General features: G+C 38.3%; 1 protein-coding gene and 2 long non-coding RNA genes across 7 annotated transcripts; 1 reads left to right on the top strand and 2 right to left on the bottom strand.

Annotated features, from left to right (window-relative positions):
- Positions 1 to 5,396: 5,396 nt before the first annotated feature.
- LOC145820071 (NADP-dependent malic enzyme, chloroplastic-like) lies at positions 5,397 to 9,067 on the bottom strand. Of its 5 annotated transcripts, none has more exons than XR_014361007.1 (11): positions 8,268 to 9,067; positions 8,094 to 8,177; positions 7,875 to 7,973; positions 7,625 to 7,672; positions 7,458 to 7,511; positions 7,156 to 7,254; positions 6,979 to 7,068; positions 6,795 to 6,872; positions 6,461 to 6,535; positions 5,690 to 6,370; positions 5,397 to 5,589 (listed from the first exon to the last, which is right to left on the bottom strand). XR_014361007.1 is itself a non-coding variant. In XM_082914622.1 (11 exons), exons 2-11 carry the CDS (start codon positions 8,310 to 8,312, stop codon positions 6,230 to 6,232), a joined length of 813 nt encoding a protein of 270 aa, XP_082770748.1. In that variant the 5' UTR covers positions 8,313 to 8,339; positions 8,452 to 9,067; the 3' UTR covers positions 5,397 to 6,229. The 5 variants fall into 5 exon arrangements, 3 of the variants coding, with proteins under 3 accessions (XP_082770748.1, XP_082770749.1, XP_082770751.1); XR_014361008.1 differs by having other exon boundaries at positions 5,397 to 5,570; XM_082914622.1 differs by having other exon boundaries at positions 5,397 to 6,370; positions 8,268 to 8,339; positions 8,452 to 9,067.
- Positions 9,068 to 9,999: 932 nt separating this feature from the next.
- LOC145820072 (uncharacterized) lies at positions 10,000 to 13,311 on the bottom strand. Its single transcript, XR_014361009.1, has 5 exons — positions 12,564 to 13,311; positions 11,595 to 12,325; positions 11,403 to 11,499; positions 10,981 to 11,064; positions 10,000 to 10,546 (listed from the first exon to the last, which is right to left on the bottom strand). It is a non-coding gene; the product is annotated as an uncharacterized LOC145820072 (long non-coding RNA).
- Positions 13,312 to 13,707: 396 nt separating this feature from the next.
- On the top strand, positions 13,708 to 40,283 carry LOC114278886 (uncharacterized). Its single transcript, XR_014361006.1, has 4 exons — positions 13,708 to 13,925; positions 16,014 to 16,129; positions 16,677 to 16,849; positions 39,990 to 40,283. It is a non-coding gene; the product is annotated as an uncharacterized LOC114278886 (long non-coding RNA).
- The last annotated feature ends 20,665 nt before the right edge of the window (positions 40,284 to 60,948 follow it).

The raw sequence follows: 60,948 nt of genomic DNA, 5'->3' as shown, positions 1-60,948 counted from the left end.
CATACAATGGTTTGGGTTGTGTTCTTATGCAAAATGGAAAAGTCATTGCTTATGCCTCACGCCAACTAAAGACTCATGAGAAAAACTACCCAACTCATAATCTAGAATTAGCTGCGGTGATCTTCACCCTCAAGATCTGGCGTCATTATCTCTACGGTGCAACTTGCGAAATTTACACTAATCACAAGAGTCTTAAATATCTGTTCACACAGAAGGAACTGAATATGAAGCAACGACGGTGGCTAGAATTTATGAAAGACTACGATGTAGAAATTCATCATCATCCAGGCAAAGCTAACGTGGTGGCAGATGCACTGAGCTGAAAGATGACCAGAAGTTTGGCATGTATCATCGTTTCCTGCAAGATCAATAGATTGCTCGCCAATATAACTGTGGAACCCACATTGATTGAAGAAATTAAAGCACACCAATGTGAAGATAAACTTTTGAAGAGAAAGTACGAGGAGCAAAGGAGTACGCTTGATCATGATTTCACTATAAGCAATGGGATACTAAAATTTCGGAATCGAATTTGAGTACTCGATATTTCGGAACTCAAGAAGAAGATATTGGTGGAAGCACATAGCTCAAGGTTTGCAGTCCATCCTGGCAACACAAAGATATACCCTAATTTGAAAGAACATTACTGGTGGACAGGAATAAAAAGAGACATAGCGAGCCATGTCTCCAAATGTCTGGATTGTCAGCGTGTTAAAGTAGAACATCAGAGACCTGCAGGAATGTTGCAACCACTCCCTATTCCTGAATGGAAATGGGAGCACATTACTATGGACTTCTTGGTCGGGCTACCACAGTCATTTTCAAAGAATGATGCAATATGGGTTATAGTAGACCGATTGACGAAGTCAACGCATTTCCTGCCAATCAAAATCATGTACTCCCATAATAAGTTTGACACCTTATACATCAAGGAAATTATTCATTTGCATGGCACCCCAGTTTCAATAGTGTCTGACCAAGACCACCGCTTTATGTCTCACTTCTGGAATAAATTGCAAGAGGCCCTGGGAACCACACTGAAATTTCGCACAGCTTATCACCTGCAAATTGATGGACAATCCGAAAGAACAATCCAGACGTTGGAAGACATGTTATGTGTATGCGTGTTGGACCTCAAAGGTAACTGGGTGAGCACCTACCTTTAGTGGAATTCACCTATAACTATAGCTACCAGGCAGGTATTGGAATGGCACTGTACGAAGCGCTGTATGGAAGGAGGTGTCGATTGCCTCTGTGTTGGGTGGAAGTCGGGGACAGGAAACTGTTAGGCCCATAGATCATGCAAATCACAAGTGATAAAATCCAACTCATCCAACAGTGAATTCGCACTGCTCAGAGTCGCCAGAAAAGCTATGCAGATACACGAAGACGGGAATTAGAATTCTAAGTAGGAGATCATGTTTTCCTAAAGATCTCACCAACAAGAGGGGTTATCCAATTTGGAAAGCGAGGAAAGTTAAACCCATGATACATCGGGCCATTCGAGATACTAGAAAAGATTGGTCCTGTAGCATATCGCCTTGTACTACTACCTAAATTGTTCAATGTCCACAATGTGTTCCAAGTTTCGATGCTCTGACGGTACCTTCGAGATCCAGAACATGTCGTCGACTATGAGAACTTGGAAGTTCAAGAGGACCTCTCTTATAAAGAGCAACCAGTGCAGATTCTTGATCGTCGTGCTCAAGTTCTCCGAAACATGACCATACCACTGGTAAAAGTCTTATGGCAGAATCATTGTATCGAAGAAGCTACGTGGGAAACGGAAAGTCAAATGCGAGCCAAATACCCACACCTCTTCGAAAATTAAGATACGTCAAGTTTGGGGACAAACTTCTATTTAGGAGGGGAGAAATATGACACCCTAAGTGTTTAATACCACATAAATATTTATAGCTATATATAATTATGGTTGTATGTGATAATATATTAAAAAAATAAATAAATAAATAATAACAATAATAATAAAATAAATATATGGAATAAGAATAATAATGATAATAATAGCAGGAAATAGTAATAATAATAATAAGCATACTAATATGATAAGGCCAACAACAATTAATTAGCAATTAATTAAGTAGATTTGTAAATCTCTCTAGGAGAGAAGAATGTGCACCACCTGTGCCATCTAGCCCTTAGGGGGAGTGAGTCACCAATTTTAGGCATCATGGGCTTGTGTATATAAGAGGGTGGGAGGCTGCAAAAGGAGTTAAAAAAAAAAAAAACAGAGAGAGAGAAACATAAAGGAGAAAGAAAATGGTCTCGAGAAGCTAGTGTAAATAGGAGGGAAATAGTAGAAATTAATATTAAGGTGAATTATATTATACCTTGAGTCACCATAATATATTTTACGTATATTTTGGATTACCATAAATTATTTTACGCAATCTATATTTTATAAATTATATTAATATTTTGATTACGTTAATTATTTTATGAACTCAATTTGCTTAAATTGAATCCCATAGATATGTTTGTTTAACTTTTAGAAAATATTTGACAATAGTTTTTTAAACAATTATTTTCAATAAGTACCACCACGGGAGTCCCATGCCTTGGGGGACTTAAATAACCATTGGCCTCTATTTGACCACTTTATGGTCCTCTGTTTGTCATGAATCCATTGATCTCTATTCTGATTGTCACTTCTGTGACCTCTATTCTGTTCTGTTCTGTACCGTGATTATAGTTATTTATTTACATAGTTTCCGTATTTCAGTTTCTGTCACTTTGAATAATTTGTTTATCCAAATTAAGTTATGTAAATGTTTTAGCTTAACTAACTATCCATGGTTATTTCATGTTCCCTATACTCTTGGCATGATATTTCTCACTCTGCTGTGTGTTTATAGCTGTTACCCTTTCAGATGCCGAGATGTAAGGAAGGCCCGTAACCTCATGTAGTGGAACCTGAACATGAATTGATGCTGATCCATTATTTTGTTTTTTTTCCTTTTCTTCCTTTTATTATTATTTTTTTTTTACTGAGGGCTGGTCACTGCAAAATAAAAAATAAATGAAAGCCCTATAGATATACTTTCTTTTATCAAAATAGTTGAATGAAGTAAATTTTCTGTTTAATTATTTTCTTACTTCCATTTTTCCTCCGCTTGCACCATTTAATTTATTAAGCTTAGAATTAATTAGTAAGTTGCGATTCCAGCCCTAAGCCCCTGGGGTTGAGTCGTGACATTAAAACCCCATTGATTATTAAAGAGAACTTCAACCCAATTAATGTTAACTTTAACTTAGAGTTTTTTTTTGAAAGCTGAACCCATTAGGATGAAATAAAAATGGTTGTTTACATGAAATCCATTTTTCTTTACCCCCATTTGATAGAGAGAGAAGTGGGTGCTAAAATCCCATTGATTATTGAAGAGAACCTCAACCTAATTAATGTTAACATTAACTCAGAGGTTTTTTTGGAATCTTAACCCATTACGATGAAATAAAAATAATTGTTAATATGAAATCTATTTTTCCTTAATCCCCATTTGATAGAGAGAGAAGTTGTTGTAGAAACCCCATTGATTATTAAAGAAAACATCAACTCAATTAATATTAACATTAACATTAACTCATTTAATTGAAAAAATAGAACCAAAAAAAGAACAAAGAACAAAACACAACACATAAATTTTTTTTTTTTTTTGGTTGCTTCATAACTAAGAACTAAGAACTAAGAACAATGGGTGTTAACAAAGAACAATGGGTGGGATGATGGGAAAAAAAAAAAATAGAGCCAAAAAAAAAAAAAAAAGAGGTAAAAAAATGAATGGAAAAACAAAAAGAAAGTGAGGAGATAAGAGTCCCTTACCTAGTGATGGTGGAGAAAAAATGAAAAGGAATACATGAGTTTTGTTCTTCCTTATTGAGAGAGCTTTCGATTGTTCTTCAGAGCTTTGTTCTTCACAGTGATGATGTAAAGGACAGTGGGTTAGTAAGAGTTGATAGTTAAACAAATCTGGACCATTGAATCTTATTTCTTAGATAAATCTAAACCATTGAATCTCAGCCATTGTTTTTAAATTAGACAAATCTGGACCATTGAAGATAGTTTGTGAGAGAGATATTTTTAAAAATAAATCTGAGCCATTGTTTTTAAATTAGACAGATCTGGACCATTAATTTGAAAGACATTTTCAAACTAACCCTTCCATTGTTATATAGATTTAGAATATCAAAATTTATTAGGAAAATTATAAAAGAATTCTAAGGCTTTATCTCAATAATGAATCAAATCTAGACTTTTTAATTATTTCAATTTAAATATTGAACTATTAAAATTGTATGAGTTCTTGCTAGTTAGAACAAACGAATAATAGATAATTTAACCATTTTCCTTGTTCATCATGCCTGACATTCACCTCCTACTCTTACCGTTATGCATCACCATTGTTGATCAAAAAAAAGTTATGCATCACCATCCATTATCTTTCCGAATCCATTGTCATTCCTTTATTCATTTTTTTTATCCATCACTACTCCTCCCTTATCATAGCTACTGCCCTATAAAACAACACCAAAACAAGAAAAATAAATAAATAAATAAATGATCTAAATTACGTTTATTCTTTTTAAGTATAACTAACAAATGGTTAAAAATAATATTTAAATTGAAATAATTATAAAAAGTTATTGATTCAATTTGTTAGAGTATCTCTGAAGTTTATTCAAAATTTTCATCAAATTTGCATAAAAACTTGATCTAATATGTTGTATTGTTTCATCAAATCTAGCCGGCTGTTCGGCCTAGTGCAAATTTTCAGCAAAACTTTCCTAAGCCGTTCATCCACCTAGCACTGCTGGAAAAATGGCTTTTAGCGGCGTTTTAAAAACGCCGCTATATGTATGAAAAACGCCGCTAATTCCTTTAGTGACGCTTATCACCAAACGTCGAGGACGCGGCCGTCGCTATAAGTTTATGACGCTTTAAAAACGTCGTAAAATTAGTATAGGCGGCGTTTTTAAAAACGCCGCTAAATGCGATAAATAATGATAAAATGACATCATCCAATATTTAGCGACGTTTTTAAAACGCCGTGATAGATTTTTTTATTTTAAAAAAAATGTCCGTTGGTACTGTAGTGGCGTTTTGAAAAAACGCCGTTATAGCTCTTTTTTAAAAAAAAAAATTGTTCTGAATCTGTTATATTTAACTAAAAAACATACCTGTAATAAAACTGAAAAATAACAATAATATGAATAAAATTTTACAGCTACTTCAATATATTGACTAAATAAACATTACATGATTGTGTCTGAACCAAAATCAAACAACAAACACAATAAAAAAATAAAAAGAAAAAATAGGTTAAGTCATTTGCTTGCACATGCAGATGCAATGAAATAGTCAAGCATATTACACATCATTACACTGCAGAATAGGGATTCGTATTCAATTAATCATAATAGGTTCATGTACAACAAAGACAATTTTGAGCAGGATACATTCCCAAATCCCAGTCAACACAAAGGAATGCAGAGAGCCCGGTGAACAGTGGCGCTGACACCTTCTCCAACTTCTTCATACAATTTGTAATTTTCTGCATCATAATCCTTCACCTTTATCATAAAATGAAATTTAGTAAACCAAAGCAAAGAAGAATTGAGCATGATGCCCAGTAGTTTAAATGGGAAAATCAAGAAAAAGAATCCCTAATACCGCTTCTCTATATTCTCCAATAGCATGGAAGGAAGAAGCTCTTAAATATAAACACTCAATGTTTGAGCTTTCAACCCAACGGATAAATCCTTGATGGCATTCTTGCAACTACTGGGCATATCCAACTTAAGGATTAGAGTTAGCTGAGCTAAGTTGTTCCAACTTAAGGACGGGACGGGGATTTTTTTACCTTTAGGGATCGGGGACGGGGAGTGTCATCCCCGGCCCCACCCCAGCCCGTTGCCATTCCTAATCTCAATTTAACTAGAATTAGTCCCCAAAAAGACAGCCAGTTGAATCTCCTATTTTTCCATAGGAATTTGTTTTCTCCGGAATTTTTTCCCAAAGGATTAGATATTGATCAGTAAAGGGTTTATAGAAGTAACCATTAAGAATTTTAAAAAATTAAATAAAAAAACCCAACAAACATGCGTTGAGAAGAAATCACAATCTTGCATTTGATAATATTGGATGATATGGCTATATAGAAGATTCCGTCACTTTTTTTCATTTTAATTTTTTTATTTATAATATTTATCACTATTGCACATTTAAGGATAATTTGAATTTCAAAATTTCAGTGCACTTACAAGCCACAAGAAGCATGTCATCGTGAACACGGATTGCACCAGAGATTATCAAACCCAAACCAAGCCCAGGGAAAATATATGCATTATTTGCCTGATTGGAAAAGAAATGTAGTACAGAAGTCAGTCCTTGAGGTTTCACCTAACAATAATATGGACATGGTAGGTTGAAATAAGTCATTACCTGGCCAGACAAATAAACTTTCCCATCATATTCAACCGGGCCAAATGGGCTCCCACTTGCGAAAATGGCACGACCCTGAAGGCAAAAAACAGAAAAGAAAAGGGAACAGATTAATAAAATGAAAACAATTTCTCCATTTGTTTTATTTTTATAATCAAACACACTCATCATCTTCATTTTTTTGTGCGAGCAAAAATAGGTTTTGAAAATTCAGAAACCTCTTTTTGGTTTTAGTATTTTTTAAAAAACTGACTCTGAAAATGAAACCAAACATCTCAAATTTTAGAGAAGAGGATTATCATCTCAATGATAGAAGCCGGCATATTTGTATCACCTTGCTCCATGTATAAGCTTCTTCAGCAGTACATTCTGATTGTGAAGTCGGATTGGAGAGAGCAAGAATAACAGGTTTCTGCATAACACTCACTCACAACAACATCAGGGTCTTCGGATTGATAGTAGGTTTTCACCAACTAATAAGTAGTAGACCGAAAAACTAACAAATATGAATGCAATACCTCATTTAAGGATGTCATAGTCTCAACTACTTCTTTAGTAAATGTACTTCCTGCTCCTGATGATCCTATCAACACCGTTGGCTTGATTGCCTGGCAAAGCACAACAAGTGAGTGAAGAGACTGGGAATCCTTTGGCATTATAAGAAAAAATGCAGGGGCGGAAGAGGGAATTCACACCTTAATAGCGTCAATAAGTTCTTTAACAGGTTCGTGTTCATGGGCCCAGGGTTTCTTGAAATGTTGAAGCGATTCCATGCGGGAGCTAACAATTAACCCCTACAAGAAAACAAAAGACATTTGCAGTTGACGCCAATTGCCACAAAAACTCAAGGTGACGCTGGCGAGAGACACTGCATAGATGGGGGCACAAAAAGGCCCCGAGTTCTGTAAGCCGACTCTCTTTCTTTAGAGAGGAAGCAAAACAAGAACTTACCAACTAACAAGAAATGGAGAAAATGACATAGCAATTTTCTTATTACCTTGGAGTCAACAAGCCAAACCTTCTTTCTGCTTTCTTCTAACGGGACACCAGTCTGTATAGAAAATAAGGTATAAACTCTCACATTGCCTTTTTAGTTTTACAACCCGCTTGCAAGAAACTGAAAAATAAAATATGTTAAAAAAACGAAAACACCATAGTTCTTGCCTGTTTTGAGATCTCAAGCGCTATAAGTTCTGCGATCCCAGTGCCAGCCTGCATCAACCAACGGACGAAGTGAGACAAAAACATGACCCGACCCGACCCAACAGTGAGTGAATATATAAGAAAAATGGGTAACATACGCTTAACTCTTAGTCAATTATTATTGCAATCAGAAAATTTATTAAACAAGTTCGTTTCTTCATTATAAGAATCAAGAAGATGAAATCTTCAGATAAGGCCAGTAAGGGCACACCTCTCCGGCTCCAAGGAATAGAAATTTATGATCAGCTAAGGATCCCCCAACAACCTTTAGTGCCGAGATAAGCCCTGCAAGGACCACAGATGCTGTCCCCTGAAACAAAATAAATAACACAAATATTATAAATACTTTACCAATGCCCAAACACACCCTCACACAAAAAGCAAACAAAGAAAGCAAGGTTCTATATATCACTAAGCCTCCATCAATTACCTGTATGTCATCATTAAAAACAAGATGTGTACTGCCATACTTCGCAAGCAGATCAAAAGCATTATGGTTCGCAAAGTCTTCAAACTGCATAATATAGATCAAAGTAGAGAATTTGAAAACTATCCAATGAATTGATAAATATCCAAGTCGACGACTTAGGGGAAGGTGACAAACCTGAACGAGAACTTTCTCACCATAGATCTGCTTGACTGCACTCATAAATTCATGAAGAAGTTCAGCATATTCCTATAGAGGAGAAAATGAAAATACTTCATATGTATAAACCTGCTTCATTATACAAACTATATTGGATTGGTGCAGTCAAGAATAGGGCATGTCATGAAACCAAATCTCAGACCTGCCCCGTTGCCCTCCTTTGTCTGAGACCAATGTAAAACTCATCGTTTAACAAGTTCTCATTGTTTGTTCCCACATCAATGGTTATAGGCAAGCACTGAAAATGACAACAGCTTTCATCAATGGTTATAGGCAAGCACTCACTTTTTCATTATTAATGCTATCTGCTTCAGATTTTGACATACTAGTGCATGTCAGTGCTCGATTTTACAAGCCATGTCATTAGTGGTGGATATGTAAAATGAAGTGATATGTGATGCACATTAGTAATTACTATGATGCAGAAAGAACGACATCAAGCTTGAATTCTAGAAAAGAATTCAGTTGTACTTTCGTGTATCATCTATAATCCCTAGGGTTCTTCAGTTGCAAAAATTGTCAAATTTATTCTATTTAGGCTTAAATTATGACTCCTAAGCAAATGAAAATGAGATTTTCAAAGAAGGCCCAAGTTTCTAAAGTTATGAAGCACCTAGAATATAATCACTTTTGTCAAAATGTAAATTTAAATATAAAAGATACCTGCACTTGAAGTTGATCCTTTGCTCTTTAAAGTGGAATCATTTACTGAAGGCTCTTCATTAAAAGGAAGAAGATGATCATTAAGAGCACCCATCTGATGTAAGCAGAAAGTAGTGCGATACATAGAGGTTCTCTGTCCTCGAAACAAAATAAAAAATAAATGACTTCTACCAATGGATCAATATCTGGAAAAATTATTAACAGATCACAATTGCCCTTCAAACACAGCTTATAAAGAATTTTCCATTTTTATTGTCCACCTATCATTTTCCAGTAATTCTTACCTCTATTGTAAACAATTTTATCGACATAACATTTCTTTTATATGGTTGTTTAATCATGTCTTAAATGAGCTTTTATGAAAATTGAATTGTGATTTAAAAAATAAAAATAAAAAACACACAAAAATATGATATGCCAACGCCGTAAATCATAGTGTAATCCAGAAATTACTGCAGTCTGGGTTTCTTCCAACTTCAAGATTTCAGGACCCAAAATTTTAAGATCATACTTCCAATTTCATGATTAGACATTCGAGCACAAACAAAGATTGCATTTTTCATTCAAATGTAGGCATTGTCGCAACCATCACAAAATTGTGACACATTCTTTTGAAAGGTATTAGGCGATGAAATCTGTGAAATTAAGAGCCGTCTTTGCAAGTATTTTGTTTTAAAATGAATGATCTTGATTCATCCGGATCATTTTGTAGAAAATTCTAAGGAGGGTCTGATTTTCTCTTTTGGAATCATAATTTAAAGAACTTTTAAAACCATAACCAAACAAAGTTTTCAAAATTCAATTCCAAAATTCTTTTCAAAACTTATAACCAAACTCATTTCAAAATTCTATTTTAAAAATAAAAAATTCAAAAAAATAATTTTTTTATTTTGTTCTTTAAAATTATTTTTTATCTTTATAATTTTTTCGAAAAAAATATTTTGTTAAAATGCAAGATGAATCTTTAAGACAAATCAAACCAGAATTCATGGTTGAGGCCAGAAATTCACAGACGCAATCTCAAACATAATCACAATAAACCATAGATAATCATCCCATTCCAATAAACAATGATCATGTCTTTAACTCTAGTACATCTGATCCAAGCACATAGAATTCATAAAGGATGCAACAATACTAGTAGAAAAACAACTACCAATGTTGGTCATAATTATCTTTCATAATTTTTTTCCAACGCGAAGTTACCATGAAGAAACACAGAAGAAGTTTCACAACATCAAGCAGAAGCAGTAGCTTCTTCCAGCAACTGTTTCACCTTAGTGATATAGTCACTCATTGCTAAACTTTCTAGTGTCAACATATACAGTGTGATGTGCGTTCCTGACTCATATCAAAGGTAACTCAAGTGCGTGTACGAGAGCAATAGACAGAAGAAATTAAATTCCTAAACAACAGACTTCATAAATTCTTTTTAGTGTACCAAAGAGTTGTCACAGCCTAAATTTTGGCTTCTCTTTGACTAGTAAACATGTAACTTACCCTCCAATCTGAGGGGTAATAGTATGAATAGCCATCTGATTTGTTGACAAAAGCTTCATAGTTTTGTGGTATTTCTATGCAGAAAAAAAAAGAAAAAAAAAAGGCCCAATTAGCACACATTAATGTAGTATTTCTAAAAAACAAAAATTATGCATAGGATTGTAAGATAACATAAGCGAAATGCCATTCTTCATGAAAATAATGTAATCATAAGAGCTTGGAGAAATGCATTAACACAAACACCTCCATCTCAATTCAAACTAATTGGATGGGTAGTTTATGATTTGAAGGGAGAATAAAGCACTCTCTCTCTCTCTCTCAACAAGGCTAGGGGGGTCAAGCATTCGACTCTCCGGTTGTCTTTCCTGTGTTGTTGGCTTTGTTATGTGCATATGACAATGTGTTGGACTTTTTTTTTTCATAGTTGAATGAATGTCCTGTTTGTAAATGATATCCTACAAATTGACAAAAAAAAAAAAAAGGAAAAAAAATTAAAAAACCATCATACCTTCAGCAAAGAGTGAACTTGCAGGGCATGAACTCAAAGCTAATGCTCCTACTCCCAACAGTATTGCCCTTCTCTTAGAATTTCCTGAAATTTACCATTATATAATCCAAAGCAAGAATCAAAACAATCATATCTCACAAGAAGTTAGTTTATACATTCCACCTTTGGCATAACCAGCAATTTTGCATCAAATTTACAGCCCTAATTTCATAATTCACAAGACCAGAATTCACAAGACCAGAAGAATTTGTTATGAAGTAAATTCTTCAAGAAATCATTATTACATCAAAGACATATAAGCAAATCCCATGTCACTCATACAAAACAAGAAGTAAAATACTTGAGCTATGTTTGGATATTGGATATGTGAAGGGATTTGTAGGGAGAAGAAAAAGTGAAGAGATAAAGAGTGGTAATCTTACTGTCTTCATCATAAGTTGTGTCTCCTGAACATGTGATAATGTTTTGTGGAAAAATTGCAGTAACCCTAGTTCAACTGTATGAATGGGGCACATTGAACTGAAAATTGTGAAACATTGTATATAATTATATATCAAATTCACATACATATATTTATATTGAATGAAATTCACATATAGAGCAATTAGGCTGACCCTATTGGAGGAGGATGATGATGATGGGGCCAAGGTCATTGAGAGTGATGAAACTGCCATGTCTGACTCTAAGAAGCTGCTCTTGACTTGCTTTTAGTTTGATTAATTTGAAGTGGGTAATGCAAGGATAGTAGAGTTTCACTTGCTTACTGGTCAGAGGCTGACAAAGTTTATTTTTTGCAGCCCCAAAAATTGGATAAGAAGCTTTTTTGGACAAGAGGGATGGATGGGGTTTTACACGTGTGTGGCACGTGACTCAAAATTGTTTGATAGAATTAGGACCATGTAAAATACTGCTCAGTCTATTAAAATCGCGTTGATCCATATCAATTCGCACCACTCTATACGCTAACCACAGTTTTAATTTTAAAATTTATAATCTGATTTCTAAGTCACTCCGCTTTTCTATGTTAACACATATATATTTTAAAAGGTAAATTACAAATACGGGTGCCTCTATTTACACACCTTTTATTTTAAGGTGCATATAGAACTCATTTGACTCGACCTTGAAACTTATGGTCAATATCATAACATTAAACAGAGTCATTCACATTAATGTAAACACCAAAAACAAAACAAACAAAAAAAAACCCACAAAGATGCAACTACAACCACCAAAATGTTACACAAACTTAGCAAACCCGTCATCAACTGGCTTCAACGCCTCCTTTGGGACCCTGATTGGTGCCCCCTTACCCTTGGCAGCCTTCATTGTCATAATTGAATGCCTTAAAAAGTAAAACAGCCTTAGATTAGAACCCAAAATCTACACAGTAATTTATTCCAGCAAACTGTTTTTCAGTAACTAAACAGACAGAATCACAGATTTGAAGCTCAAATAACAAACAATCAACAATCAAATTAAACTTCATAAACACAATCATATACATACATATACACACACACACATATATATATATATGCAATTTGTATAGATCAAAAAGAAAGTAGAGAAACGAAACATACCTTGAAGATCGGCGATCTCGCGGTGACAGTGAGGAACAGAACGGAACTCAAGAGGAGAATCAAACAACAGAACAGCAATTTCTGAACATCATGAGCGGCAATTTCTGAAGGCACATGCACAAATACCTTCTGAATCACCGATCTGAATCGCTGAGATGACCTTCGATTTCGATTTCAAGATATGAATCACTGAGACCGATGTGAATCGCTGATATCTGAATCACGATCTGAATCGAACTTCGATTTCGATTTCGAGATATGAATCACTGAGACCGATCTGAATCGCTGAGATCTGAATCACGATCTGAATCGAAATCGAAGTGATATGAACTCAGAATTTTAAAATTTCGAGATATGAACTTCGATTTCAAGATCTGAATCGCTGAGATGAACTTCGAAATCGCTCTGATGAATCACTTCGATTTCGAGAGAGAACCTCAGAAATTAATCTCGGCGCTAAAGGTTGTTGGGGGATCCTTAGCTGATCCTTAGCTGATTATCACAGAATCACTTCGAAATCGCTCTGGTGATAGATTTCTGAGGATTCCATTGATAAGCAACTGAATCTGTGATAATCAGGGTTTAGACAGCGGAGAGGGAGAGAGAGATTATTTGTAAGTGCATCGGCTCAATTTGGGAGTTGAGATTCTCATATTGGAAACGGGCGCGTGAGACAACACGCATTTGAAGGCGTAAATAAACGCCTCCTATTCATAAAACGGCGTCGTTTCAATTAAAGAAAAATAAGACGTTTATAAAACGTCGTTAAATATTAAAAATAATGGCGTTTTAAAAAACGCCGTTAAAAAAACGCCACCTAAACCCATATTTCCTGTAGTGTAGTTAACCGGCTGATCGTTCATCCGATCGTCCATCAGCAATTACCTATAAAATTTGATAAAAGATTAAACGTTCTCTTAATTTAATAAAAAATTTGACATCGCCTTTATTGGCTTGTTTTTGGCAAGTGACTAAAAAACTACTCTTTGACTTTTAATATATTTTAGATCACATCAATTTTTTTATTTTTATTTTTACACATTTACTTAAAAAAAAAATTTAAAAATTTAAAAGTCAAAATATGAGTTTGATATCATGGAGCAGAAAAATGGAGCTGATGAAAAGCTTTTAGTAACCAGCCAGCCAAGCGTGATGAGTCCAGAAGTAGAACGTACAGGTTGGAGAAAACCGAACAGAGCTAGTGAAGAACATTGGAAAAGCAAAGCTGCTGATGACGGCGACAGTGGGAGGAGGAGGGTCGCAGAGGGCTTGGCAAAGCCCTAGCCCTAGAGATGGCAAGCGAGGTCATTGGCTGTTCCCTACTCTCAAGACAACCTCATCTCCCTCCAAGAATAAACCCAGGTACTCTCAAGAGGAGTGAGGAATTATATATCTAACCATTTGTCTACCCTTGAGGTTCGAACCATGACTTTCCATACAAGGGACATAAGCTCTAGTCAACACAAACAACTGATTAAGGGGCAGTGACTATTTTTATTTTTCTTTTCTCTGTAGTATTAAAAAAGAGCAGATTTAAGAAGGGATTTAAAAAGAAAAAAAAGGAAAATGAAGGTGATACATGAATAAAATATGTTTATATTTCATTTAGTTTCACACTTTTTTCTTTTTTTTTTCCAAATCTCTTTTCAAATCTCCTAATCAAACACAGTCTAAAAGGGGTGTGCGCTGTGCGCAAGGTTCTGAAAAGCGGTTGCGGTCGTCGTAACGATGGTGGTGGCGTGGTTGCAGGGTGTAAAGGCTGTAGTGTAACGGTTGCGGTAACTAGAACCGTGAATTTTTTTATTTTTCGCACAATTTGAAAAAAGCTTACCGATACACATATTTTTTCCCCATGATCATATTTAATGGGTTTAAAATAAATATTAATCAATTTTTGTAAATTTTTAAGTATGATCCAATATATTTCATATTTTTAAATTACTATAAATTGAGTTTTTGACATTTTATTTTAATAATTAATGACTTTATATTATACAAAAAATCAATCACTAACTATTATATATAAGATAAACAATGACAAAAGTAAGAGAATAAATAAGAGCCTAAATATATATATGTATATATATACATATTTTAACCAAGCCAAATAGATAATGACCACACTTATTATTATTATTATTATCAAACAATATATTGATAGATACACACAAACAAAATAGTTGAGTGATAACAGCTGAATAGAATAGCATAGGTCTTACAGCTTCAACAAATCAATAATACGTTATTTGTCTTCCCTCTCTTCTCTCTTTATCTCTTACTTCTCCATCTTCTCTCTTTATCTTCCCTCTTCTCTTTATCCCTCTTCCCCCATATTTAGCTTTTTTTTGTGTGTGTTTTTTTCGAAAAAAGCAATTCGGAACCATTACGTAACAGTGCATAACAGGCCGTTACGATTGTTACGGCACCGTTACGACTGCTACGGTAGCCGCTACGGCCAACACACCTGTGAATCTCAATCACACTACAAAAACGGCCGTAACAGGTGGCGGTAACCACCACAACCGTTACGTATTACGTAACGGTTGCGGCAGCTTTTTAAAACCTTGGTTATGCGGTTCGGGCGATTGGAGTGTAATATTACAAATCGAATGGCGGGTTAGCGGATTAGCGGATTGACAAATTACGGTTTAGGCAATTTTTAGCAGATTGGCAAATTAAAGAGTATTCTAACATATTATCATACATTTGCATAATATATAACACTAATTTGTATAATATTTTTTAGATATATAACACAAAGTAATTTTACATAATATGTTTTATATATATAACTACTAATTTGTAACAAATTTTATATCTTAAATCTCTCTCATACTTATTTTTACATTGATATTTCATTAGAAGTTAAATAATATATATGTAATAACTATAGCGGAGCGGAGTTGTTCAGTTGACGGATTATAAATTTTAAGGTTTAAAATGTGGTTAGGGGTTAGAGTGGTGCGGATTGATGTAGATCGGTGCAGTTTTAGCGGATTGAATGGTATTTTGCACAGCTCTAAATGCAACCCGTGGACAAAAGGAAAGGCTTGTGTCAATTATTTATCAAAACAAAAGACAAAAACCAATTCAAGGTTGCTACAAAATCCAAAACTAAACTAGTTCAAGGACAAATTAACTGCACTGGAGAACCAATTATATTATAGGTAAATGAATTCATTGAATCTCTTAGACATGCTAGTTCACTTATTGCTGTAATATTGGAATTTCTTTACTTTTTTGCATGGCTTCCTTAGATGGGCATCATAAGAGTCTGGGTTTTAAGTATATCTTATTAAAAATTGATACAATTTTTCCTTGTTCTGAACCTTCTATTGCATTATATGTGAGCATGTTATATGTCGAGTTATATATAGTTATCCCTACTCCATTGATGATTATGTGGCATCCTTAACGTACTTATACTTGATGTAATTATACTTGATATAGTCATTGATACCAATGTAAAGGGTGTATGTTACGCCACTTGGTCCCTCTTATGATTGAAAGCAAGCAAGGAATTATTGTCAATGTCATTTGGGTGGGGAAGATCTGCTGCTACACAGGTATGACATAAAAAGTTGCCAGTGTACTTTTATCCCAAAGATTTGTTCTTTTTTATTGATATTTTTCTGTGTGCGCAAACCTTGATATTCTGTCTGTGTCACAAATAAATGTTGTTTAAATTTCTTCCTCATTACAATTATGGTTCTTGATGATAGCTGTGCAGCTTGTGCTGCATGAAATTTTATTTACTATTTTGTCCATTTGATAAAGACAAGGCTATGGTTAATGAAAACAATGGTTTTGCAGTGAGGTTGGCGATTATCTACTTTCGATGAGTCACTGTGATGATTATTCAAGTAGAACTAAGAAATTTTGCGTTTTAGTTGACCCTAGATTACAAGTTTATTTCATATTTTTGTGTTCTCCGCCGTAGGGAAATTTGGAACCATAAATGAATTCGAGTTTTACATTTTGAGTATATATTGAAAACAACTTGGGTAATTTGGTGTTGTGATAACCGTATTTGTCCTCTGAAAATCTTTACTTCAGCTCACTTTAAATTGCCTCAGTATTGATGTGTTCCTGGAACTAAATAAATATTGACAGGTTGCACCTTATTGTGCTCCAAAATGGGCGGTAGAGTGCCTGACTAGGTCAGCAACAAAGGAGTTACATAGTGGAATGGCAATTGTTGCACTCAATCCAGATGTGATAAACATGGACATGCTTGTGTCATTCTTTGGCAGTTCAGCTGATTTATACCAGACACCGGAATCATGGTATTTATCTCTGTTCTTTTTCTCATATGTCTTACATTACAACACCTCATCTACATCTTCTAGAAAGCTGTCTTATTTCAATTCTGGTATATATAACATTTCTTGCATATTATTTTCAATATCATTCATATCAATGCAAGAAATTCTAACTGTGGCTATGTTGAAATTGAGATTTTGAATTTAATTAAAAGAAGAGCATCAACCTCAGTAAAGCTGCCTAGCAATCATTTGTGAATTTGATATTTTTTGTTGATTGTAATCAAAGATCTAATACTTATACTGAAAGATTAGACAACTACTTGAAAATTATTTTTTGCGTTTTTTTCCAGTTTCTTGGCAGTATTATCAATTTGCTGGTTATACCAATTTCCTTGAACATTGCCTTTTTTTGGTAGAATATCAAATATAAAATCATATCAAAGAAAAATTCTGAACATCTGGTGCAAAGTAACTCCACTTGTACAATGTCCACTGATTCTGCAAATCCATTTTTAGAGGTCAGGTGGTCTATTCTCGAGAACAATCCTAAATTGCTTGAGCCACAGTAAAAGTTGCATATCAAAAGTCTGATGCGGAACATCCGATGCAAAGGAACAATGTAGTTTTTTTTTTTTTTGGGTGAATACTTCATAAAATAAAATAGCAAAATGGGCAAATACAAGATTACAAGGGGCATACCCCAGGACCTACCAAACTATACAAAGCCACAGAAGCACACGAGCGACTAGCTAACTAAACAAATACAAAATAAACCTAAGAGGAAGCAGAGGCTACAATAGAAATCTAATTGCCCTGTTCAAAACCCCATCAAAGATAGATAGGGCCAAGAGCAGACCATAATAGAGCAAAACAAAATCTCCATTCACCTCCTCAAGGTGCAAAATAGCAGCATTGAAACCAGCCAAAGGGCCTAACAAGACACTAAATTAGAGAACTGCACAACCCGCAGAAAAATACATCCAAAGCAGAGGCCCACAACACATCCAAAGCAGCCTAACTGATAAATACAAATCTAAAGGAGGAACAATGTAGTTACGACTAGTTCTCTACTAAAATCTTTTTATGTCACTGATTTATGATAATTCCATGAGAGATAATGTGCTCCAATCTTCAAGCTTGACTGGAAAAGCTTGAAGATTCATTGGCCATTACACCAAAAAAGATCGACCTTGTCACGGAGAACCTCGTATCCTTTTACATGGCTATGCCTCCTGCTGCGACCCTCTCGTACTTCTTCCCTCTCCCTAGTAGTCAAAACCGTTAAATTATCCTAGTAGAGCTTCTAGACAAATCATCTAACAAATTGTTATTTTATATTTTCCTGTTGCTATTTTTTGCATTTTCTGAGCTTACAATGGCAGACAATGATGCATCTCTCACTGTGTGAAGGAAGCATCTGAGCAACATGCTAGCGTTCGTTTGTGTGCAGATACCATATAATGAAAACTTTTGGCATCTTGAATCATTTGTGAACGTTCATTGCAATATATTTGGATTTTCTAGAAAATGCTGCAATTGCTAGGTAATTGGAATTTTGGCGTTGTCAGTATAATATTTTCTGGTTTGGCCGAGGGAACAGTATTTGATTTGATATTAAGCTATAAAGCATCTTATTAATATTATTGCGGAATCCATACAAGGTCTTATGAATTCCTTTAGATCCACTGCAAGCATAAAAGATTCTAGTCACAGATTACTTGAAAGTTACCATACCGACGAGTTTCACAAGATATGATCAGATTACGTGGCCGTCAAACATGGCTTCTGCTGTGGCTCAATCTCTTTTTATTGTTTTCTTGAAAGGCTCGAGCTTTTGCAACTAGTGAGGAATTTAAGAACATGTTTGAAAATCTACATGAGAAAATGTGTTTGTGGTGTCCCGATGCACAGGATGTGTCCCTTTTGAAGGTTTAATATTGAAAGCATAAACTTATTATCCTTTCGGTTTCGCTTACATTTGTTATGCAGCCTTCTTTCTTTACTTGTTTGAAAATGTTAGCTTTAGCTATTGTACCTTAGGAATGATGTTTGGTAAAAAAAAAAATTAATTTTTTCCCCCCCAAAGTAATGTGTTGTGTAATATTTAAATATATATATATATATATATATAGTACTTGTATCACATGCATAATAAATTAACAGTCTCAAGATAGATGTGACACATCCAGACCAAGCCATGCTCATATTCCAAACACAATTCAGAGAATGTTCTCTACATTCTCTTGTTAAAGCAAATTGAGTGTGCTCTCATTTATTTTTATGAACTATAATATACCGATTGTGTAACGCCCCAAATTTCTAACCCAAATGATAAGACAACAATCATGACTTTTTCAAGGAAAACTGAATATAAATCTCCAAATTTACATTACATGATACAATAGTTCTTCATGCAACAATACATTAATCCAACAACAAGTAAATAAACAAATAAATACCTCCATGGGTTTATAAGTTTCCAAGGCTTGAGCCTGATTACACAAAACGGTTATTCAAACCCACACAAACACAGCCCTTGGCTTACACACAGAGTCATAACAAAATGAGAGTATTGTACTCCCAACACACATACTTCCACGGCCCTAGTTGGGTGGGATCACCACATCTTTTCCTGCACAAAAATCCCGTAGGGTGAGCATAAAGCCCAGTATGAAATTCTTAACAAAGTATATACATTTTATACAAGTCCCAAGAGATGAAATGCACATGCCATGCTATGGCCTTTTTGAAGATAAATCACATTTTCATCTTTTGAAAACCATCATGCTCAATGATATCATGTAATTTCAATTGTTCAAAACTTAACAATTTATTTCAAGGGCAGTAAATACGACTCTGGTAATCCCTAGGTTGGTGTCTGCAAGTAGACTATACAAGTACTACCAGATTATCATTTTTACCGGTATTAACCGGAAGGCTCGACACCTATCCGCGCGAGTTTTTAGTCTTTCACCTCGGACTCTCAGGCCAACTTATTCAATATTATCTACACCACCTATCAAGACTTACCAATGTATTTACCCCAAAACCATTCCATAAAAACTTGTTTCTCAACATTCTTTTCTCAATGCAAGTTTTCAAATTAACTTTCAAAGTTTAATGTAATCAAATGAATTGATATGCCAATTTCACAAGATGAATATAAATACTTTAATTCTAATTCATCATCCAAGGAATAACACAATTCTCTTTTCTCAAGTATCCTTGACAATTAGTTATTTCAAGACTATTTCAACGTTTTGAACAATAATTTTCAAAATGAACAACAATTCTCATATTCCTTGAAATTCATAATTTATATAAATATAAATAAGAAATTTTCCAAGCATTGATTTATTTTGACAGACAAAATAAATATAACAATATCATTCATGGATTTTCAGTCTCCTTTAAAAAAATTCTCAAATTCTAGGTTTTCTTACCAAAACTATACAACTCAAATCTTTTGAAAGAAAACTTTCCAAAATCATCTTTTCTTCAATCAACCAAGATCAAAATCCATAAGATCATTTTAAAAGAATAAGAGACAAACCCATTTTCAAAATTGCTCAACTTCTTGAATCAACAATCAATTTTCAAAGCTATCGAAAGATGATTTCGAAAATCATATAGATCTTGCAAAAATATATATATAACTCTAAGAAAATCCCTACCTTAAGTTTTGAAGAAAAAAATGAGATGAAATCCCCAAAATCAACGGTGTCGAAATTCGATCTTCATCGCACACAACGAAGCCCTCGAAAAGTTAACCAACTTTGATGAAGAACTTATGACAGAACTCTAATGGATCTTGAGAAATCAAGGTTTTGATCCAATTTAGCGTAAAGAAATGTAGAGAGAAGGGAAAGGAAAGGGTTTTTAGAGAGAGAGAGATATACAAAAGTGATCTGAAATATCAGATTCACGAACTAATATAACATGGTCTGCTCGAGTGTGAAAAGCCCCGCTCGAGCGTCAAATACACTTTCCTAGTACCTTTGCAGACAGGTCAAACTTCTGAAACCAAACATTCTCCGCTCGAGTGCATAAACGGCCGCTCGAGCGAACAAGAAACTTCTAATGCATTTTGCATTTTTACTTCAGGAGCGCTGCCCCTCAACCCCGCCAGGGCGCTGCCTTAGGACCCGCCAAGAGGCGCTGCCCCCTGGACCACCGTGAGCTGACCGGGCAGCTTGATCCCCGCCAGGGCGCTGCCCTTGGACCCGCCAAGGGGCGCTGCCCACTGGACCCCTGCGAGTTGATCGGGCAGCTCGATCCTCGACATACTCAGCGAAGTGACAAAATTGGGATCGCTACAGATTGGATATAAAAAGTTGTAATAAAATTGTGTTAAATTATATTTTGGGAGTTGGTAATAAACCCCACATCTTTTCGGTAGACGCCCATATCCTTTTCCCTCTAACCTTCTTACTATTCCAATAGATAGTTATATGAATCATTAGGCTAGTTGCTTTGTTCTAATTTTACTTAACATAAAATTCTCATATTATCCCTATCCCTAACTCCACCCACCACCACCTTTCCCCTTCCCACAACCTCCTCACCCTCTGGTCCTTTCTTGTTTATCTTCATGATCCATCGCTTGTTAAACAAATTTTCTCTTTTGTACGATTCTAGGGTTTTGTAGAGGCAATGGTAAGGGTTTTGTAAGGTAATGGTTTATGGAGGTAAGGTGTTGTGTCAAAGGTGGCACCAGTGATAGGAAGGGGTTGTTGGGGAGGAAGCAGGTCATTGGGAAAATGGGTTGGAAAAGGGTTGTAGTAAAAAAGATGGGGCATGAGAAGGGGTCATCGGTGGGAAGGGTCAAAGGGTAGCAAGAGGCGGGAACTATTGGAGGAAAGGTGTTGTAGAGGTTAGGATCCAAAGAAATGAGTTGGAATTATAGCTGGTGGTGAACCACAAAGTTGGAAAACAACTTTGGTGTGTGGAGATCAAAAAAAAGTGAAGGTTCAAAGTAAATAGGTGAGTCTATTAGCAACGGTCCATTAATTCTTTTAGGTTTTTTTATTGTTAAATTAAATAATTTGGTTGTTTTGAAAATTATTTCTCAAAATGGATCAAAATGTATTTACAAAATACGTTTTCATGAAAATGTATTTTATGAATACATTTTCTATTAGAATTTAAAAAAAAAATTAATTAATAAAGCTTATTTACGAAATATGCTTTCAATATAATTTTTTCTTTGAAAAAAGAAAAGAAAAGAAAGGGTGTTTATAAAGCATGTTTTCAACATAATCTTTTTTATATTGAAAGCGTGTTTCTTAAATACGCTTTTAGCTTAAATTTTGTTTTAAACACATCCAACTTTTATTTTGTTATTGTTGCTCACAATTTTTTTTATCTAAATTAAAAAAATAATTATACTAAAAAATATTTACAAAACACGCTTTTAGATTTTTTTATTTATTTAAAAAACACTTTCAACATTTTATTATCGTTGTTTTCAACACAATTGCGGTTAACAAACTTTTTGGTATAAAGTTAGTCATTAGATGCACTTTAATAAGTGCCTGTGGCATCCGTTAGTCATTTGAATTTGAATAAATTATATTATTAGTCCCTATAGTTTAAGTATTTTTAAAAAAATAGAAAACATGTTTACACTTTGAGCACAAGTTTTATAATTTTGAATAAAAAGTGTGTTATTTATTTATTTATTTATTTTTAATTTCATTGTAACCAAGCTTTCACATAATTTTTTTTAAAGCGTGATTTTTTAAAAATAAAAAACGTACTATTTTTTTTTAAAAAAAAATATTTTGATTTAAGATGTGCAACATAATGATTTTATGCTAAATGTATGATTTGTAAATATCAGTATAAAAAAACTTATTATAATTTGTAAACACGCTGAAATGCGCTTTTCAGATAAAAACATTATGTCAAAAGCATATTTTGCAAACACGTTTTCTTTTTTCTTTTTCTTTTTTTAAATTTTTTGTATTGAAAGTGTGTTTTGTAAATTCGTTTTTTTAAACTAGAAAACATATTTATGAAATACGTTTTCTTAATTAATTTTTTTTTAAGAAAAAATCAATAGAAAGTGTATTTATGTTATGACTCATTTCGAAAAATAATTTTGAAAAAATAGCATAATTATTTAATTTAGAATTAAAAAAAAACCAAAAGGGTTAATGGCCCATTAGCAACACCCTTATATTTCTTTTCACCCTTTCCACTGATTTGATCCAAATGTACAATCATTTTGATTACAAAGTGTATATTCTTGGTCAATTTCAATGTGAACTCAACTCTGATATTATTGCCTTTGGCAGAGCAAAAAATTACAAAAGATATTATTAATTCTGTGTGTGTGCTGATTTCTGACCACACTGTCAAACAGATACTCAGCTGGAGAACACCGGCAGAATAGATTGTGCTCGAACAACCTGTCACAGAAAGATAAGACTCCGGTGGTGGTTCGTCCACCCGGGGGCACTCCGACGATCAAGTCAGTACTCAATTATCTCTCAAAGATAGCAAATAGTGCTTAACTCACTAGCCAGGATACAAAAAACGTACCTTAGACCCATAAGGGTGCCTTACTTTTATAGCCAACACTAACCTAATCCCTGTAGAAGCCTAGCTTCAATGGACTCTGGCTTAACGCTTATCCTGAACTCTTAAATAGATAGAGATAAACTCCCTAAGAGCATTATCTTTATCCAAACTAAGGTCCTCCCCCATTCGAGGACTCTTATCCCTTATCCTTTTATCTCGGATTCCGGTATCTCCGTATATAACCTTGGCCTAGATGAGATTACCTCGACGCCATGACCAGGACACGTGGAACCTCGGCTGGTATTTCGGTGCCACCTTGGCCACGTGTTGTCATTCACAAAAATATGCCCCCACAACTGCCCCTAGGTTATATTACCTCGACATCCTGAGGTGATGGAACCTATACCGTTTGTCCATATAGCACATCGGCTAGGACCTACCCCATCTTTCATGACCGAGATCATCACACGTCGGTTTCACATGACCAAGACTTTGCAGTCTACTTTTTTAATAACCAAGAACCAAGTTCCTTAACCAGTACCGTTCCCTGAGCTGAGGTCCTTGCTCTATTAAATCAAGAACTCCAAGAGTTCTATTTTTGCATGAGCTGTCACGCACGGTTTTCTCAACCGTTTTATCCACGCGTCTTTCTCTTATTGCTTCGTACCCGACACGCGCCATCAGGTCGCGTCACTTCTGCGCACGCCGCCTGACAAACATGTCATCCAAGGCACATTATTATGATTTGCCGCCTTTTCACGTTTTAACAAAACATTGCTTTCTCTCTCTGTCTCTTCACTTTTACATCCTTCGTTTTCACTCTGCGTTTCAAGCTCTCTCTTTCTCTTTCTCTCTTTCTCTCTAAACCACCATTGTCGTTTTCTCAAGGCTTTCTGCAACTGTTTCCGTTCTTCTCCTCCGATGAAGCTTTCACTGTTCTGCTCTACGCACCATCAGCGTCTGACTTCGGCATACCTTATATTGGCGTCATTTTTCGGTAAGCCACTTTTCCCCTCTTTTCAGTTTTTGATTTACTTCGAACTTTATTATATGTTCACACTGTTGTTTTTCTGCCACTGTGAATCTGTTCATGTTCTTGAATCTTCGTCTGTGTTTCGAATCCCATCATGTTTGTTTGTGATTTTGCTTGTGCCCAATCCTTTTCTGGGTATATTTATACACATTTTGCTCACACACTTGCTATCTTGCCACTGTTCTTGGCTTTTCACATCTGTACACACTTCGTACAATGTTCTCGATTTTGCTTTCTGGATTCTGAATCACATTCCTTTTCTGTTTTCTTTTTTTCTAGATTCTTTCTCCTAATTTCTGTTTTAGTAGCTCTAGGTTTGGGATTTGCCCTAGAACTCCTATTCTTAGGAAAAATTGAAACAAATTCCCCTCAGATCCTCAAAAACCCTTGCCCCAGTACCTGTTTAGGGTTTAGCTGAGATCTTTAAACCCATATAAACCACTCTTTTCTGAAATCTTGAACCTTACCCCTTTAGCCGACGTCATGGGTATGTTTAGGTAGAGGGTGGACACCCCGACCAAACTAGAGTACTTTAGGGCAGAGTTCTCCATCCCAGCCGATGTTCATCTTAGGCTGGCAGGGGAGGAAGACTCCATCATGCCTGATGGGGACTCTATGCCTTTCCCCGTAGTGGCCTTTATAGAGTGTGTACTTAGGTTCCCTCTCCACATCCTCTTCCGCCAAGTCCTCCACTATTACAAACTTAACCCAATGCAGCTGGCCATTAACTCTTACAGAGTTATTAACGGTATAATTGCCCTAGTTAGCCGAGAGAATGCTAGAATAACACTAGCCGACATCCAGTACTGTTATACCATGTGTGGCCTAAAGTCAGAAAAAGGCTACATCTATTACCTTAAGCCGAGATCCACTGAGTACAAACTCATTGCCGACCTCCCAGACTCTAACAAAGGTGCTAGAGATGATTATTTCATCGTCTCGGGCAACTGAGAGTTCCCACCAAATGACGACCTCCACCTCTACCCCTTGAGCCGATTAGTCTTTAAAGCGGGTAATGGTAAGACCCAAGTGTCACTTCACCTGATTCGAAGTCTTTATTACTTTGTTCTTTTTATATGTTCTAATGTCTGTTTCTTTACTTGCAGCTCTTCCCCAGCCACCAAAAGACTTCCGCAAAACCTTCTACCCTAGAAAAGATTTCAAGAAGCTGTTGGCTTGCCTGTTAATCAGCGCAAGGCCCCTCTGCTGCTTAACAACATCCCAACCTACAAATCCACCTTGCCCGACGTTCCTAAGAAGAGCAAGCCTCCACCTTCAACAACAACTCCTCCTACCACCTCATCACTACAGCTTGACCAAGCCTCAACCTCTGACCTAGCAGAGCAGCCATCAACATCTGCTCCCCAACTGATTCCTCCAGCGTAGCGTTGACGCCGTTGCCGAGTTCCCGCCAACAATCCTGCTAGTAGAGCTCGTAGCCAAAATGCCAAAGTGCTGAGTTGTCGGCTTCCGATCTAGCCAACTTACTCGCTGCACTTCCGGCAATTCATTTCGGCACCAAAGTCACAGTTGCCGCCACCGCTGACGAGATGGGGCGCAAACCTGTAGTTGTTAAAGACCTGCTTGCTAACATCCCTGATGTTGTCACAGTCCAATCCTCATCTTCCCCTTCTTAACCAACCCCAAAGCCAAAACGAATGAAGAAGGCCAAGGCAAAAGCCATAGTGACTGAGATTGATTCTGAGGACACTGTGCCCATCTCAAAGCTAGCCGAGGCCGAGAAAAGCACCCCTTCCGCCGAGAAGCATTCCGCAGAGGACCCAACATCCGAGGCCCCACTGGCCAAAAAGCCAAGGTCCGACAACCAAGAGGGCAACAGATACCCCCGAAGCATGGTCTGGGCGCCCGAGATCATGCTCGACGACAGACCTCTTACCACCGGTGATAGTGCTGCAAACCTTGAGGTCGGCGCGGCCCTGTCCATGGCAGTTCTTCTATCCGAAGACATGAACCATATGGCCGAGTTATACGTGTATGAAGATTTCGCTCTTATGATGCAGCATTCGGTCTTGGTAAACCTTTTTTCGACTCTTTTGGTAGTCTTTCTTGCAGGCCATCCAGCATGCTCACTCCTATGCTACGAAGACCGAGATGATGTGTCATGACCCGAACTCGCCCCCGCGGGTTAAGAACATACCCGGCCAGTAATCATGAGATTACCTACGGCCTCAAACCAAACCAAACGTATTTTAACAGAGTTAACGGGGGCCAAACGGAAGCAATTTAAAACTTTGTTCATAGAGTTGTGCTTACATGGCACATCATAACAAACCATACATATGTACATCAAAACTCACAGCAGAAGTATAGTACCATAAAGTTCTGTACAGACAGGATCATCCAAAACTAAGTCAACCCATGAAAACTATATGCAGACATGTTCAAAGGCTTTGCCAACATGACAACATAAAACAAAATGACAAAAAGGCGAAGACGAGTCTCCTGCGTGAGACGCAAGGGCTGACTCTTCAAAACCTTTGTTGTTCCACACATACTTCACTGGGGCTGGGTTTGGATTTCTCTTGGCTCACCTACAAACACATGAATGAGCGTGAGCGATAGCCCAGTGAATAATATCAAATAAAGGAGTTATACAAACAGTACGTAGAACAACATGCTTCAGATGACCTTGGGCTCAATTCATATTTCTATTTAACATATATATATACACAATGTAAGTCAAGTGACTGTGGTTCCAAACATACTGGCCTTTAGCCCATTTATCTTCCATTTGTCAAACTGGTCTTTGGCCCATTCAGATTTTCATGTCAAACTGGCCTTTGGCCCATTCAACTTTCATTCATGTCAAACTGGCCTCTGGCCCATTCATTGATGTCAAACTGGCCTCTGGCCCATTCGTTTATTCATATCAAACATTTGTCCGTAATTTAAACTAGCAAACTTATAAAGCTTATAAGGAAATAAGCAATTAGACAAATGACGACTTCAAGGTATCGATATTACTCACAGTGATCGGTTGGTTGGTTTGCCCTGGAGCTCGACCCTACACATTCCATGAACACAAAAGGGTCACAAACAATTCGATCCGTTCTAAATTCACATATTCCTCTTTAAGCTTCATTCTTATCTCTTTAACTCAATTACAATGCTCAATGCATGCCTAAGAGTACTTAGAAGTGAAAGAGAATAGAAAACGAAACACAGGATGTCTTCTCAAAATTTCAGAAACCAGGGTCCCCGCTCGAGCGTGGACTTCCCCGCTCGAGCGTACCCTTGAGGCCTGCAAAAGTACTGGATGCATCAAATTTACGCTCGAGCTTGAAGTCTAGCGCTCGAGCGGAAGGCCTCACTACATAGCTCCCCGCTCGAGCGGACATCCAAGTCTGCAAAAATACTGGGAGCACGAAATTCATGCTCGAGCGGCGGTTTCCCCGCTCGAGCGGACATCAAAATTCGGGAAAATTCAGAACATGTTCTTGAGCTTTAACTTGACATTCAAAGGCTCTAAATGCATGCTTTTGGCTCAAATTCCACATATACAAGTACTAATCATGGTACAAACACCAAATTACAACATTATGAAGCTCAATTCCACAATTTAGTCACATGCATGTCCCAATTCACATCAAATTCATTTCCAACATAACAAACTCATACATTCAAACTCATATTCTTATAAATTGTACATGCATGTGAGATATGACCCTCATTACCAACTCAAATGGTGCAAATGGTGATCACAAGCATGAACTCTAACCGAAATCTTACATGGATCATACCTTTCATGCTTAATTATACAAATTCAAAGCAATTACACACATGCATGCATACATTGACCTTCAATTCAACAAAACCAACCCAATTTCATTATACTCAATTAAACTCATGTTCTTGACCATTAATCAAACTTGGATTCACAAGATGATAACTTAAAATTCATGAATTCACTTACCTAGGAGCTTCAAACCTCCAAACTCTAGCCAATTCTTGAGTTTAATCTTCAAATTCCCAAGCCTTGAGCCAAGATTACACAATTCTCTCCTTTTCTCTCTCTATAGCCGGCCCTCTCTCTCTCAAGGCACAAAATTAGATTTTTGAGCTCAAGTGTACCAATTAAGTGTATAGTGCCTCTTTACATAAGTTCCCACTAGAACCAATTTAATAATAATAAATAATTGGGCACTAATTCAATAAATTAATCCAATTAATCTGATCCGAATCAATTTTCAATTAAATTTCACCGTAGGCTCTAAAAATTACGCTAATCACAACGGCGTAGTCAATTTCGGGTTCTATGGCCAATAAGGCCTTTAATTTAATTTCCAAAGCAGATAATCAAACAAATATTCCTACGGTGAACAGATAGAAATTCAAAACCACATATTTTCACGTAATGGCACACAAAATCATATCAAACACATAATCACATTTATAATAAGGACCAATTAGCATAATACGGAACAAGGTTATCACATGATGAGGAAGGATTTGGCGAAGAAGACAAAAGAGGCAGCCAAACTCCTATCCTCCCTTAACAAAGCCGAGGCCAGCAATCGTGCTCTCATGGACCAGGCCAAGGACGCCGAAACTGCTCAAAGTTTGACCGAGGAAAAGGCCAAGGTGGAAAAAGATGAAGCCGAGGCAGCGAGAGTCGACCTCGAAGCTGCCAATGCCAAAGTGGCTGATATGAAGGCCAAGCTTGAGGAGGCTCTTGCCAATAAAGAGGCCGAGGTAAAGGCGGCCAACGAAAAAGCCTTTGAAGAGGGACAGGCCGCCGTTCGTGACCAGTACAAGCAACAAGTCAACCTGGCTTGTAACCTCAGTTACTACCTCGGTTGGACGACGGCCCTCAACAAATTGGCTGTTTCTATAGGCTCTGACCTTCGAGACATCAACCAGCTCAAGGTGCCCTTCCCATCAGAGCCCGAGGATGATGCCGAGGAAGATGAAGCCGACGAAGTGGAGGAGGAGGCTGCCTTTGATACCAAGCCTCCCACCCTCCATGAGCAAATTGATCTAACTCAGGATGAGGAGGATGACTTGGCTTCCAAGGGCGTCTCCCCCAAACCAACCATATCTGAAGCCGAGGTCCAATGTACTGAAAAGAGTCTGGATAAGACTTTACAAGAAATAGATGTTGAAATAGAAGCCGACAAGACTGCAACACAACCATCCAAGCAAGCCAATCCTAGCACTTAGGATATTTCATTTTTTCCTTTCCTTTGTTTGTACTTTGTTTTGTCTGAACAATGCTTTAGTTTTCATATTTGGTCGACGTGTCGCTTTTGTAATCTAAATAAGTAACCTTCTGTGAATGCAAGTTGTCTCCTTTTTTCTAAGTGTTTGAATGTCTTCTTTTCTTTTATGTGTGCTCTATAACTTTCATACTTAAAATGATTTGGCATGCCTTCAATTTATTGCCTTAGCTGTGTAGTCTCCTCGGAGTAACAATACCTCGAACATAACTTTCTAATTTGTTCATCTCGGCCTTTGCTTAACACTTGAAAATATTGTAAAAATATTTTCGACGGCAAAGAGTTTTAAACTTGCCACTTCACTCTTACTTATTGTCTTCTATCAAGACTTCAGTTTTCCATACTTCCCAAGTTTGGCAACCTGGTAATCTCGGCGAATACGTATGTACTTCTTGCAATATTACCTCGACTTATCTTCAACTTGTATATTTTTTCTGAAAATTTCAACAAATGTTAAGCACTTTAAACTTTATTTCATCATCCTCCAGCTCCCTGCCCCCTAATGTGAACTTAAGTTTCACTTAGGTTCTCATTAAGCATGTGGCTATGATCTTGTTGCCGAAGTTAGATTCAAATAGAGACTAGCCGAGGTTCTCAACCTTGGTTCCTCTGTTAATCTTTACTCAAATGCACTTATTTATGCCGATATGGCAGAGCTAGGTTAATCCAACTTAGTTCAACTCCATTATATGCAAGTATAATTTCAACTCTGCCATATAATGAGTCTAAGTTATTCGTCATGTTTCACTCGGAAACATCGCCAACTTAGTTCAACTCTATTATATGCAAGTATAATTAAACTCTACCATGTAATAAGTCTAAGTTATTCGTCATGTTTCACTTAGAAACATCGCCAACTTAGTTTAACTCTATTATATTCAAGTATAATTCAACTCTGCCATATAATAAGTCTAAGTTATTCGTCATGTTTCACTCAGAAACATCGCCAACTTAGTTCAACTCTATTATATGCAAGTATAATTCAACTCTATTATATGCAAGTATAATTCAACTCTATTATATAATAAGTCTAAGTTATTCGTCATGTTTCACTCAGAAACATCGTCAACTTAGTTCAACTCTATTATATGCAAGTATAATTCAACTCTGCCATATAATAAGTCTAAGTTATTCGTCATGTTTCACTCAGAAACATCGCCAAAGGACTGGTCAGTCGTATTACACAAGTTTGAAATTACAAAAATGAGCTAAAATTTTATTATTACTTTAGCTAATAAAAAACTTTGAAAAACAAAAAATCTAATGATAGAAAAACTTCAAGTAGTAAGTGTTCCAAGGTCTTGGCAACTCTTTGCCCTCATTGTCCTCAAGCTGATATGCACCATTGCCGGCTACCGAGATGATTCTATAAGGTCCCTCCCAATTTGGGGCCAGCTTGCCTTCCCTAGGATCCTTCTTGTTGCGGACCACTTTCCTTAGCACTAGGTCCCCGACCTTGAACTCTCTTGGGTTGACCTTCTTGTTATAAGCCCTAGCAAGTTGCTGCTGGTATGCCCCCAGCCGAATTGCTGCTCTTTCCCTTTTCTCCTCAAGTAGGTCTAGATCTCGAGCCAAGAATGCTTCGTTAGTCCCATTTTCTACTCCTTGTGTTCGGATCCCTGGGATGTCGACTTCCAGTGGGATGACTGCTTCTGTGCCATAAGCCATGGCAAATGGGGATTCCTCAGTTGATCTTCTCGGCGTAGTTCAATATGTCCAGAGTACATTGGGCAACTCTTCTACCCATTTTCCCTTTGCTGCTTCCAGCCTCTTCTTGATCCCATCCAAGATAGTCTGGTTGGATGCTTCTGCCTGACCATTGCTTTGAGGGAAGCTTAGAGTAGAGTAGTAGTTCTTAATTTTGTATTTTGCACAGAAGCTCTTGATTAGCTTATTGTCAAACTGTGTGCCATTGTCTGTTATGATTGCCCTTGGAGTCCTAAATCTGGTGATGATGTTCTTACATATGAAGTTCTTTACATCAATAGCTCGAATCTTTGCAAGGGGTTCAGCTTCTACCCATTTTGTGAAATAATCTGTTGCTACTAGCAGAAACTTCCTTTGCCTAGTGGCTTGGGGTAACTGTCTAACAAGATCCATGCCCCACTGGGCAAATGGCCATAGGCTTGATATTGGGTTCAAATCAGCTGCCAATTGATGTATCAGAGATGTAAACCTTTGACACTTCTCACACTTCCTAACATAGGCTTCAGCGTCCTTTTGCATGTAGGGCCACTAATGCCCCTGATTAATGGCCCTATGAGCAAGTGATCTGCCCCAACATGGCTTCCACATACTCTTTCGTGAATCTCATATAAGAAGTCTTTAACCTGGGAAGGATGCACATATCTCAAAAGGGGACCAGTAAAGGACCTTCTGTAGAGATGTCCTTCTGCTGTCAGGCTAAACCTAGCCGACTTCAGTCTGGTCTTGTGTGCCTCTTTTCGGTCATCTGGCAGCTTCCCATCTCTGAGGAACATTACTATTGCATCCATCCAACTTGGTCCTAACTCTACACACATCGTTTCATACTCTGTGTTCAGTGGTTCTACATTCGGGACTGACAAATAGTCAACCATTATTGTCTTTGCCTCTCCTGATTTCATTGCACTAGCCAGGTTAGCCAAGGCATCAGCATGGTTGTTGTTATCTCGGCTAACTTGCTATAGTCGGCAATCCCAAAATAAGGCTACCAGTCTAACAACCTTTCTTACATAGTCCATCATTCTTTTATCTCGGGCTGCGTATTCGCCTATTGCCTAGTTGACAATAAGCTGGGAGTCACAGAAGACCACCACTTCGTCGGCTTCCATTGTTGCTACAAACTTCAATCCTGCGATGAGTGCTTCATATTCTGCTTCATTGTTTGAGGCTTTAAACCCTAGTCGAATAGATTGTTCTAGCATCCGCCCATCTGGCGATACTAGCACTACTCCTGCCCCCGCTCCTTATCAGTTTGAACTCACATCCACAAATAGGCGGAATGAGTCACCGATGTAAATATCACAAGGCTTGAATTTTTCTTCTTTCTTCTATTATGCTGTGGGGCTTTTCATCCCCAGCTAGGTTCCTTCTTGTTCACCTAGACACCCTAAACCGCGACTCTTCGGAGCCCGATATGATATGGCGCCTGGTGTGAATTCGGCCATAAAGTCGGCCAAAACCTGGCCTTTGATTGCTGTTCTGGGTCTGAACTCTAAATCGTATTGGGCCAATACCATAACCCATCTGGCTATTCTGCCTATCAGATCTCCTTGTTGTAGTAGTGACTTCAAAGGGTGCTCAGTTAATACCATAATCTTATGGGCTTGGAAATAGTGGTTCAACTTCTTGGAGGCCATTATCAAGGCCAATGTCAATTTCTCCAGGGGTAGATACCTGGTCTCTGCACTTGCTAGGGTTTTACTCACATAGTAAACTGCCATGTGTTCTCCCTTCTCTTCTCTGATTACCACTGCACTAACTGCATGCTCCGAAACTGCGAAGTATAAGAAAAGTTCCTCTCCAGGTACAGGATTTGAGAGAACTAGAGCTGTGGTTAGGTATTTTTTCAAGTCGACCAAGGCGACTTCGCACTTCTCTGTCTAGAAAAAATCTGCGGCCTTTTTTACTAAACTAAAAAATGGCTTGCATTTGTCAAAACTTCTGCTTATAAACCTATTTAGGACTACGGCCCTTCCAGTCAACATCTGTACTTACTTTTCCAATGTTAGGCTCTTCAAGTCCAGGATGGCCTTGATTTGATCTGGGCTTGCCTCAGTGCCCCTTCTGGTAACCAACTATCCCAAGAACTTAATAGACCCAACTCTAAATGCGCATTTCGAAGCATTGAGTCAGAGCCGATATGTTATAAGGATGTCAAAAATTGCCTTCAAGTTTGCCAGATGATCCTCAGGTTCTTTGGTCTTCACGACCATGTCATCAATGTACACTTCCACTGTTTTGCTAATTAGATGTCTGAACATCTTGGTCACCAACCTCTGGTAGGTTGCTCCTGTGTTTTTTAACCCAAAGGGCATCACTCTGTAGCAATACAACCCTTTTGGGGTGATAAATACAGTCTTCTCCTCATCAGGGGGTACATTGCTATCTGATGGTATCCCCTGTATGCGTCCAGGAAGCTCATCCTTCCATGCCTTGAAGTGGCATCCACCAATTGATCGATTTTAGGGAGTGAAAAACTGTCTTTGGGACAAGCCTTATTCAGGCTAGTAAAGTCCACGCAGACCCTTCACTTCTCATTCTTCTTCTTCACAACAACAGTGTTTGACAACCAAGTTAGGTAGTTTACCTTTTGAATGGCTCTGGCCTCCAGCAGTTTATCGACCTCCTTTTCTACTGCCTCAACATGCATCAAGGTCGGCCTTCTTGCCTGTTGGATGATAGGTTTAGCCGACCTGTCTACATTCAAACTATGGCAAGTGACCTCGGGATCAATGCCAGGCATCTCGTATGGCGTCCAGGCAAACACCTCAATGTTTATTCGTAAGAAGGCTTCTAACTCCTTTTCATCATCCTCGGCCAATCCTGAGCCAAGTAGGAAGAAACGCTCTTCGTCCCATTGCTGGACTAAGATCTTCTTCAAGGCTTCTTCACTCTTCTCGGCTGGTTCTTTGTCGACATCATCTAGGACCTCCATGTCCATGTCCTCGTCCTCAATCTCTACTGTTTCTGCGTCTCGTATGTTGCAGGCGGATTTCATTGCTTCCATGGAGCAATTCTTTGCCTACACCTGATCCCCTCTGACCTCCTCAATTCCGTGCTCTGTTGGGAACCGCAACAGCTGGTGCAATGTTGAGGAAACAACCCCCATTACATGCAGCCATGGCCTTCCCAAGATAACATTGTAAGGGGAAAGGGTGTTAATTATCGTGAACTCTATGTTTACCTTCTTGGTGCCTGCCTGCACCTCCAAACTTATTGTTCCCAGGGGCCACGTCGACATTCCATTAAACCCAACCATTGGACCATTGGACTGCTCCAGATTATCTTGGTGAAGGCCAAGCACCTTGTAACATCTAACATACATGATATCACAAAAGCTACCTTGGTCAATTAGAATGCGCTTTACTTGGCACTCTCCAACCTTGAGGGATATTACCAGGGCATCGTTCTGTGGATGCTGCACCATGTCTAGGTCGTCTTCAGTAAAGGATACCATTGGTCCCTAGCGCTCGTCTGCCTTAGGTCTTTTCTGCCGGACCTGATACACATGCTGTAAGTGTTTCAACTTCTGAGTTTCCCCACGTATCTCGTTGTAGACCGCCCGAACTCCGCTCCACGCGCGATGGCGCGAATCGTGGTTCTAGCTACTACAGTTCAGACTCTTGTTACAGTTCTGAATCTAATCTCACAAAGTGCAATGTAAGACTGATAAATCACCAAAGAGTCCAAATCCAATAAATCGTTTTGGAAAACTGATTTTAATCAAGAAGTGCCAAACATGGACTGTTTTGCCAGATTTCAGAGTCGCCACCTAAATATTTTGTTTTGAAAAATTTAAGAAACCCTGACTCGTGACTAAGGCCATGTGTTCGTCATCACTAAAGTTGCCTCGGCTCGGGAACTTGGGTACGAGAGGGGAAGGTCCTGAAATAAGCGCCCCCGCTCACCCGATCAAAGATCGGCCTCTACTAACATGATATGTTGTTTTTGAAAACACATGTGTTCTTATTCCGGTTTATTAGCTAGCTTACTATGTGATGCGCACAGCATACATGTATAGACTAGATCGCCTGATTTGGAACAAAACATCTCATGTTTGTTTGTAAAAATGGTTTGAAAGTGCTACTCACAAGTAGGCTAAAACACAGATTTGCCACCCTCAAGTGGGCTTAGAAAACATGGTGATTTGCCACTTCAAGTGGGCTTAAAACGCACATTTTGATGAATTGTTCCAATTCAAGTAATGAAGCCTTCATCCACAGGCATTCATGCAGTTAAACACATAAGCACATAGCCTCATGGCAAGCATGCTATCATGCCAGTCACTTACACACATGCAAGGATGCTAAAGCGTAAACACTTACAGTGTACTCCGAGCCAAAACAGAAGCTAGTTAGTAATCATGCATGATCCTAGCTATGTCAACAATGCCTAATGCAACATATGCAAAATGCAACTAAGTAGGCTCGGCTAGCTAGAATGACATATGAATGCAACACTCGATAACATGCTTTGAAACATGTATTCAAGTAAGTATTGAAATACAATGCAGTTTGAATGATGCGCCGAGCCCGGTGCATGCAATACGAATGGATGATGCACGCATGCAAAGCATAAGTATGCTAATTGAAATATGCCCTAATCTAACCACTGAAAATGGATAAGTAAAAGGGAAAAAGATGTGGGGGTGGAAAACATTCACACACACACGCACACTTACACTTATTACAACAATGTGCCCTCTCGACGGAGGGTCCGAATAAATCAACTAACTAGCTACGCTACGCTAAGCTAATTAATTACAAACTGAATTGAAACTAGCTATACTAAGCTAATTAGAATATTACAACGATGAAATAAATTAGCTAAATACATTAACTAATTAATTGCAGAATCAGCAAATTAACTATCTAAACAAAGCAGTTAAAATGGCCTCGAGGGGAGGGAGATATGCATGCTCGATTGCCTCGCCCGGAAATCCACTACCGTGCCTCAAAATGCCCTCGTTTGCACTCTTTTGGACTTCTGAAAATTGTGCCAACTTCCAAGATGCTTCTGACCACCCTAGGAACATACTGAAGGATGGTCGGCCGAGAGGGATGGCCATCGGCCAGAGTTGATGGCCATCGACCACTTCTGATAGCCGATCTCCAGCCTTGGTGGCCGGTCGGCAGCTTTGATGGCCAGTCGGCCACTGCTTCCTGCAATTTCTCCTTTTGTTGCAACAGAGCACAAACAGAGGCATGGCAGTGTATTTGCAAGGAAATGTGTGTGCAACCACACTCCTTATCACATCTCAAGCTCAAAGGAGTGTAGTGCTCGGCTCTCGAGCCACTAATCACGCATCTCAATGCATGATGGCCAAAGAGTCAAGTTTGCACAATATTGATGAATGCACAAATAACACATAAAAGCCTCCACCTCTATCATGCTTGATCAAGAGGGCCGGCGACCAAGAAATGAGGCGCGTTTAATCACTTCAAGTATGAAACACCCCTCGTTTCTCGTGTTTGGATTAACATCCAATCCAAACACAATGCAATGCAACAACATTCCAACAACAATGCAATGTAACATGTGTATCTACCAATGCTAATGTGGCATGTACAAGGTTTCTACCATGTGAACAAAGCATGCAAGACATGTTCGGAGGCCAAGAACATCAAAGCTAGTAAGGAGCATCTCACAAGAGCCATGCAATACCAAGTTTAAATGGCTAGACCAACTACAAACAGACCTCATGCCTGCCAAAACAGTGGCCAAAATGCTCCGAAATGCTAGCATTAAAAGCAAGAAAATGCATGCTCATGCATTGGCCTATGAATAGGGTATAAAGGTGCAACTCTTAAGAGCACTTAAAGAGTGAAAAACATGAAAGTGTGACAACACTACATGCTCTTAAATATCATTCCAAATGATGCTAAAACATGCACATATGATAAATGAGGCGTGCTAAGAGGCTCAGAGCTTAAGGCTAGCAAAGGTACTTGCACCAAAGCCATATCAAGCCAGCCCCAAAGGGCTAAGGTGACTCAAAACAGTCCCAAGGTAGGTCAAAACAAGGTCAAAAACATGCTTGAATATAGCCAGCACATGCTAGAATTAAAGGCGTGAAGCAAGGAGCATGCAAAGCCAATGAGGAGGATTACACTACACATGTCAGAAGTAAATGAAGGATGCTCTAATCAACCAAAAACAAAGTTGTATCATGGCAAAATAAGACCCAAAACACATTGAAATGGAAGCCCAAAAGCTTAGGCAAGATGGCATACATATTGGCTCATGTTTAAGGCATAAATCATAACTCTCCAAAAGCATTGAAAGAGTAAAGCATGAGAGAGTATGACCACACTACACACACTGAAATCATGGTAGAAATGAGGCCAAAGTATGCAAGCAACTCAAGTAAGCCATGCTAGAGACTATGAAACTCAAAGCTAGTGAGCAAGATTGCACTATGGCTATACAAAGTAAGGCATGCATGATCTAAAACACTTAAAACATAGCTTAAGCATGGAAAAACATGAGTGAAAGCTTGCTGGAGTGGAGCCAAAAACATGCTAAAATGATGGTCCAAAGCATGATGCATGTTAAGGCTATAGGGAGGATTGCACTACAAGGGTATGAAGCATGCAAGAGGCAATCAAACTGACCCAAAACAAAGCTATATCATGTTAAAATAAGGCTTAAGGTATGCTAAGATGGAGCCAAAACATGCTAGAAAAACATGCTACTTTGATGAGCCATCAACACAAGCAAACAAAAGAAGAGGAGGGGGGACAACCCCTCCTATTTGGGGCCTCAAAACACAATTTCTATCACTGAAAATCCACTAAATTTCAGTGGCTAAAAGGCCAAGAGAAGATGATCTCAAAGGCCTAAAGAGATGGCACCAGAAAAGGGGGGGTAGACCACCCCCAACACCAAAGAGGCCTTAAACAAACACTTTAAGGACTTAAAAATAAGAGTTTTTTCAGTTTAAAGTTAGGCTAAAACATCATGCAAATGGGGCCAAATAAGCAATATAATCAAAGCTTTAAAGAGGATAAAAACTCACCCTTGAAGAACAACTTTAGAATAGCAACTTCGGAGGCAAAAACCAAGCTAAAACCACTCAAATGCAACCTTCAAGAACCTCAGCTCAATAGTGAAGGTGTTTTACTAGGTGTTTGTGTGCAAAAGTGTGAAGAAATGACACTTTTGAGCACATACAAGTGCAAATATAGAGAGAGGTGGAGCAATATAGAGATAGATATATGTATAGCCCTCAGCCAATTTTTCTGAACCTCTGGAAAGGGAGAGGGACCTCCCCTCTTATAGAAATCCAACTCTCAAGCTTGTTGAACAAGCTAGAGGCTTGGTGCAATCCCTCCATACACGTGTATGAAGGATAAGTTCTATGCTCACTAGCAGGCACAACTGGCAATAAAAATATCTGCAAAAGCAAGAAAAAGGGCCTCGGCCAAAAAGTATGGCCGACTGGCCATTAAAGGTGCCGACCGGCCATCAGTGAAGCTGACCGGCCACCACTGATGGCCGATGGAAAGAGGGCATGGCCGATGGGCAAGGGACCTGGCCGATGGGTTGTAAGGCTAGCCAACGGGCCACCCCCTTCCCTCAGAAACAAAGCCACAAGCTCTTGGTCCACAACCAAGCACAAAACAGACAAGTTGAGAGGCTCCAAGGTAAAGCGCACAGCCGAGACTTTCAGAAACTCAAAACGAACACGAGCATGGATGATCATCGAGTGTTCAAACGATGACGTCATTTAAGATCAATTTTGTAGATGTTGTAATTTTCATTGAAAGCTTTTCCCTAATTTTAGATCTTATTTACTAATTGTTAGGATGGAGGAAGGCGTCTCTACGCCTCTGGGGAATTAACTCGTAGGGTTTCAAATCTACACTTTTGCTATTTTAGAGGTGAGTATACTTACCATGAAAATTTACCTTAGCTCTATCTTTAATGAAAAGTTTGAAATATTTTTGAATTAAATGAAGTAACTCATTTCATCATGATATATGTATAAAAAGAAAATCTATAAATTTATTGAGGTCAAAGGTTAAGTTTTAAATAAATATATGATTTCATTTGTATAATGAAGCATTAATTTTTATGAGAATTTATTTAAGTTGAGTCCTTCAAATTTTATGATGATGATGATTAAATGACAATGAAACGTTATGGGAGAGTGTGTTTTTTATTAATCATATAACCGAATATAGCCTTTGGGGCCACAAAGGCCGAAATGCTTTGGGGTCCTGGGGACCGAAATGTTTTAAGGACCATAAGGGTCGTTGTACGTAAGGTGTCCTAGGAACCGAAACATTGACATGAGTTATGTTCCTATGGTTATGTTTTGGGTAACGGTACCGTCGCCACCTAAGTCGCGAGGTAACGCAACCCTAAGGCTATGTAGTGGTTCGTATGATGGACATGAAATATTAATGTATTGAAAAGTTGTATTTTTGTTTACTTTCCTTATTCAAATGTATTTTTCCTGCATTATGAGATTCTTTGGAAAAATCTTGATAACGGTTTATGCAAAATTTTCTCAATTTATATAAATTTCAGTCCAATTAAGCTCTTGTGTTTATTATCTTATTTTGAACCCAATTAGAAGGAGAAAGCTTTATAACTCCATGGGATTGGTATACTCATTGGGCTCTAGCTCATTCTTTTTTAATTAATTTTTTTTCAGATTCCTAGACTTTTGTGTGGCTCGCCTCAACTTGGAAGATTAGAGTTTCTAGAGGATCAAATGTGAGCATCTGGTAGTTGAGGTTTTGCCTAGGGTCACTCTAGGATGTAGTTTTATCCTTTGTTTTATGAAGGAGGTTGATTGTAAATATTTGCTTTGTGAAGTTGGATGTATTGATGGATTCATGAATAGTATGTTTTATTTTTGGGGTAGTGGTGCATGGGAACTATCTTAGTAGCATGATGATATTTTTGTCTTTGAATGGATCATCTCCTATATGTTGGCCAATTGAAAGGTCTTATGCACTATTGGTGATGTGATATAAGAATTTTACAGGTGATTATTGTGTACAGGTGTTATAGCGTTTGAAGTGCACCAGATTAGGTCGTGACAAAAAAATTGTGTTAAGGTTTTGATTTGTAGAGAAACAATCCATGTGAAACAATATGTATAATCGTCTCTTTTTTTCAAAAATGATGAAATGGGTTTTTTTTTAAACAATTTAAAGGTAAAATGATCATAAAATGGACCTGAAGTATGTGAGCAACACTTGAACTCATATCAAGCGCAAGTTTAAACATCTTATGTGCTCAACCGAGGTTAAACACCTGTCGAGCACTAGCCTCAACATTTCAGGCACTTGACATATCAAGAGCATTTCAAGTAGTACTTCTAGGATCTCAAGCCCTTGGGCCTGTTTTTTTATCGGATATAAAGGCCAGATATGGGTGTGGAACCAAATATAATGAGTTGAGTCCCACATTTTTTGTCTCCCTATATCCCGTGTTTAGCTGCTCTGGGTATAGGGAGTCCATATAGTATATAATGCAAAAGGGAAGGATATGCAATACCACCCCTAGGCCCTTTGTTTCACTGGATATAAAATGAAAGATATAATATGATGTGGAATTTAGTCAAGATATATAATGAATAGGATTAGATAATATATCCTCCAATTCATGTTTGTTGACTTGATATATAACACTAGATATATCTTATCCATGTTTGTTTTACAAAATATATTGTGGGATATAAACAAGTAATTTCCAAGATTGCCCTCATAATATATTTTAATACCCATATTGCCCTTATGCCCATCAAAAGGGACATTGTTCAGTTTAGGAAAATAATAACACCACCTACAAAACCAATGCAAATAAACAAATTAAAAATTCATAATATTTTTTAGGGAGATTGACTAATAAGTCCCATATTTTAAACTTGTAATCCATATAATCTCATATTTTTTCTTGTGATTCATTTTGTCCTTTCTAATGTGTAATGACTTATTTACCCATCACATTGGAGTGTCACATGTGAAAAAAATATACTAAAGAGTTTTTTAGTGTCACATCATACCCGCTACATTGGAATGTCACATTTGGAAAAAGTACACTAAAGAGTTTTTTATTTTTTGCAGTGTCATATCATACCCGTCACATTAGAGTGACACATGCCACGTTTGGAAAAAGTACACTAATGGATTTTTAGTTTTTTTGAAGTGTCACATCATACCCACCACGTTGTCACATTTGGAAAAAGTACACTAATGAATTTTTAGTTTTTTGGGGGTAACACATCATATTCGTCACGTTGTCACATTTAAAAAAAGTACTCTAATGAGTTTTAGTTTTTTTGGAGTGTCACATCATATCCGTCACGTTGTCACATTTAGAAAAAGTACACTAATAAGTTTTTAATTTTTTTAGAGTGTCACATCATACTTACCACGTTGTCACATTTGAAAAAAATACACTAAGAGTTTTTAATTTTTTTGGAGTGTCACATTATACCTGTCACGTTGTTATATTTAAGAAAAGTATACTAACAAGTTTTTAGTTTTTTTTTTTTGAGTAAAAGATTTAGAGTGTCACATCATACCTTCCACGTTGTCACATTTGAGAAAAGTACATTAAGAAATTTTTAGTTTTTTTTGGAGTGTCACATCATACCTGCCACATTGGAGTGTCACATCATACCTGCCACATTAATAAAAGGGTATAGTCGTCCACCAAAATACTACCAAAATCAAAAATAGGACTATAAACTCTCCACTAATAGGACTTAACAGATCAATAAAAAAAACTTAGGACTAATTAGAGTACTTATTTGTGAGATGAGATTTATTGATAAATATTCCTATTTTTTATTTGAACAAATTAAAGATTCACATTAAATCCAATAATTTTTCCAAACAAAAAAATATATTATATAATATTAATGTCAACCTGATAACGATAAAAATAAATAAATACCACAAAATCCTTTTAAACAAGTATTTTGATTTTTAAAATAACCATCACTCATTTATCACCCCACATTCATCATTCTTACAAAAAAAAACCCAAACAAACAAATTATTTGAAAAAAAAATTAATATTCATTCTAAAAAATTCTATCTTACAAAAATAATCATTATTGAATGAAAAAAATAATATCTTCATTCATTCATTCATCGCGCATCATCATTCTTACAAAATAATCGAAGCCATTATAATTTAAAATAACCATCATTCATTCTAAGCATATTATAATATTTTTTTACAATAGACAAGTTAATATATTAAGCATCATGATTGTCATCATACATCATATTTTATATATGCATGTCCACAAGCACAGTTACAACCCCAACAATTACAAGAAAATTAGGCACAAAAGCTGTTTGTGGGGGATTTACACCAATTAGTTTGTCAAAATATATCTAAACCTCCTAATTACTATGCAAAATCGGCACTACACATGTGCCTTAAGAGGAATAGCTAAACTAAATATTATAATATATAAATAGATATCTTTCACTAACCAACTTCCCTCCTAAACATACCCACCCAACAACAAACATACCCATTCCATTTTGTCTTATTTAGGCAAGCTAAAGAACAAATCAACCCTTTCAGCATCCTTCATGACAAGGGTTGTGATATCCCTATTCCGTAATATGATAATTGGTCCTTAGTATGAGTATGATTATGAGTTTAATATGATTTTGTGGGCCATTATGTGAAAATATGTGGTTTTGAATTTCTATTTGTTCACCGCAGGAATATCTGTTTGACTATCTGCTTTGGAAATTAAATTGAAGGCCTTATTGGCCATAGAACCCGAAATTGATTGCGCCATTATGATTGGCATAATTTTTAGAGCCTACGGTGAAGTTTAATTAAAAAATTGATTCGGACCAGATTAAGTTGATTAAATTGTTAAATTAGTGCCCAATTACTTTAGTAATATTATATTGGAATTAGTGGGTTTTGTTGGAGAGGCACTACACCCTCAATTCTTCTCCTTTGTTACATTTTGGGCTGATTTCAACTCTAAGGAGAGAGGAAGAGGCCGGCTAGAGAGAGACAGAGAAGGAGATTGTGAGTTTGATTTTGAAGCTTGATAATTTGAAGATCAACTCTAGATTTGACCATAATTTGTGAAGAATTGAGCCTCTAGGTAAGTGGAATCATGAATATTAAGTTGTAATTTTGTGAATGCAAATTGGAATAATGGTCAAGAACAAGAATTTGTTTGAGCATGATGTAATTGATTTGGTTTTGTTGAATTGAGGGCCAATATGTGCATGCATGTAAGAAATTGTTTTAAATTTGCATGTTTGAGCTTGAAATACATGATTCATGTAGATTTTTGGTTAAAACTCATGTTATGATCACCATTTGTATCATCTAAGTTGAGAATGAGAGTAATAAGCCACATGCATGTGCCATTCAAAAAGGTATAAGTGTTAAATGCATGAAATTATTATGTTGATAAAGAATTTGGTGGAAAAATGAGCCATGCATGTGTTTGATTTATGAAATTAAGCTTCTAAATGTTGTAATTTGATGTTTATAGCATGTTAACACAAGTATATTTGGAGTTTGAGCTGTTATATGCAAGAAAGGTTGGGTAGAAAATCGAATTGGAGCTCAAGAACACAATCTAGAAAACCCAGAAATTTGATGTCCGCTCGAGCGGGGAAACCGCCGCTCGAGCGTGAATTTCCTGCTCCCAGTATTTTCTGCAAACCATGATGTCCGCTCGAGCGTAAAAGTTCACGCTCGAGCGAGGAGCCATGTAGAGAGGACTTCCACTCGAGCGTCAGAATGAACGCTCGAGCGTAAATTTCACATATCCAGTACTTTTGCAGGCCTCAAGGGTCCGCTCGAGTGGGAAAGTCCACGCTCGAGCGGGGACCCTATTTTTTGAAATTTTAAAAATGCACTCTGTGTTCTGTTTTCCGTTCCCTTTCACTTCTAAGCACTCTTAGGCATACATTGAGCACTGTAATTGAATTAAAGAGATAAGAATGAAGCGCAAAGAGGAATATGTGAATCAAAGAACGGATTGAATTAATTGTGACCCATATGTGTTATGTGATATGTAGGGTCAAGCTCTAGGACAAATCCACAAGCCGATCACTGTGAGTAATATCTGAAATATGTTATTGTCCAATTGCTTACTTCTATGTAAGTCTTGCAAGGCTCAATAATTTGAATGTGGACAAAGTTTGACATGAAAGTTTGAAAGGCCTAAAGGCCAGTTTGATATGAAAGTTTGAAAGGCCTAAAGGCCAGTTTGATATGAAAATTTGGAAGGCCTAAAGGCCAGTCTAATTGGAAAGTTTGAAAGTCCTAAGGGCTAGTTTGAGTTTGAAAAGGCCAAAGGCCAGTTTGACATGAATGAATTGGGCCCGAGGCCGTCTGATGTATAATATTCCAATGTATTTACTTTATTTGATATTATTCACTAGGCTTTTGGTCACGCTCATTCATGTGTTTGTAGGTGAGCCAAGAGAGGTCCAGACCCAGCCCTAGTGAAGTCTGTATGGAGCAACCGGGTTTTTGGAGAGTCAGCCCACGTGTCTCACGCATGAGACTCGCCTTTGCCTTTTTGTCATTTTGTTTTATGTTGTCATGTTGGCAAAGTCTTTGTATATGTCTGTATATAGTTTTCATGGGTTGACTTAGTTTTTGGATGATCCTGTTTGTACAGAACTTATGCTACTATATTTATGTTATGAGTTATTAATGTATATATGTTTAGTTGTTTGGATATGCCATGTAAGCACAGCTCTATGGACAAAGTTTTGAACTGTTTCCGTTTGGCCCCCATTAACTCTGTTAAAATACATTTGTTTTTGGTTTAAGGCTGTAAGTAATCTCATGATTACTGGCCGGTTATGTCCTTAACCCACGGGGGCGGGTTCGGGTCGTGACAAGGGTAGTTGCTCTTAACCTGTCATTGGTGTTCGGTGGTAACTTGACTAGTTCCCCATTAACCAACTTCCTAGCTTGAGACAAGTCATAAGCATAACCAATCCTATGAGCAATTTCTTCCATGGTAGTGTTGGTTTTCTCAAAGAAGGAACCAAACTCAACAGCCATATTAGCATGACCCTTTGCAATACCTTCGGCTTCCCTAGCTCTTTTCTTAGAAGTTGTGCTTGAGCCACCTTGGTTGCATGGAGTCTTAGATGCTGATAAGGAACAATCAGGCAAATCAACAATTGGAGTGTAACACTCCTCAGTAGTTTGGTCCTCTTTTTCTAAGGCATCAACCATGTCAGCGAGTCCCTTATCCAAGACTCTAGTGGCTCTATCCTTGCCAAAGAGAATTACCCAACCCTTGTAGTAAGGAAAAGGTACGTTTCTCATGCCCTTGGTATCTAGCTCTCTCTACAAAACAACATTATTTCAGATTTTATATTTCTAGTTAATAAATAATGCAAAATGGTTAAGGTAAGTTTTTTACCCTAACATAGTTTTGCCAAATTTGCTCACTATCGACTAAAATCATCTTATCAGAGTCATCCCACCCAAAGCCACTCAATCGAAGCATGTCAATAAGCAAATTGTATTGCCTTCTCCAAAATTTGATATTCGACTCAATATGATGATATGCACGAAGATCAGTTCCAGGAAAATCCAATATGATAAGCTTCTCCAACTCAGAGTAAAATCCACACCTGAACTGACCATTGCCAGCCTTCCATTTATCACTAAACAGATCCCTCATGGCTCGGATCAACACATCACACTCTTTCGAGGTCCACACTCTACAACCCCTTGATGAGGAAGTAGTTGCCTTCCCCTTACCTTTCTTTCGACATCCACTAATAGCAGTTGTGTCATCCATACCTAACATGCAACCATTTGCAACACAACAATAATATTATTAAGACAACCAAACAAACAGAAGAAAAATTTATGTCTTCAACAAATAACTCAAACATAAAATAAGTTACATGTCTATATCATTCTATTAAGTTACAAGTTGCCAACTCACTACACAACATAATTATTATAAAAAATTACATCTAATGAAAATAATACTTAATTTTGCATCCTATTAGCTAACCACTCATTATACATTTGGTTAGCTAGAGTGTCCCTCCAATTAGTCCATTGGTTAGATCCCTCAATGTGTCAATGTACTTGTAGCGATCCCGATTTCGATCATTCTTTCATGTTTTTCCACTTCAACTGGGCTAGTCGGAGATCGAGCTGTCTGGTCAGCTCGTAGGGGTCCAGGGGGCAGCGCTCCTTGGTGGGTCTGAGGGTAGCGCCCCCAACTCAAAAATGCAAAATGCATTCGAAGTTGCTTGTCCGCTTGAGCGGCCGTTTATGCGCTCAAGCGAAGAATGTTTGATTTCAAGAGTTTGACCTGTCTACAAAAGTACTGGGTTAGTGTGTTTGACGCTCGAGCGAGGCTTTCCACGCTCGAGCGGGCCATGTTATATCAGTTCGTGAATCTGATATTTTATATCACTTTTTCAGCCCTCTCTCTCTCTCTAAAACTCTCCAGAATTCCAGATCGGGAGCTTCTTTCTCTAGAAGTCATCTTCTCTCTTTGATTTTTCCAAATCCATTGGGTTTTAGACCTAAGTTCTTCACCAAAGTTGGTTATCATCTCGAGGGCTTCGTTGTGTCTGGTGAAGATCGAGTTTCGACATCGTTGATTTTGGGGATTTCATCTCATTTCTTCTTCAAAACTTGAGGTAGGGATTTTCTTAGAGTTATATATATATATATATATATATTTTTGCAAGATCTATATAATTTTCGAAATCATCTTTCGATAGCTTTGAAAATTGATTGTTGATTCAAGAAGTTGAGTGATTTTGAAAGTAGGTTTGTCTCTTGTTCTTTTAAAATGATCTTATGGTTTTGATCTTCGTTGATTAAAGAAAAGATGATTTTGGAAAGTTTTCTTTCAAAGGATTTGAGTTGTACAGTTGTGGTGAGAAAACCTAGAATTTTGGGATTTTTTAAAAGAGACTAAAAATTCATGAATGTTATTGTTGTATTTATTTTGTGTGTCAAAATAAAAGGATGTTTGGAAAATTTCTTATTTATATTTATATAAATGATGAATTTCAGGGAATAAGAGAATTGTTGTTCATTTTGAAAATTATTGTTCAAAACGTTGAAATAGTCTTGAAATGACTAATCGTTGAGAATATTTGAGAAGAGGGAATTGTGTTATTCCTTGGATGATGACTTGGAATAAAAGTATTTATATTCATCTTGTGTTATTGGCATAACAATTCATTTAATTATATTAAACTTTGAAAGTTGATTTGAAAACTTGCATTGAGAAAAGAATGTTGAGAAACAAGTTTTCAAGAAATAGTTTTGGGGTAAATATGTTGGTAAGTCTTGATAGGTGGTGTAGATGATATTGAATAAGTTGCCTGAGAGTCCAGGGTGAAAGACCGAAAACCTGCGCGGATAGGTGTCAAGCCTTCCGGTTAATACCGGTAAAATGACAATTTGGTAGTACTTGTATAGTGTACTTGCAGACACTGACCTAGGGATTACCAGAGTCGTATTTACAGCCCTTGAAATAAATTGTTAAGTTTTGAACAATTGAAATTGCATGACATCATTGAGCATGATGGTTTTCAAAAGATGAAAATGTGATTTATCTTCAAAAAGGGGCATGGCATGGCATGTGCATTTCATCTCTTGAGACTTGTATCAAATGTATATACTTTGTTAAGGATTTCCTACTGGGCTTTATTGTCACGACCCGTACCCGCCCCTATAGGTTAAGGCCATAACTGGCCAGTAATCACGAGATTACCTACAGCCTCAAACCAAATAAGACAAAACTCATTAGAGTAAAGGGGCCAAACAGAAACAAATTTAAAACTTTGTCCATAGAGCCGTGCTTATATGCACATCATAACATTCTACATTTACATATGTTAATAACTCACAACAGAAAGTATAGTAGCATAAGGTTCTGTATAGACAGGATCATTCAAATCTAAGTCAGCCAAACAAAACTACATACAGACGTATACCGAAGTCCTTGCCAACATGACAAAATACACAGAAAGGCAAAAGGGCGAAGACGTGTCTCGTGCATGAGACGCAAGGGCTGACTCTTCAAAACTTTGGTTGTTCCATACAGACTTCACTGAGGCTGGGTCTGGACCTCTCTTGGCTCACCTATAAACACATGAATAAGCGTGAGCGAAAGCCCAGTGAATAATATCAAATAAAGAATATACATTGGAACAATATACACCAAACGGCCTTGGGCCCAATTTATATTTCTAACTAGTACATACATACATAGACATATGTAAGTTAAGTAACTACGGTTCCAAACACATCATACGACCTCGGGCCCAATTCATTAGTATCAATCAGGTCAAACTGGCCATTGGCCCATTCGTACTTTCATTCACATCAAACTGGCCTTTGGCCCATTCATTCATGTCGAACTGGCCTTTGGCCCATTCGTTTATTTCAAACTGGCCTTTGGCCCATTCAAATGACAAACTGGTTGACCCATCCTTTCCTTCATATCAAACCGGCCTCTAGCCCATTCAAATGACAAACTGTTATTCGTGTCAAACTGTTATTCGTGCCAAATTGTTATTCGTGTCAAACTGTTATTCGTGTCAAACTGGCCTTTGGCCCATTCAATCTTTCATGTCAAACTGGCCTCTGGCCCATTCATTCATGTCAAAATGGCCTCTAGCCCATTCATTCATGTCAAGATGGCCTCTGGCCCATTCATTCATGTCAAACTGGCCTCTGGCCCATTTATTCATGTCAAAATGGCCTCTGGCCCATTCATTCATGTCAAACTAGCCTTTAGCCCATTCATTCATTCTTGTCAAAACGGCCTCTGGCCCATTCAGTTGGTATAGCAAACATTGTCCACCAATCGAATCAACGAATCTTATAAAACTTACATGGACGTAAGCAATTGGACAATAACATATTTCAGATATCTTTGTTAGATATTACTCACAGTGATCGGCTGATTGATTTTCCCTGGAGCTTGACCCTACACATCACATAACACATATGGGTCACAACCGATTCAATCTGTTCTTAATTCACATATTCCTCTTTAGGCTTAATTCTTATTCCTCTAACTCATTTACTATGCTCAATGTATGCCTAAGAGTATTTAGAAGTGAAAGGGAACGGAAAAAGGAACACATAATGCATTTTCAAAATTCCAGAAAATAGGGTCTCTGCTCGAGCGTGGACCTCCCCGCTCGAGTGGACCCCTGAGGTCTGCAAAAGTACTGGATGCATCAAATTTACGCTCGAGCGTGAAGTCTAGCGCTTGAGCTAAAGGTCTGTCTATATAGCTCCCCGCTCGAGCGTGGACTACCCCGCTAGAGCGGACATCCAAGTCTGCAAAAATACTGGGAGCACGGAATTCACGCTCGAGCGTCAGTTTCCCCGCTCGAGCGGACATCAAATTTTTTGGGTTTTCCAGAACATGTTCTCGAGCTGAAATTTGACATTCAAAGGTTCCAAAACACATGATTTCAGTTCAAAAACATGCAAACACATTACATTACATGGGAGCATAAAAGTATGACACCAAATTGTTCAAAATCGTCATTTAATTCCCAAATAGATCGACATTTCTTTCGTATGATCAAAATCCAAACATTCAAACTTCATACCAATTCCATAACTTCTTCAATCATGCATGCATGTCAAATTTTGACTTCATTTCTGTTACAAATGGTACAAATGATGCTCCAAATCATGAAGCTACACAAAACTACTCATGCATGTAAGGTTTGATGCACCATTCTTCAGATTTAACATGCTACATGCTAAAACACCCAAAATTGTAACAATTATGCACATGCATGTTCATTTTAACTTCAAATTCATTTCAATTTTTGCTCTTGATCACCCAACTAGCTTGAATACACAATTTACAAACTTATACTCATAAGTTTATGCTCAAATGCTCACCTAGAGGTTCAATCTTCCAAATAGAAACAGGTTCTTGAGCCTAGCCCTTCAAAGTTTGAGCTCCTTAGCAAAATCTTCAAAATTGAACCCTCTCTCTCTCTCTAAATCCGGTTCTCTCTCTCTCTAGAGAGGAATTTTGGATGATGAACTCAAAAAGGAACAAAGTGAGGGTGTATAATAGCCTCTAAAAGCCCCCTCTCAAATACATTATTCTAATATAAAATAATTGAGCACTAACCCATTAATTTAATCTAATTAATTTGATCCAAATCAATTTTCAATTAAATTTCACCGTAGGCTCTAAAAATTATGACAATTACAATGGCGTAATCAATTTCGAGTTCTATGGCCGATAAGGCCTTCAATTTAATTCCCAAAGCAGATAATCAAACAAATATTCCTACGGTGAACAGATAGGAATTCAAAACCACATATTTTCTCATAATGGCACACAAAATCATATTAAACACATAATCATACTCATATTAAGGACCAATTAACATATTATGGAACAGGGATATCACATTTATGCTCACTGTAGATGCGCCCCGGGAACTCCCCGATATCCGCGCCTGTGATGGCGCGAAATCTCGTTTTGTTCTGGGCTACTACAGTTCAGACTCAACGTCACGATTCTGAATCTAATCTTGCAAAGTGAAAAGCAAGACCGATAAATCACCAAAGAGTCCAAATCCGGCAAATCGTTTTTGGAAATTTGATTTTTATAAAGAAGTGTCAAACATGGACTGCTTTGCCAAATACAGAGTCGCCACCTAAATATTTTATTTTGGGGGAATTTGGGAAACCCTGACTTGTGCCTAAGGCCACGTGTCCGTCATCACCAAAGTTGCCTCGGCTTGGAAACTTGGGTACAAGAGGGGAAGGTCACGCAATGAGCACCCCCGCTCGTCCGATCAAAGATTGGCATGTACTAAGCATGATATTTTGTTTTTGAAAACACATGTGCTCTTATTCCGGTTAATTAGCTAATCTTACTACGTCATGCGCACAGCATACAAATATAGACTAAATCGCCTAATTTGGAACAAAACATTGCATGTTCATTTGTGAAAATAGTTCGAAGTTTGCTACTCGCAAGTAAGCTAAATTCGGGATTCAATGAATTGTTCCAATTCAAGTAATCCAACCTTCACCCACAGGCATTCAAGCAGTTATATCAAATAAGCAGTTAGCCTCATGGCAAGCATGCTTTCATGGCAACGTTAACACACATGCAGTATACTAAAGCGTAAACACTCACAGTGTACTCCAAGCCAAAACAGAAAACTAGTTAGAAATCATGCATGATCCTAGTTCATGTTAAGATGGCTAATGCAACACATGCGAGAATGCAATTAAAATAGGCTCGGCTATTCTAAGATGGCATATGAAATGCAACTTGGTACATGTATTCAAATAGGAATTGAAATACAATGCAGTTAGTATGATGTGCCGAGCCCGGTGCATGCAAGACAAATGAATGAATGCACACATGCAAGCATAAGGTGTGCTAAATGAAACATGCCCTAAACTAACCATCGTAAACGGTTAAGTAAAAGGGAGAAAGAAATAGAGGTTGGAAGACATGCATCACACACACGCACGCTTATTATAACAGTTGGCCCTCTCGACGGCAGGTCCGAATAAAGAGCTAACTAGCTAATCTAAGCTAATTAAACTAATTATTACAGAATAAAGTTAATTAACTAATCCTAGTTAACTAACTATTACAAAACAGTTAAGCAGCTAAACACATTAAGTACTTAAATACAAGCCAAAGCATTTATAGCTAATCACATTAGCTAAGTAAAGCAGTAAATCAAGATCCTCAGAGGGAGAAGAGTGCATGCATGCCCGGTCGCGTCGTTTGGAAATCCATCACGATGCCCCAACTTGCCTCTGTTTTCAACTGCTCTCAGAAACTTGCACCAAGCTCCAGATAGCTTCCAAATCATCTTGGGGACCTGTAGGAGGGTAGCCGACCAGTTATTGGTGTGGGGGACCACCTGGCGACCACTTTTTGTTGTTGCAGGGCAGAAAAAGTGGTCGGCCAGCTAGTTTTTCTGGCTGGCCGACCAGTTGTTGCTGCATTTCTTCAATTTGCTGCAACAGAGAGCAAGAAAGGACATGGCAATGTATTTTCAAGATATGTGTGCACAACCACCCTCCCTATCATTTCATAAGCTCAAGGGAGTGTGGTTCTCGACCCTCGGGCCACCAATCACGTATTCCAATGCGTGATGGCCGAGAGGCAAAGTTGCACAATTCAATATGAAATGAATGCACACATAAACACATAAAGCCTAGAACTCTATCATGTACGATCAAGAGCGTCGGCGACCGGGAATTAAGGCACGTTTTATCACTTCAAGTATGAAACGTCCCTCATTTCCCGTGTTTGGACTAACACCTATTCCAAACACAATGCAACATAAGCATGGCATACACAATGCGACTCAAGCATGCAAACATGCAATGCAACTTAAGCATACAAACATGCAATGCAACATGAACAACCTAACAAGGCTAATGGTATGCACAATGCACAATGCACAATGCACAATGCACAATGCTAAGAACATGGCATACTCAATGCAATGTGAGATGATCAACTTAACAAAGCTAATGATATGCAAGCGATGCTAATGCATGCACAATGCAAACAACAACTAGCATACACAATGCAAATGGACATGGCATACACAAATGCAATGAACCAACATGCAAACAACATGGCATACTCAATGCGATGAACTACATGGCATACACAATGCTAAATGGACTTAAACCAAAAGTGGACAGACCTCAGCCATGCCCAAATCAGTGGCCATAACACCAAAATAAAGGCACAAAAGGCAAGGCATGCATGCGCAATGCATTGGCCAACCAAGTAGGCCTAAGAGCACAACCCTCAAGAGTGCTCAAGGAGTGACAAATGCAGAAGTGTAACAACACTAAATGCACTGAAATTAAGTAAGAAATGATGCCAAATCATTCAAACAAAGCAAGCATGGCATGCAAAGGTCCTTAAGCATGAAGCTAGTAAAGAGGACTACAAAGGGGGCATGCAATACATGGCACAAATGCATGAACCAAACATGGACAGAGCTGAAATAGGTCAAGACAATGACCAAAACATGCTGAGATGGAGGGGCTCAAAGGTCAAGGCATGCAAGCATACAAGCTAGGCCATAAGCAAGGCAATAATGCACCACCCTTTTAAGCACTTAAATCATGAAAGAAGTGGGAACATAGTCATGCTATATGCTCTGAAATGAAGTATTAAATGATGTCAAATCATTTAAATAGCTCAAAGATAGCATCCATGAGTCATCAAAACACAAAGCTAGCAAGGCCAATTGCACTACAGCTATACAAAGCATGAAGCATATGGAAAAGGAAACCCAAAATAGTCCTAAAACATGTCAAAATGATACTAAAACATGTATGGAAGGAAGCCAAAACAAGCTAGCATGAAGGGCATAAGGCATGATTCATACAAGGCAAATAAGGTGGATTACACTACACCTATTAAGACCAAGCATGGGATGAATTAACCAACAAAAATCAGAGTTATATCATGGCAAAATGACCCCAAATAAGTGCTGAAATGATAGCTCGCAAGCTTAGGCATGAAGGCATACGCAATGGTTCATGTTAAGGCATAAAGGGGCAAACCCTCCAACGCATTGAAAGAGTGATAAATGCAAGTGCATGGACATGAAACATGGACTGAAATCACATATGAGATGATGCCAAATCATTCAAATAGTCCAAGTAATGCATGCTAGTGGACTTGATGCACAAAGCTAACAAGCTAGAATGCATTATAGCTATACAAAGCATGGCATGCATGACCAAAACAATACAAATTAGAGCTAAATCATGTTAAAACATGGACAAAAGCTTCTTGAAGTTAAGCCAAAATCATGCTAGAATGACATGTTAAAGCATGATGCATGTTAGGCTATTTCATGGAATTGCACTACAAGTGCATAGAGCATGCAAGGGCCAATCAAACCAAACCTTAATAGAGGTATGACATGGCAAAACATCACCAAAAACATGCTGAAATGGACACAAAACAAGCTAGAATGACATGCTACTTCATGAAGCTTACAAGACTAGTTTGTGTGATTTACACTACAAGTGTATAAGGCATGCATGGAGTGACAAAACCAAGTAAAAATAGTGGTATGCCACATAAAAATAAGCCCGAATACAAGCTAAGATATGGCCAACATAAGCTTAACAAACATGCTCACACATGAGGCATATGAAGCAAGTATTGAAGACACAAGAGAGGGGATGACCCTCTCCTTTTTGGGACCTTAAAACACCATCCCCACCACTGAAATTCCTCTGGATTTCAGTGGTAAGAAGGCCAAAACAAGGTGATCCCAAAGCTTAAAAAGAAGGCACAAAAGCAAGGCCAAACAAGGCCTAAGAGGGGGTAAACAACCTCCAACACAAAAGTGACCTTAAACAAAGATGTTAAGCACCAAAATTTAGAACTTTTTGTAGTTTAGAGTTAAGCTTAAAATAATATGAAAAACAGTCCAAAATCTTAAGCAAGAATAGGGGTTTAAAAGGTTAAAAGCTCACCCTTGTAGAACCTCTTCAAGACTGCAACTCCAGCACACTTTTTGAACCAAAACCAGCCCAAAAACTCCAAAACAAACCTCAAGAAGCCTCAACAACCAGGGGATGGTGTTTGAGTGTGTGTTTGTGTGTTAAAGTATGGAAAAACTACACTTTTAGGCACAAAACAAGAGCAAACAATGAAGAATAGATACAAGTGTATATTTATAGCTCCAGCACCATTTTTCTAACCTTAGAGAAGGGAGGAGGAGGTTCTCTTTTATAGAGAACCAATGCTCAAGCTTCTTGAAGAAGCTAAGGGTTCAAGGCCATCCCTCCATACGTGTATGGAGGATGGTTCTAGTGCTCTCCAACTATACCAGCTGGCTAAAAATATCTCCAAAAAGGTGACAAAAGCAGCCGACCACTTGAAGTGGTCAGCCAGCTACTTAAAGTCGTCGGTCGACCACTTCAAGTGGTCTCCCAAGACAAAAACTGGTCGGCCATGGTGGGAGAAGGTCAGCAGCATGAAAACAATGTAGTAGTGTGGTGGCCGACCACTTTTGATGGTCCAAAGATCAGGGCAACCAGTTGCTAGACCAGAAAACTGGCTGACAGGAAGGAAAATGGTTTGCGGAGAGAGAAATTGGTCTCCCACTCTTGTACCATCTTCCAAACAAGGAAAACAAGATTTTTACCAAAAATAAACCAAAACGGATGCAAGACGAAAGTTCGAGAGGCAAAGCGCACAACTGGGAGCCTCGAAAACTAGCTGACAAGCACCAAAAGTGGTTTACAACCACAAAGTGGTCTCCCAGACCACAGTGGCCCTCTAGGCCAAGGAAACAAGGTGTGGTTCAAAAACCACGCCAAACAGAGAACGTTAAGTGGTCCCGAGACAAGGCGCACGGCTGAAGGCTCTAAAAACCGGAAACTAGTCTCCAAACGGGAAAAGTGGCCTACGACCACGAAAAGTGGTCTAAGACCACAAGAAGGGTTTTACAAGACCTCTCCTTCCCTCAGGCAAGGAAAACAAGGCTTGGTCTGCAAACTGAGCCGAAGCACAAAGAGTTCAGAGGCCCAGAGGCAAGGCACTTGGCCAAAACTCTGAAAACTCAAAATGAGCACAACATGCACAATCACCGAGCGCTCAATCGATGACGTCTGAGTCTTAAGGTCGGTCAAAAATAGGGTGTCTACACTCACCCTACGGGATTTTTGTGTAGGAAAAGATGTGGTGATGCCGCCTAACTAAAGGCGTGGAAATGTGTGTTGAGAGTACGAGACTCTCATTTTGTTGTGACTCTGTGTGTAAGCCAAGGGTTGTATGTGTGTGGGTTTGAATAATCATTTTATGTAACTAGGCTCAAGCTTTGGAAACTTGTAAACCCTTGGGGGTATTTATTTGTTTATTTACTGGTTGTTGGATTAATGTATTGTTGCATGAAGAACTATTATATCATGTAATGTAAGTTTGAAGATTTATATTCGATTTTCCTTGAAAGAGCCATGATTGTTGTATTATCATTTGGGCTAGAAATTTGGGGCGTTACAACTTAGTATCAGAGCTACCGGATTTGAATACTTAGAGCACATGAGAAGTGGTTGTTTAACCACAATGGGCTCATTTAGCATGCTTAGGAAGTGTTATGCATTTTGTGACTATGTGATAACATGCTTATGTGACTAAATGGGTATGGGATTGGACTTTTGGGATGTTGTTTGCCCCTATTAAATTCCTTAAGGTCTCATTAGAAGGGTACTTGATTAATACTCATTCTACTAAGAATTCTTGGTTTTTCGTGGGACAAATCTCATCATAAGAGTATAATTCGTATGTGTTTACATGACTAAGTGCTTATGTGGAGTGACATTGAATTGTGTATATGGTAGAGAAATATATAGAATTGTTATAGTAAAACGTGTGAGTCAAGCTACGAGCACATATGAGTTAATATGCTAAATTATTTCTCGTGTCCTTTATTAGGATGTCAGGAAGGGGTCAAGTCCGTGGTGGAAGAGGCGGGAGACGTGGTAAGGCTTACCGAGGTGTGCATGAGATACCGGTCCATAGGGTTCCGGTGCAAGAAGAAGGGTTCGGCCGAGCTAATATGGCCGAGCAAGCAGGCCGAGCAAGCAGGCCAAGCTAATGTGGTCGAGCAAGTGGGACAAGCGGGTCAAACCGCAATCGAGGCCCTAGCTCGAGAAATGGCAGGGGCTTTAAGAGAATCTATGAACTTGTTGAGGGTGGAGAATCAAGCCCGAGAGAACACCGCGGAGTCAAGGGCGAGTTTCCTTACTAGAGAGTTCTTGCGGGCCAAACCGGATGAGTTCCATGGTGGTCCCGAGCCAAGAAAGCAGATGAGTGGCTCGAACAAACTGTGAAGACATTTGAGATGCTTCACATTGAAGATAGTGAACTAAGAGTGACTCTAGCGAGTTACTACCTTAAGGGAGACGCAGGTTAATGGTGGAAATATGCCAAGGGTAAAGTGGAGCCGACATGGGAAGCCTTTGCAGTTGCTTTCCAAGATAAGTGCATACCTCCCACTGCTAGGGAGAGATTGAGGCAAAAGAGTTTAAAGACCTCAAACAACTCGACATGCCCGTGGCTGAGTTTGAGGCGGTCTTCTCTAGTTTGTCCAGATTTGCACTAGAGTTGGTAGCAACGGAAGAGCGCCGTTGCATTGAATTTGAAAAGAAATTGAAAACAAAAATTATGTTCAAGCTTGTCAGAAATATGATTCGGGAATATGACCGTCTTGTGAAGACAGCGACACACGTAGAAATTTCCATACAAGCCGAGAAGGAGAGGCTTCGCAGTTCAAGGTCTAGGGGCCAAGAGTCTCAAGGAGACTATAGGCAAAACAAGAAGAGCAGGAACACCTATCCATCCCAGTCCCAACCACAACAGTCTAGATCCACTTTTCCTTTGCCTAGTGCGAGTTCGGGAAAAAGTGCATCGAGTAGCTCCTCGTGTTTCAAGTGTGGCCAACCGGGTCACAAATCCTTCTCATGCCCACAGAAAGTAGGAGGGCAGTTAATGTTACCACCACCTAACCGATCTCAAAGTCAGTCTCAATCTCAGAATAAAGGTCATGGGTTTAATTGTTATCAATGTGGTCAGCCGGGGCATATGAAGAGAACTTGTCCATAGTTGGGAGGCGTATCTGGCGCATTAGGGTCGAGGCAGACTCAGAGCCACTAGCAGGCTCAATCAGTCCAAGCTTCGCGAGTTAATTAGGGAGCCGCTTCGGCTCAGTCAGTACAATAGGCCTATGCTCCGAGAGAGGAGCAAGTCAATCAGGGGCCACAGGGGTATGTGTATGCTGTTACCGTGCAAAAGCAGTTGCCAGAATCCTCAGTTGTGAGAGGTATTTTTGTTGGATGTAATTCTTTGGCTAATGTATTCATAGACACGGGTGCATCTCATTCATTTATATCTACTGCATTTGCTTCTGCATTGGGGTTAGAGGTAGCATGGTTAGTGCCTCCACTCAGAGTAGAGTCACCTATTAGGGGTACAGTTGATTTAGACCAGGGTTGTCATGATTGTGAAATAGAAGTTGCCGGGCGCCAACTTCCGTTTGCTTTTGTGTTACTAGATATGTTGAGTTTTGATGTCATTTTAAGCATGGACTGGTTGTGTTCTTATCAAGCTGTGATTGATTGTTACCGTCAGAGAGTTACAGTGTGCATTTCGGGTGGTGATCGTTTCTATTTTCTAAGGAACCAAGTTGATAGAGCCTTGTCGCCAGTTATTGACCTTCGTAGTAAGAGCAAGCTTAGTGGCCTTCTTATAACTCTCTTGGATAGTGAAAGTGACGAGACTCGTGTTGAGTTACCAAGGGTAGTTTGTGAATACCCGGATGTCTTTCCAGAAGATCTTACTAGTTTACCACCTCACCGGGAGATCGAGTTCTCCATTAAATTAGTGCCTGGCACGGCACCGATTTCCATGTCACCGTATAGATTTGCACCCGCCAAATTGCATGAGTTGAAGATTCAACTCCAAGAACTTTTAGACAAGGGCTTCATTCGCCCTAGTACATCATCGCCTTGAGGAGCACCGACTCTCTTTGCGAAGAAGAAGGATGGGTCATTGCGGTTGTGTATTGATTACCGCAAGTTGAATAGAGTTACAGTTAAGAACAAGTATCCTCTACCCAGAATAGATGATTTGTTTAACCAACTTAGAGGCTCTTGTTGCTTCTCAAAAATAGATTTGAGGTCGGGGTACCATCAGTTGAGAGTCCAAGAGGAGGACATTCAGAAAATGGCCTTTCGTACGCGTTATGGCCACTATGAATTCCTTGTAATGCCTTTTGGGTTAACCAATGCGCCTGCTTCCTTTATGGATTTGATGAACAGAATTTTTTGAGAATACTTGGACTATTTTGTGGTCATCTTTGTGGACGACATATTGATTTATTCAACCTCCAAGGAGGAACACGAGACTCACTTGCGGGTAGCGCTGGGTTTACTTAGTGAGCACCAATTGTATGCCAAATTTGAGAAATGTGAGTTTTGGTTAACTAAGGTGAAGTTTTTGGGGCATGTAGTGTCTAGAGAGGGAGTAACTGTGGACTCCTCAAAGATAGATGCCGTACAAGATTGGGAACAACCCAAGAATGTTTTTGAAATCCGGAGTTTCTTGGGATTAGCAGGGTATTATCGACGTTTTGTAAGGGACTTCTCTAAACTAGCTGCACCTTTGACTAGGTTGACTAGAAAGGGTATCAAATTTGTGTGGAGTGAGGCTTGTGAAAAGTCATTCCAAGAGCTTAAGACTAGATTGACTACCGCACTGGTTTTGATAATTCCGGAAAGGGGTTTGAATTACACTGTCTATTGTGATGCGTCTGATGATGGACTTGGTTGTGTCTTGATGCAAGAGGGAAAAGTTGTGGCCTACGGTTCACGACAATTGAAAACTCATGAGAAAAATTACCCCACCCGTGATCTAAAATTAGCAGCGGTGATTTTTGCTCTAAAAATTTGGAGGCGTTACTTGTACAGTGAGAAGTTTGAAGTCTTCTCCGATCATAAGAGTCTAAAGTATTTGTTTTCTCAAAAAGACTTGAATTTACGACAACGGAGGTGGATGGAATTTATGGAGGATTATGACTTTGAGTTACACTATCATCCAGGGAAGGCCAATGTGGTGGCCGATGCTTTGAGTCGAAAATCTGTGAGTAGTTTGGCAAGTGTGGCCATTCGGGAATGGGATATGCTAGATGTTATTGGCAAGTTTGATTTGCACTTGGGTGAGTCCGAAGAGAGTGCTACCTTGTTTACTTTGAATGCTCAACCTACCTTGGTTAGTAAGGTCATAGAGGCACAATGAGGAGACCGTGATGTGGAATCAATCAGTGTTAAGATTTCCAATGGGAAGGAAGAGAAAGGTTTGAACGTTCACTCAGATCTTAGTGTACGTTACCTAGACCGTTTGTTTGTACCAAAATCTTGTAGAGAGGAAGTACTTCGGGAGTTCTATCACTCACACCTTGCGGTACACCTGGGAGGCACTAAAATGTATCATGATCTTAGTCGTCAGTTTTGGTGGAGGGGTATGAAACAGGATGTCGCTTTATTTGTATCGAAGTGCCTTACTTGTCAACAAGTGAAGGCTGAACACCAAAGACCAGCGGGTTTGTTACAACCCTTACCGATAGCTGAATGGAAATGGGAGTGTGTTACCATGGATTTTGTAGTTAGGCTTCCTAGAACACAACGAGGCAATGATGTCGTTTGGGTGATTGTTGATAAGTTGACTAAGTCTACGCATTTCATTCCAATGTGCACCAGTGACTCAGTTGAACGGTTGGCAGAGTTGTACATTAGAGAGATAGTTCGACTTCATGGAGTCCCTGTAACTATTGTGTCGGATAGGGATCCTCATTTTAGTGCCCGATTATGGCAAAGCCTTCAAGAGGCGTTGGGAACTAAGTTAACTCTTAGCACCGCTTATCATCCTCAAACCAATAGACAGTCGGAACGTACCATTCAGATTTTGGAGGACATGCTTAGAGCTTGTGTCCTTGATTTTAAGGGGCCTTGGGAAAAGCACTTACCATTGATTGAGTTTGCTTACAACAATAGTTACCAAGCTAGTATTGGGATGGCACCATTTGAGGCCTTGT

This window comes from Camellia sinensis, chromosome 2 (assembly GCF_055761805.1).
Source record: "Camellia sinensis isolate YWXY chromosome 2, ASM5576180v1, whole genome shotgun sequence".
Lineage (NCBI taxonomy): Eukaryota > Viridiplantae > Streptophyta > Magnoliopsida > Ericales > Theaceae > Camellia > Camellia sinensis.
Note: the sequence above shows the minus strand (reverse complement) of the source record. Positions and strands in the feature narration are given on the sequence as shown.

What these genes read in the sequence shown, in the direction of transcription:
- LOC145820071 (XM_082914622.1), bottom strand. Translation starts at nt 8,312, where the DNA reads ATGAGTGCAGTCAAGCAGATCTATGGTGAGAAAGTTCTCGTTCAG. An exon ending in AACTTATTGACGCTATTAAG is followed by an intron (nt 7,069 to 7,155) that starts GTGTGAATTCCC and finishes GTGCTTTGCCAG; the next exon opens with GCAATCAAGCCAACGGTGTT. An exon ending in AAGCTTATACATGGAGCAAG is followed by an intron (nt 6,536 to 6,794) that starts GTGATACAAATA and finishes TTTTGCCTTCAG; the next exon opens with GGTCGTGCCATTTTCGCAAG.